Here is a 70,265-nt window from a genome sequence, read left to right on the forward strand (position 1 = left end):
AAAATTCATACATTGGAAAAATGGACCGAAAACTTGTGAAAAAAGACAAACAAATGAAACGAACACAAAAGCATTTTTGACATTCTGAATGGGATTTGCTGTTCTCACCCTGGGCCTTCCACGCAATAATGAGCACATTATGATCCAAACTGGTCGGGAGTGAGAAAGGCTACTTTGTAAGTAATTCCATTGAGTGGGAGGGTCACACAGGCCAGTCTTGTATATATCGCAGCAGAAATCATGTTTCCTTCATCCAAGTCAACAGTGCACGGATATTTTTTGCTTCACTGCGCTGTTTTCACCACATAGTGACCAGTCACTCCTCGTGGGATTGAAGACCAGGTAAATAATTTGTGTATCTACTGAATAAAATTACCATGAGCAAGTCAGATCCAAATCCCTGACCTCTGCTGTAACTTGCATCTGTGAATTTTAGTGGTGGACAGCAGTATTTATCTGTAACACTGCACCTGAGATGTTTCTCTAAACGTGCAGTAGACAGCCTTAGATAACACATTAATGAACCTTAACAGACCTTCACTGTGATCGGGTCAAACCTCTGATCATAAAGCAGCACATCATGTGTGTAGTAGCTGTTATTTAGTTAAGCATTACTACACTGTCCCTCTGGAAATGGTATCTCAACCAGTGAGATCTGCAGATAGGAAGCCCGAGCTTTTAGTTTGGTCAAAGGTACTTTGAACATCCACACAGGCTGCCTTCCCACTCGCCTCCTGCCTGCTGAAGTAGATGCCAGGAGGGATTAGGTGAGCTAAAATCCCCTGAAGGGAGATGAGAAGGCGAAAGCTACCTCTCAACGAGTAAGTGCGCTGCCTGCTGCATGCATAAGCCATGAAAGCTGCTTTGTCCTCCCGTTTCATTAACTCACAGGGCCATTTAAGCCGGCAAGCTCACACCTCCAGATAGAGACGGGGACACGACTTTTATAAGACAAGCAGGAAAACTCCAACACACGGTAGCTGCAGTGAAAAGGCCACAGCCTTGTTGAAAAGCAACACATGCATGTAAACACACTATGAGAACATACCGTGCACAGTGTGTGGCTTTGGAGGGTCTTATGTATCGTCTTAAATGCAGTACATAACCATGTTTTATTCATGGTGTCATGGGGAATTTTAAAAATGTATGGTTTCTTTTTTTATTTTTTCCCATTTAGGCATTTCTTTCTAATGAGCCCTTTTAGGGATAAAATCCAAAGTCATAGATAAATGTGTACCTTAAAGTCTTGGATTATCTTGAAGGTGTAAGATCATCAAAGACACAGACCTCACTAAGATTACAAGTCACTCACAACAACACATGTCACATGTCTTTCCACTGTGTTCATACAGAAAACATCCCAAAATAAAGAAAAGAGGGCATACAAATGTAGCCTGTTTAATTTCCTTAGTGGTTAGTATATTTCCTTCTTTTTATTAATCTAATCCTTGCCATGTGAGATGATGAATAACCAACAGGTTGCAACAGGTGCAGTCTTTTACAGTAGATAAATAAGTAACAGTAATGTCAACACAGGTTATGATAACATGGTTTTCAAGTTTGTCTGTTTTTTTTTCCATTTTTTCCATTTGATTTTAACAGTGTCTGATCACAAGTAGCCCTGCATCAAGCTGAGAGAACAAAGTGCCTCTGACCTGATACTGCTCTGGTGAGGTGAGGACACACTCTGCCAACTGGAAAATTGATTTTTTTTTTTTTTTTATAGCCAGGGGAAGTGCAAATTGTAAGCAAATCTCCTGCATTCCTCGGAAATGTTCAAGGAAGTAATTGTGTAAGTAAATGAAGGTTGAGTAAAGTGCAGTCCTCGAGCAGGGCGTTGTTTTTATGCTGTGGGCAGCAATGAAAACTCCTTGCATCAGCAATATCATATCAGGAGGGTGATAAAGAGGGGTATGTATAAAACAATAATGTAATTCAGGGAGAGCGACAGATCGTTAATTGTCTCTTCTCAGCACACCTGTGAGACAGGAGATTTCACAGAAGAGGTGAGTGTCTTCTTCTGTCTTTAATGTAAATTCAGAGGAATGTTAGCAGAACATGTCATTTCAGTTACATTGGTACTATTAACCTTAAATTAAGATGTGCAGGTCTTCTTTGATTTCTTCCCTTACTGTTTTTCAGACTTAATAGTTGCCTTTTATCGATGTAAAGCCACTGTTGCACTAAAAAAGAGATTAAAAAATGCATCAAGACTGAGGACTATGTTCTACGGTGGGCTTGACCCGACAATTATTCACAGGTTCACTGATCCACCCATTCTTCTCCACTCCTCTCCTGTCGTCTCACTCCTTCCTCCTCTTACTCCCTGTTTTTCATTAACATCACACTGCGCTCCCACCTGTCCCACCGTCCTACATCTTTCCATCCAGATCAAACCCTTTCAGAAGCATGGCGTACGGCGGGGTGAAGTCCTTTCTGGAGAGCCTGTCTCGGAGGAAGCCCCTGGAGCCAGAGGGGGAGCAGTCCACGTTTAAACGATGCCTGACCACTCTGGATCTGGTGGCCCTCGGTGTGGGCAGCACTTTGGGAGCTGGGGTCTACGTTCTTTCTGGAGAGGTGGCAAGAGACAATGCAGGACCCAGCATTGTCATTTCATTCTTCATCGCTGCCCTGGCATCCATATTTGCCGGGCTGTGCTATGCAGAGTTTGGGGCCCGTGTTCCCAAAACGGGCTCAGCGTACCTTTACAGCTATGTGACTGTTGGAGAGCTGCTGGCTTTCATCACTGGGTGGAATCTGTTGCTCTCCTATGTCATAGGCAAGTGCGATAGACAGGATTACAATGATTATTATCTCTGTTATTGAGTGATATATCTTTTTGAGATGAACTCATCTGATAATGCTCGTTTTGTTGGAAAAAAGTGAAAGTTTGAAATTTTACTTGTTTATGCCAAGGATGTACAGAACAATTATTTCAATTTAATATCTGTCCTAATATCAATCTCTGGCTCAAACTTGTGATGTCCATCCTATAAAAAAAAACATATCATTATCATATTTTCCACTTATGTAACATGTTTGGCTCACTGAGAGCACTGAAACCCATAAATGATCAACCATCAACACACTGTGACCTTTTAACCGCTGTAGTTGAATGTTCAACTTATGTTCAAATTCTTGGCTCATTTAACAGTGAAAGTTTGGATTTTTGCAGGTTTAACAACATGGATATGTCCTTTTTTTACACCACTCGTTAAAGTTGTTGCTTTCATGTTGATGACCCCTTAAACCAGGATTGCTTTTTAAAGTAACTGAGTCGGAAAGATTAATTATTTTCTGTTTGACTACAGTGACTGATTAGTTTATTGCGCTTTTCCGTTCAGGGACATCCAGTGTTTCACTGGCATGGAGTGGGACATTTGATGACCTCATAGGTGGCCACATATCAAGCTATTTACAAAAAAATGCACCCATGAACCTCCCTGGCCTGGCACCTTACCCAGATCTCTTTGCCGCTCTTCTCATCTTGCTACTTTCAGGTAAAATGAAGACACTGGTGTCATTATCGTGGCGACACTCACACATACTGTACAAAAACATAAACACTCACCATGTTTTCCATGAAGGTGTGCTGGCATTTGGAGTGGAAGAGTCAACTATAATCAACAAGATCTTCACAGCAATCAACATCCTGGTGCTGCTCTTTGTGTCCATCTCTGGATTCGTCATGGGTGACATCTCCAACTGGGAGATCAGTGAAGAGGCTTTGATCAACGCCACAGCAGCACTCCAGTAATGTCAAAGAGCAATATAATCCTGACTGTGTTTGTGTGTGTGAGCAGGATCCCATCTTACATAAATACAGTGCTCTCCTGGTTATCTCACTGTAAATAACCACGAATGATGTTCTCCCCCAATGCAGAAACTTAAGCTCTACTGTAAACGTGACTAGCGAGTTTGGAGTGGGTGGATTTTTCCCCTATGGCATCAGTGGAACGATAGTTGGAGCCGCAACATGTTTCTACGCTTTTGTTGGATTTGACTGCATTGCTACAACAGGTAAGAAGTCAGCTTCTCCCTTTATCAATATCCATGTGATTATATATAGTTAGTTTTGGTTAGATTTTTGTCAGTAGAGGAGACAAAATGTACGTAATACATCCGAACCATCTCTTTGACAACTGAGCAAACTCCATCTGATGAAGAGTGTGAGATGTGGCTGAAAGCTCTGTAAAATATCTAATAGGTAGACCTTCCTTGGGTTTGTCAAACTATTTCCAGGGTCAGTAATAAACTCTCAAGTTTCACTGTCAAGATGGTGCAATAACCCCCTGATTTTTAACGCTTCCAATCCTGTTTCTTAAAGACTGGGGACACTGTGTAAAATGTAAATAAAAACAGAATGCAATCATTTGCAAACAAACTGTGTTTACAGACAATAGATTTACGAAGTGTTCCCTTTCTATAATCATGTGTTCACAAAGTGGTGAACCTCGCTCCATCCTCACTTGTGAATGGCTGAGCCTTTCCAGAATGCCCCTTTCATATCCAGTCATGATGCTATCACCTGTTACCAATGAACCTGTTTACCTGTGGAATGTTCCAAACAGGTGTTTTTGGAGCGTTCAACAACTTTCCCAGTTTTTAGTTGCTCCTCTCCCAACTTGTTTGAAACATGTTGCTGGAAGTAAATTCAGAATAAACATATATCATAAATCAATGAAGTTGATGAGGTAAAACGTGAACTATATTGTCTTTGTACAGCTTTTAACTGAGTATATGTCAAAAATGGTTAACAAATGATCAGTTTGTTTCATTTATGTATTGTATTACATATTAATTTATTACTGTACTTCATAATGATGTTCCTCCTCCTGTATTAAGTAATAAACCTAAATGAGTGATGTAAGAAATTTTAGTGAATTCATAACTTTCTTTGTTTCTCCTTTCTTAGGTGAGGAGGTGAAGAACCCACAGAAGTCTGTCCCTGTGGGCATTGTGGCCTCACTACTTATCTGTTTCCTGGCCTACTTTGCTGTGTCTGCTGCCCTCACCCTGATGATGCCCTACTACATGCTCAATGAAAAAAGCCCCCTGCCGGTGGCCTTTGAACACATTGGCTGGGGTCCTGCCAAATACGTAGTGGCTGTGGGATCGTTGTGTGCCCTGTCCACCAGGTATGAAACTGCTGGTAGTACACTATGGGTCACTCACGCTGTCGTGACTGCCACTGGAGAAAATAATTCACAGTTTAAAAATGTTAACGATAAAAATTGCAGTCAGTCAGTTTAGTTGCTCCACCACTTCCGTGCAGGTTGAAATATCTCAATAACAAGGGGATGGATTGCCATAAAAATTGGTACAGGCCTTCATGGTTCCCAGAGGAAGAATCCTAATGATGCTGGTGATCCCCTGACTTTTCCTGTTGTACCACCATGAAGCACAGTTTTGTTTTTGAGTGAAATCTCTCCACAGCTAGTGGTTATTCATTCATTCATCTTCTATACTGACTATCCCTTTCGCGGTTGTGGGGGGGGGCTGGAGTCTATCCCAGCTGTCAACTGGCAAGAGGCGGGGTACACCCTGAACCGGTGCTAGTGGTTATGTTGTTATGAAATTAACTTTGGTGATCCCCCGACTTTATATTTAGTGCTAACATAAGTCAAAATGTCAACTTGTCCACTACTTTGTGATTTATGTCTAAATACAATAAAGGCATTCGCATCAGCCTTAGCTGCACTTTGTTGAGTGCTAGTTAGCCAATGCTAGCATACTAAACCAAAACTATGAGCATGATAAACATTGCACTGGACCTGCTTAACATCAGCATGTTACCGCTGTCTGCTGTTGGCATTTAGCTAACAGAGCTGTTAACATGGATGCAGACCCTTCGAATTAATGTTAAAGTCGTGTTGTCCACAGATTCATTATCTTTGAATGGTAGAAGCTTGTCAGCTGGCAGCCTGCGTTAAATCTTTGATGCTTACCAGCTCAGTGAGTTTGTGCAAATGATTTTCACTAGCGTGAAAAAATCAGGAAGAAACCTGCCACTGATTCAGCTTTAAGAAACAGGTATAAAATCACTGCTGTTTATTTGTAAGAAAATGCATCTTCCTCTCATCCTATAAGGCCTTTCTAGATTTCCATAACTTGTGAAGATATAGTTTACTGATTTATCATTAATGTATGACTTCATTAATTAATAGCAAACTCTTCTTACTTAGACAAGCCATAGCTATTTTTAATACCACTTTGACACAAATAAACCTAGATGACCATGGAAAGAAAGAAATATGATGTTAGAGGCAGACAATCAAAACACAGCCACATGAACACATGTGGTCTCAGAAACATTGGATAAAGACAGACAGGAAAGGTGGAGGAGTCTAAATCAAATAAAACAAGACAGGACATACACGATAAAAAAGCAACACATTTTTCCTTCCTAAATGAAATAATCATATCAGTTTGAGACAGAACACCAGAAAAGAAATTTTGGCCAGGTGCTCCAAGCATTTAGGTGGTCGCTGACTGACCCTGCTTTCGCTGGTCTCTCCAGTCTGCTGGGTTCGATGTTCCCCATGCCCCGGGTGCTGTTCGCCATGGCAAGAGACGGACTGCTTTTCAAACCCCTGACCAAAGTCACCTCCAAGGGCAGTCCTGCTATAGCTACCATATCATCTGGAATTGTGGCAGGTACAGATGTTCCAGCTATTCATTAGCTTCAATGTACACGTGGTGAGGTCTGTGGACTTGGAGTAACTCTGTGTTGACTGTTTGTCATCTTCAGCCATCATGGCTGTGGTGTTTGACCTGGATGCATTGGTGGAAATGATGTCCATTGGCACTCTCTTTGCTTACACACTTGTGGCCGTATGCATCTTAATATTGAGGTATGTTAATTGTGTCTTCTACCACAATGCTTTTCCCAGAATGCTGAGCAAAACTCAATTCATGTTACACATTTATTTATTTTACAATCAAGGTATCAGGAGGGTTTATCTGACGACAAAGACGAAAAGATCAGTGTATCAAATGGCAGATTTAGCTTTCTGAAGCCTCCGTCATCTCCTAATTCATCCACATCCAGAGCAGTCACAATCTTGACTGTAATCGGGGGTACGTAAGACAAAATGCTCTTTTACTGTTTCTCATGCACTCCAGCACCTTTTCTTTGATCTCTCGTCTCTCTCACTCATCTTTTCTTCTTCTGCAGTTGTCTGTGTGATTGCACTGTCTTTAACTGTGGACCAGGCCATGGACGCTCTTACCCGTATGGAAGCATGGAGCATAGCAATTGTCTGCATCTTCGCCTTCATCCTGCTGCTCGTCGCCTTCCTCATCTGGAGGCTCCCACAAAATAGCACCAAGGCATCTTTCATGGTGAGAGAATTTCAGCTGTGTATCAGAGCAATTACACCAATATTTTGTGCATAAGATGTAATAAGCATCAACTTGAAAATCCTCTCACATCCCATATTTTCTCTATTCACAGGTGCCCTTAGTCCCAGCATTGCCTTTACTTAGTACACTCATCAACATCTACCTGATGGTCCAGTTAGGTGGAGACACATGGTTACGATATGCTATTTGGATGTTAGTGGGTAAGACCATATTTCTGCTTTAGACATTTAGAGGGCTTTTATCTATTAGCTGCTGAACTGTAATGATCGCCATCTTCTCTTCCAGGGTTAATCATCTATTTCGCCTACGGCATTTGGAACAGTGTTCAGAGGAAGCGTTCCATGGCCAGCAACACAAGGATTGAAACTATCAGTGGCAGAACAGACATGAACAGCATGAAAGAAGAAAAATTCTGAGCTTGGCTTGAGTGGAGAGAAATAGATTGGGATGTTAAAGTGTGTGAGAGCTTTAAGTGTCTAACTTCTGTTTTAAATGCACCTGTGCTGATTCTGCGGTGTTCAATACCTGACAGGTGGACAGTGTTGAAATGCAGACAAATGAACAAATGAGCCATCACTTTCACGTTTATTCCACATTTACACTTTGCTACACGTTGATGGTGTTTGTAATGTGTCTAAATATTGTCATTGCCAACTGTGAAATAATGCTTGACATATTTTTGGACCTGTGTATGTTCTGTGTCCTGGAGCCTTTAAATCTACTATCACAGTAGTTAACACCTTAAAAAGAAAAAGGGCTCAAACTGTTTTCTGTTGATAATTACCACTTTATTACACTTTATTTTACACATGTGAAATGTAGAAATTTATTCAAATTTTCACAATTCTGACTATGAATAACAGGAGAACTTACACATCAAGACATCGAGCTCGCCTGTGCAAAATATGTACAATGTACTGTAAATACAGAAAATCTTGTGAAATGTCCTATTTTTTGCTCTAAACCTGTTTTAATATTCACTTTCGTCATTGTCTGTTGTTCCAAAGAGTAAATACGGAAACTTTATGTACACGTTTTCTATCAATGTATTGTAACTGTATTCCTTAATTAAAAAATAAAGAATCCAGTTTTCTACAATCTGGAGTTTGTTTTCTGTTGATAACATAAAATAGTCCAGTTCCACTCTTAATCTTGGATAAAGAGCCAGAGACCAGCTCTCTATCCGGGGTTCATGAGAACAAAAGGACCTTTCACTGCAGCTTACCTGTGTCAGGCTCAAAATCGTGGTTTAGCCAGTCACTCAAAAGGACAATGTAAAGCTTTTACATTGTTCTCACCGTGAACAGCACGCTATGGATATGATCAAATATGAAAAACTCTCATTTCTTTTCTTGTGTCAAAATATGTCATTTCACCAGTTTACACCAATGAGTACAGAGATATTGTTAAGTCCAATTAGGTTTATTTATATAGTCGAAATTCTCAAGTTCTTCTCAGAGTGGTTTCCAGTCTATACAACAGAATATTGTGTATAAAATTTTGGGATCCAGTTATTGTTTCAAAGCACCTAAAGGCCATTCGATGCATGACATGAAAATTTAAAAGCTGCTTTCCTTTAACAACAGATAAATAGATGTAAGAATGAGAAGTCTTACAAGATTAGCTGATCATTGTTTTTCATGTATGATTTTGTGCGTTAGTCGAAGGCTGGTCAAGCCTGTTGATTTGTTTTACCTGTGGAGAGACAGTCAGCATATGTTGGACACAAGGTTTATGGGGCACCAAATGCTTTTAATAACCTTGCTGCAGTCTTCATCTGGGCTGTGTGGTGTGTTTTGGAGGGCCAGACTCATGCTGCTAGCACACTTCCAGTCCAGCAGCTAAGCAAACAGACGCATGGAGGGGCCTCTGTCTCTGGACCCTCATTGGTCAGGACAGGCTTGAAAGCCTCCATTGAGCCAGTCAGGAGGAATTTGGGGTACTAATGCCACTCTCAGGAGGAGGAATTTGTGTGATTCTGGTAAACAGCTGACCACTCACTTTGCAAGCCCTGCCCTCCTCTTCTCTCTCTCCTTCCCTCCTCTTGGTTTCTGCAGTATGTTCTCTGTGTTGAACTGCATGAATTAACAATCTGAAGGCCACTTGTGTCCCACTGATTAATCATGCCTTTGGTGAGTTTGTTTGGGTCAAAGCGGAGACTGCTGCTGAGCGCGCTCCTCATTTGTGTCTTAATCTTCGAGTCAGGTAAGTGACTTTATTCACTTGCTGAGCAGTTCTGTGAACATGTGTTTTTGAAATCACAGAGGAGTGCAGATTCCTGTCGGCCTAATGTGCGACACAGCTTACTCTGGACGTTGGCTTCTGATAAAAATGATACCATTACCACACACAGCAATCTTACTGTATTCTTTTTCATTAAGATAATAACTACTTATCGCTCTATTCATATCTTTAAACATTCAACATTTGAAGTGCTGATGCACTATGTGTTCTCACACTGTGCAGCTTATTGTCAAAAAGACGCCCAAGAACAGAGAACCACTCCAGGGAGGAAGGCCAAGCCAAGCAAACCCAAACTTGGGAAATCAACAAATAAAGGGCCCAGAGCTGTGCCAGGCAAAACCAAGATCAAAGCCACACCTGCAGCCCCAACACAGGCCTTCCTCACACAGGTATTTCACCTAGTATACATAAAGTATTGATATGTTAAAGGAACATCAAACATGACTTTGCATTTGGCATTTAAAGGTGCTAAACAGAAGGACTTTCAAGAAGGTGGGGGAGACCATAAGTGTGCAGACAGGAGACAGTCTAGAGCTGAGGTGCAGGGGCAAACCTGTGCAGTGGAGCGTCCCCTCTTACCTGGAGGAGGATGATGATGGAAGGCTCAGGTAAACTATTGATAAGCCTTTATTGTGCATAATATTCAATTTATTATTCTAATGATAGGGATAAGATCCATTATCAGTCAGTATGTTCTTTGACCTTTTACTGTTTTGCCTCTGCAGCGTCGTCCAACATGAGCGATATGGTGTTCTTACATTAGTCAACACTACTGGTGCAGACACAGGGGAGTACACCTGTTATCCTATGTACTGTGAGGACACTGACTGCAGGAAGGAGTATGACAAAGCTGTCAAAGTCTTTGTCTTCTTTCCCGGTATAATGACTAAACTTTATTGATGCTTACACATGCACTTTTCAGAACTTCCTCTGCTTTATTTCACCGCCAGCTTAACAGGAAGTCTGTCTTTACTCACAGATTATTTTATCTATATCTGCCGTATCTTCTCACTGTAATAATCAGACCCACAGGAACTATTTGTACCAACATCTGACTACTACGAGGTGATTCAGCTGAGAACCAACTGGCCGACAGTCCTCCCCTGCCAGGTCACGTCACCTGAGGCAAAAGTGACTCTGCACCGTGAGTATCCACCGGTGGAGGTGGCAGTGGACGGGACGGAAATCTCCTTTAATGTCAAGAAGGGCTTCACCATTCATCGACCCCGGCCTTATCATGCTGGAGCTTTGTACTGTGTAGCCAGTCTAGGCAACTTGAGGCAGAGCTCCACCAAGTACATGCTCATCTATGTGAACTGTGAGTGCTGCACTAATTTCCATTAATCATGAATTAATTTGTTGCATATTCCAGAAAATATTGTGTACAAGCAGACAAACCATCACAGGGCAAATGTGTGTATACAACGCATCAGATTCATAAGCCAGTACATGCATTTCAATATTACTGAGGAAAACCAGACAAAACAGGCACAACATGCAAACTCCATGCAGAACTTTTCCAGTTATAGAGACATTGTCCTTATGCAAGTCGCTGCTGAATTATTGTCTGGTGTGATTTACACTTACATGACTTACTTATATTCCACATTTGCCATTAGACCCCATGGCTCCTCCTGCTCCGGTGATCAAGGCCTCGTCAAGCTCAGTGGCTGTGGGAGAGAATCTGCGTGTCGAGTGCTCTGTGGTGGGAGAACAGAACGTGGCTGTAGAGTTCACCTGGGAGTACCCAGGACAGCAGGTAGGACAGTCAGGAAGAGGGAGCTAATTACAACTTCTTGCTTGAATTCTTTAGGTTTAACTATGCCACTTATGACTTTGATAATGTCAATAAATCATGTTAATATAGACCAGTAGTGAGCCATTTCGATGCATAAAAAATGTGTGAACTTCAGGTTGGTCGAGACAAATTAGGAGAAGGTTCCATGTTATTATTGTACATCCTCTGTCATTACAGCTTTCATTGCCTTTCTCGCTAGTTAGTTATTAAATACGAGGCCTCCAACCTATGGACTGCAGAGCATCCAGGCTGATAGCTATTTATCAATGACTTATTAACATCTAAGCTGCTGACGTAAGGGCTTATAAAGAGGCAACTTCCCATGATGTACAGTACAATATGTGTAAATCTCCAAACTCACTGCCTGCTCGCAGATTGGGAGGCCTCTGTACACACAAGAGAGCATCAGTCCAGTGGCTGGAGGAACAGCTCGGCAGCAGTCTCGGTCTGTCCTCTTGGTGGACGAGGTGAGGGACGTGGACCAGGGAACATACACCTGCACTGCCCAGAACCTGCAAGGAGTCACTTCAGTGTCCACCACCGTTAAAGTGGTCCCCAAAGCCAGAGCAAAGAAACCATGAGCGAGAGAGAGAGAGAGAGAGAGAGAGAGAGAGAGAGAGAGAGAGAGAGAGAGAGAGAGAGGGTGGAGATCAGCTGCTCTGTCACAGTATTAAATCGTATTTTAGCATCAATACACAGTTATAAAAAGTAATGGAGACATACTGTTACAATGATACCAGAGGTTTTGTTATTTTATGTCCTTGTAGATGAATGTTTGTGTATATAAATTGTTCTTCATCAAGCTTGTCTACTGAAAGTTTTATATACACACTTTGTTGCTTTGTCTTTTTCTACTTATGTCTTATTGTGTTTGACCCACCAAAGATAAAATAAAAATAATATAAACTGTCATGATATTATTATTATTATTATTATTATTACTAGGCAGAGAGTTTAATCATCTGTGAGTGAGATATTGGTGACATCAATATCTGCAGTATCATCATGTTTTACATTTATTTCCTCAATATTGTGATATATCAATTACTGATGATGCTGATAATCATCAACATTAAGTTGTAATGTCTTTAATTATTTTGCATAAATGCCATCCTCTCATAATTATGACATTCTGTATCTCATAATTCTACCAGTTACATTAATAGAGAAATGCTGATATATAGAGAAACAAAACCAAAAATCTGGGTGAAAAATGTTGATTTGAAACAATTAGCCAATTAATGAATGGACAGAACATGAATCTGCTGCAATTCTAAAGATCAAATAATCATTTTAATTCTTAAAGCAAAAATGTCAAACGTGACTTCCTCAGTTTTATTATCTTTGTAATTTGACTATTGTTGGGTCCCTGTCAGATGAAACCGAACACTGAAATTGTGGTGCACATTTTCACTATTTCTTGACTAAACAATAAAAAAGACTCAGCCTCACAGATACGATGATGGTGTTGCACCCGGGACTCTAGGCGATCCTGGTGTTTGGGGCCCTTGGAGCAGCTGTTGGTAATCCAGACCTGATGTTCAGTCAAAGTCTGCTTAAAGCCTCTGAATCATTTATTTATGCAGCGCGCCTGCTTGCCTGCCCGCTAGATGGCGCTGTCCCCCTTCACGTCTTGGGACTGTGTGAGTCCAGTCACCGGGGGACAGGCACATGTCTCCCTGCCTCTCATGTTTCCTCTCACTCTGCTCTCCGCTGTTCAAACCTCGGAGAGGGAAATCAGGCAGCAGTGCGCGCTCCTCTCTCTCTCGCTCTCTCTCTCTCTCTCTCCACACGCCGCCAGCAGGCTGATCGCTGTCTGCTGCTCCGCACCAAGTCCTGGAAAATATCCTGCGGAGCCACGTAAACGCAGCTTGATTCATTATATAACCAGCGAGGGACAAAAACTGCAGCAGGGTACCAGAGCTGGTCCAAGAGATGTCCTGCATGCACAATATGGTGAGCGCCAATGTTTTCTAATCTTTTCGTGATCCGCTCCCTCCTGCACATGCAGCCGGAATGTGTGGCAGCATTAGTGCGTAGTTTACTGTGGTCCATGATGGTGGCATGTTCAAAACTTTCTGCAGACCTGAATGAATAAGCTTGGAAACACGCTGGACTGTGAAGATTCAACTAATGGCACGGTGCTGCTCCCAGCTGGATCACAGTTTTAGTCCCTTAATCAGGGTTAATGCTTACAATGTGTTTTCACTGTTGTCCTGGCATTTGCGAGATCTTCCGCTGTGTGTAAGAGAGAGGGGAGAAGAAGGAGGCCAGAGGATGGGCAGTGATTTTTTTTTATTTTTATTTTTTGTCATTTATTTGCTGTCACTTTGCAGCTCTGGTGGTCTCCTGCACTTCCACTGCAGCGTTTGGCCTGCACGGCTGTAAACGTTTGGGTTGAAGCTCACACTCCAGGGTCTCTTTTGATGCACAGGAGTTCGGGGACAAAAGCTGTGTCTGTGTGTGAGAGGGTCCGTGTGGGTGGAGAGTCTTGGGGACTGCCAGGCTGTTGTCGTGGAGACCAGAGGCCACAGGTGACCTCTGACCTGGGGACTCATGGAGCGTTGCAGGAAGAATCCTTTAGTGCGGTGGTTATGGGTGCGTGCTGACGCAAGTGAAGGAGCGTGTCCCACAATGGACAGACAATAGATGTGTGAGCTGTTGTTGGAGACTGCGTTGGCAACCGTTGCTGTAATTTAGGAATGGATTATAGGAGGATTCAAAGAGGTGACAGTGGGGTGATTTACTGCTGTCATGTGAGTGTGTATGACTGATCACTGCATGGCAGTCACTCTGACAGCGTAAGTATTGTTTGGGGTTAAAGTCACCACACAAGAATGCATCTCTCCATCTCATCCAGCCCACTTCTTTATGACAAAGAGGTGACTGAGAGTTGGGGGTGAGATGTGAGGCTTTGCCATCAGCCGTTCATTATCAGCAACTGCAAAAACACACCAAAACAAGGCAAACAGTGCAGTGTTAGCTCGAGCTGTGTGAGGTCAGGACTGGTTGTAGAGGACCAGTTTAAAGGGTCAGTTCACTTAAATCATATCATGTTTTGTCATTGACTTCAGTTTCTATGCAGATAACTTCAGGTTTTTTTGTGCAGATATTTTGAGTTACCAGTGTCTGGAACTTCAGCCAACAAGCCAATAAAATAGAGCAGCATACCGCTGCTGTTATCTGACAGATTCTTTTCTGGTTTACTGGCCCTTTAAGGCTGCGTTAGAATAAAGTGAATCGCCTGTTTTAGCTTCTTTAATTGATTATGATTACTTGATCTGTGGAGCCACAGAAAACTAATTGTGGATCATTCTGATGACCGGTTGATTTTTTTAGGTCATTTATCTGTCAAATACAACAATGTGTGCTGATTGCAGCGTCTTGAATCACCGAAAAAAGAGGCTGGACTTTTTGGCCGTCTGTCACTTTAAATGATCAATTTGAAGACACTGCTTTTACCTCTGCCGGCTTGTGATGGCCATATGTCATCAGTTTGAGCTTTTTAGAGAATTTCAGCCAAAAATCTAAAGATTAGTCATCATTAAAATATTTGCTATGGCCAATTATTGGAAATCTGCTCAAAGAGGTGATTACTGCCACATCATCAACACTGTGATATGCCATGAAAAGTGTTATGATGCTTGATTTTGTCAATGTCTCAAAGCCCACCTGTTATAGCCAAAATCCTATTGGGAGATTTTTTGATGGCAACCTATTAGCACAGTCTGTGTCTTTGCTGCTCTTCTCTCGGCAGAATCAGCCAGACAGCTGATGTGATGTCTTCGTTCAGCTGTTTGAGCTCCTAGGGGGTTGACACTCCCCTGTGTGTGTGTGTGTGTGTGTGTGTGTGTGTGTGTGTGTGTGTACATGCTTCTCCTCAAGGCACTGGCAGCTGATGAAACACTAATTCTGCTGAACGGTCAGATGTCTGCTGACCATTTGCTTAGTGGTGCGAGAGAGGAGCATACACACTCCTTTCCATCACGCAGTCATTTTAACTAAACTCCACACCTCCGTATTCCCACAGTCCAATGCTGGTCCTGATGTAAAGCTTAAATAACGGTGCGAGCCCAGTGAACCCAACATCCTGATCACCACTGTGAACTATTACTATACTCTTTGGCTTTTTCACGTTGCATGTAAATGCATAGCAGGTCATTCATGCATACTACAGTCTAGCAGATGGTGCAGCGGGGAGAGTGCAGTCATCGTGGCACTGTGTTGGTAGACGGAGATTTCCCCTCAGGCCAGCCAGCTAATCAAACACTAATCAGCCCTTCTTGCACTCACTGACTTCAGTCTGTCTCCGCTCCTCAACTCTGTTTCTGTCCCTCCTCAGATTTTCTCCTTTCTCCCCATTTTCTCATTGTTTGCTCTTAATCTTGGGCTCATTCTTTTACTCTCTCTCCCTCTCCTGTCTGCACTCATCTCATAGACTCTTTATAGACAAGGCCATGCCTGATCTCTCGGAGGAGAAAGTGTCGCCCTCTAACACTTAGAGCTTTCACCCCTCGGTTATCCCTTGACCTGTGGCTGGCTTGATACTCTCTCTGGGCCGTCTGTTGCTGCGATTAAAGCCTGGCTGGGTTAAGAAAATCACTGTGGGACTTGGCCAGGTGTGCAGGGCTGCCTGCCTGGATTCTGCCACTGTTGGATTTAAGGCTCAAATCTATCACTGTAAAGGGTAATAGTTTGTGGTCATCTGTTTGTGACTGCTGGGAAATATACAGGATGTCCCATGTAATTCTGCACTAGGTGATCAGTTGTTGAACCACATCAACACAAATGTGGTTAGCCTAACAGCCTTGTGTGAGTTTGACAGCAGCTCAGATTTAATTAGCCTCAGTAAAACATTGATTTATTTGACACGAATTCAGCTGGGTCAAGTTGCAGGTCGTAGAGGCCTGAAAAACTGAGTTCCTTTCTAAGTGCCAAGCCAGAGAACACACCCAAGTTAATCATTATCCCCAAGCGGCAGGTGTTTACAGCTGAAGATTGATTTTGAAAGTATTGTGCCATTCCTGGCATATCCAGACAGATTTAAAACTAGAATATAATAAAACTACGACCTCATGAATTGAAAAGAAACTGCACAAGCTGCTCTTATCAATATTTTTATCTTATCAGTGCTCAGCTGACTAACGTGAGCAGAAATGCTTGTATCTGTCTCAGTTCTCTTTAGTTCTGTGGAGCTTTTCAAGCACATTTTAGCTCATTGTTTTGGCATTACAGTCAGCTAATTTCCCAGCTTTGGTTTTGGCAGGCGGCATTTTCAGCAGAAAAGACCTAAAAGCTCACTGTACTGTAGCTGCCCAGGGTTCCCAGTTAACAATTGGTTAGTTAGTTAGTGAATGTAATGGAGCATTTAGCAGGAAAAGGACCAGATATTTTCCTTGGACATTGGAAGGAATGTGACAACAAAAACCACTAATATTGCTATATAATCCACCCATAAACATGGTGCGTTTGTATTACCTGCAAGTGAAATGCAGATATTGGCAAGTTCTGTGAGTATCACTGACTTCAGAGGAAGCAGATCAGGCAGGTTAAGGCAGGAAAACCAGGTCTGCTATGGTACTATGATCACAAAACAGCACCTGGAATGCGAACATCACAGATTGATGATATATGACGGCATGCAGGCATCAAAGCACAGGTGGAAGCTTTTCTGTGGCAGCAAACTGGGATGTCTGATGTCGACACAACTACATTTTCTCTGCTTTCCTCGTCTACAAAGAGGTCAGAGCTCTTTCCACACGCCTCATTTTTAGATTAAGCTTAAACATGGCCACATCATCTGCCAGACACAACAGAATCAGCTTTCGAAAACTTAACATAACTCATGGACAGTGACGATATATAAGTGTAAGTGTGAATATGCATGGGTGGATTTGGCATAATGCAGAGCTAGCTTTGTAGCCCACGTGCTTATTCCTGTCAATCAAAATCTCTTCTGCTGCTGGATGAACCAGACTCATCATATACTCAATATTTAATCACAGTTAAGTCTACTGTGCCCAGCGTTTCCCGTGTTATTGCTGTGTGCTTGGTCGACCTGCCACCTGAACAATAGTTTTATCCTCATGGGACAAGTGGGACCCCTTGACCTTCAGAGGGGAAAGGTCTGGGAGTGCGGGAGGGTGGATAGACCCCATACTGTGACCATTGTCTCTAAATGTCACCAACTCTGAAGGGCAGAAGGAAATAGCTGCTAACTCTCATTATGGGACTATTGTCTTATTAACGAATGTTTTTTTTCCCTTGTGAGTCAGCCGTGGTGTGTTCACCTCAGCTCAGCCTTATCATTTCCTCATGTTTTTATTGATCGGGCTTATCTTCCCGTGAGGAGCCCCCGCACACACCTGCCTTCTACAGATATCAGCAGCAACGGTTACCCTGTGTGTGTGCTGGGATGAATTGTGTGCAGAGCACTTGGCCCATGTCTCTTTTATTTAGTCTGAAGAGTTGTAGCGTTGCAGAACAAAAGGCCACGAGTCGAAGCTCTCCTCTGCAAGTGGGCATTGTTGTTTATTTATATCTGCGTGTGGAAGTAGCAGTCGTCGAGGCAGCCGCGGCTCTTTTCTCTCCAGCAGCTTTTCAGTTCGCTGTCACATCCTGTTCTTTTACATAAAATCAATACGGTGGATTTAAAGGTTACATTCGATCATTGTTACCTGGAACAACAGTGAAGGCTCACTGTGATTCTCATCTTTTTGTCTTGTTTGTTGTTTGCACTACATTTTCGAAAATGAACGTATTCACTTTCTTGCCGAGATTTAGATGAGTAGATTGATACCACTCTCTACCAGACGTCTTCATTCAACTCTCGACAAGAAGATGAATAAATAAAAATGTCAAACTGTTCCGTTAAGACTGGAACTCCTCTCTAATTACTCATTTTTGTTTCTTTTTTGTGAAATCTGTCTCTGTGAAATAAGATGCTAGCTTGCTGATAAGATTTCAAAATGCCATATTTCTCTTAAAGAGCAAATTCCACACTGACAGACACAAGGAGCTCATGTGATTTCTCAAGAGCCAGACATTCATCATGCTTCCCATACCAACTTCCTGTATTGTTATTGTCCAGAGGAGCTTAGGCAGAGGAAATGAGTCTAGCTCAGGTTGTCGTCTCGTCTAGTTGACTGGTCAAACAGGTACAGTATCTGATAGCAGGCCCCGACTCGTTCCTCTCTGTTGTTTCTGCCTCCTGTTACCATCTATGGATCTCCACATTCCTCTGCTCTCTCTACCCTGTCCTCCCTCCTCCTTCTGCCATTTTTACATCCATTCACGCATGCATCACCTTCACCACTCCTCCAGGTTCTCAGTGCTTTCTTGTTGGAGCTGCTCTGTCGGCCAACTGGGAGACTTACAACTGAGAATCTGTGGAATCTGAGACTGGATATGCCTGTGGGGCCCAGATGTAATGACAGGGGTACGGCGGCACCTGCTCAAGTGTAAGACTGGGCTGCCTTGCTTTGATGGGGTTATCCCCTCCTTTCATTTTTTGACTGATTTTTCTTCAAATTGCAGCGGCAGGCCAAAGGGCACCACGAACCCTCACATTCTCTCTCTGGAATGCCTTTAACAGTTTGCCAATCTCTACATCTCTGGTTGGCAAGGTGCTTTATTAGCTGGGATTCCTGTGCCCCCACCTATTGGTGCCAGCTTTAAGAAGTCCAGGTACCTCCTTCACTCCCCTCGGCTCTGCAGCCTACAGCACATGGTGAGGAGAGGAGTCTCTCTCTTCTGGTGAAGGAGCAGAGAACAATGTCCTCTGTTTGCTCCCTCTTCAAATGCGAGTGTCTCCAGTTTGAGTTATGTAACTTGATCTGGTGCAGAACCCGTCCAGTTACCCAGCCTCAGGAAAGGAGACTTACACTCAGACTATTGTCCAGACGGTCCACACTGAGACAGCCCCCACACGTTCTCATTTTCCACTTGTTCCTCATCTGTGCTCTCTTTTCTTTCCTACCCTCATCCTTCTTCTCTGTGTTACTGCTGTCTGTCCTTTAACTCAAGTCTGATCCCTCATTATTGTCTTATCATCCATGAGCAAACAAGACACATTGCATAGTTGTTTTTTGTCTGGTGAAGCTGGCTCTCGTATGTCAATGCAGGGTCTGGATTGACCGTCTCAATGCTGGTTCATGCGGGGCTTTTGTTTCTGGAACTGGGAGAACAAGTCTAACCATATTGGCCCCTGAGAGGGCTCAAAGCTCACAAAGAGAGGAGCAGGTGAGGCGGGGAAGAGGAGGAAAAAGGTGAGTGGTGTAGGGTTAGCAGGAAAGTACCAGGCTCTCTCAGGGGAGTTGAGGCTGACTTACGACTGCAGCAGAGGTCAACTTTTCTCCCAGTTTCCTCTGTGAAGCACACAGGTAAACCTCCAGTGATGCTGCTGTTTGTATTGAAACCACCCTCACGCATGGCTTAAGGTCAGCTTAGTCATCTATTTAGATCAGTGCAAAGTGATCCTGTCGTGGCCTGCAGGTCAGTGGTTGGGACCAGGCAGCTCCCTCCCATCCACACCTCCCAACTGCCATCACAGACTGAGAAACAGGAAGTCATGTGGCGTGATAATCAGTAGCGCGAGCATGAGCCAGAGAGAGAGAAATAGGGTGAGCATGGGATCAGGAGCGGAGAAGTGAAGTTTCAGGTGGACAAACAGGTAAACAAACCACTTCTTTTTCCCTTTTTCTGGCTTTTTATCTCTTTCGGCCTCATGTCATCAAATGATCCTTGTCTTTATTTGATTGGAAAAGTCAGTGTTAGGATACTACAAGTACCTAAACACCACAATCTACTGTGTGATACTGGGCTTCAGATCAAAGCAAGAACTCACCTAACCTGTACATGTATATTTAATACATTCCTGAGCCTGTTTATATGCCGGCAAGCTCAGCGTGCTCTGAACTCGCTGTGATTTAAGGCTGCATTGTCAACAGAACAGCTTAAGCTGCAGAGAGAAGAGGGGAGCGGGCTGATAGTTAATTACTCAGGCGTGTTTGTTTGCAGTGGAGCTGAATTGGAATTAGCTAACTTTTCAACTAAATCTTTTCTCCTGGGCAAATGACGTCACACTGAGCAGCAGCCCCGGCCTCCACATTCACTCCCAGCACAGAACAAATATGCTAATTAATTATTGAGTGTCCCAAAATGGAGCCACATGCTGCTTAAAGAACAATATATACACAGTAGGATTATCTGCTCCGCTGAGCTGTGCATCTTGATTTCTTCGATAAACCCTCTTTCCATTATGCGCGTTCTTCTTCTGTTTTTTTTTTTTTTTGATGATCTATTTGTGTTGCTGGAATTCCCCCTGAGGACTATTCACGGATTAGTGTTGTACCCAAGCTAAGTAACAGATTTCATTGGACTGACTTTGTTGTTACAATTGTAGCGCTTGAGGCCAAATGTCACAAATTCTCCTGTTTCACTGTTCTTCCTTGTTGTCATTGTTAACTGTGGATGGTAAAGTTGTGATCCGAGTTGGCTGAACAGGCAGAGTTTTAGCGGTTCCCACTGTGCTGCTACTCAGCACCAACAAACAACAAACACTCTATTTACAGAAAAACACCACAGGAGGAAAAAGTGCTGATCCTCTGACTGGACATCAGCGTGCATCAGCATCTGTGTTTACTACTGGACAGACAGCCTGCTCGGTTGGTGTTACAGTGCAGAAGAGATCAAAGAAAAAGTTTGCTGGGATGTGATCAGGAAAGCTTTTTAGCTCCGCATAAATTGGAAAGTATTAACATCTAAAGCAGTCATACTGTGGGTCAGCCCATATCGGCTTATTCCTCTGAATCCCAATCAATTTTCAGCCGCAGTCCACACTCTGTGTTTGTGCTGAGTGTGTGGTCTAACAATGACGGTGTGTGGATGGATGCCCGCACATTCGCTGCAGCGTTTGAGTGGAAGTGGTTCAGGTGTGGGTCGATGCAGAAACCACTCGATTTCTATTGCTGTAATCACAGAACAGTGACTCCTACATGAACTGCTCCAGGAAACAATGAAGCCACAGAGAGGAAAGAGAGGGAGAGTCTCCACTACCGTCCCCTCTATCCTCACAGTAATGAATTTAATAAGAAGCTAGCTCACATGCTTTTGTCTGTATCAGCTCAATTTAGCACTAAATTGGTTCCCCAGCTCTGATTATGTGGTCCAATTATCAGTCATTAAATGTCTAATATTACCAACAAAGCTCTCATGGGAACTAAGGTGCTGTGGACAATAGAAGCTGTTGTTTAGGTTGTTTATATATATAATCTACAACACTTCAGGGCCTGGAGCAGAGACACAGAGGCCCTCTACATCACCCATATCAGTGCTGTATGGTCCATGTGAAGGCACATTAATTATTTGCTCGTGAGAAATGTAAGGAATGTGAGTTTCTTTCCTCACGTCGCTCTCTCCCTTTGCATTCTTCACTCTGAACTTCTGCTCACAAGCTGATAGCAGCAGTTGGCAAACACTGGGCAGTCTTTGCTGGTGAACAAGGTGAACAGAAACTAAACAGAGAACTTGAACTGGATTCAAGATTAGGTGAAATAAATGGCATGTCATTCTGTTATTTGCATTCTCACAAATTCCAATGATGTTAGGTGAGGAAATATGCCTGCACAGTGCTGTTTTTACAGTTGTGGACTTCCTTGATCACATCAGGGGGAGGCAAGGAATCATCTCATCACTGTAACATCCTCAAAACATGTAAACATGTTGGGTTTTTTTTTATTACAGCAGTCTCATCATGCCAGGCCAAAATGATCATCCAGACAAGAAGTGTAAAAATAAGATACATGACATGGTGCCAACATGTGTCATTCTACCAGGATTGGTCAGAATGGCACCATCAGTGTGAAGATGCATCATCCCTACTTGGTCTCCATCACCTTAAATATAGTGAATGTCCCATGTAGGGTGTTAATCTTTTTCACGTCTTTGTGCATTGTTTGTGTCAAGGTGCAGAGAAACACAGTAATTCTGTTTTTCTGAAGGATTCGGTTGTTCAGAGAGTCCATTAGGAGCTCTGTCAGCAGCCCTGTAACGTTAGCTGTGACAGCACCAGACACCTTTTCTCTTGATGCATTAACAGTGAAACATGCTGTTTGAACATAGGAAAAAGTGAGGCAGGCAGGCAGACAGGGTTGTGTTAGAATGAAATAACAGTAATCCTCATCAATAATGGGACAAACAAGTTCATTAGTGCAGCACAAGAACAATGTCCATGTCTTCTACATGGATCATCAGCTGGTAAGGATGCCGACTTTTGTCTGGAACATGCAGCTTTAGCCTCAGTCTTTTAGAAAAATATGACGTATGTAGCCATAAAGTATATATTTAAGACCCCTTTTACAGAGTTCTTTAATAAATCAACCAGATTACTAATGCAGGAGTCAGTTGTGATGGTGGGATACATGGAGAGTTGTAAAACACGCAGTTGTTGCTTGATACATATGAAATTACAAAGTCTATTTTTAGTGAAGGCACACAGTGTTTCAAATGATTTTTGCCTTTTTGAGATTTAGCTCTAGTATTAGATTGTTAGCATGTTGTTTTCACCACTCAGGGTGATTGATAGATTAGAGGTTGGACTTGTAACCTAACAGAGGGATCAACACATTCATCGCAACAACATTAGGGATTATGTAATCACACCCCAAATTGAAGACTCTTTGATATTTTAACAAAACAGACTCTTAGCACTGTTGGAATAGAACCAGAACAGGGTTGTTGTTGAATAAATCTCTGCATAAATAACGCTAATAATACATTTGGAGGCAAGAGGTGGCCCTGTGAACACACTCCCTGGGTTGCCATCTTCTCACAATGAGGCAGCCTTATGTAACATCAGTCAGATCCAGATCAATAAGGTTCCATGAAACAGTAGTGCAACCAGTCACCCCAGATAACCCCAACATCGCTACTGTAGTCAGAGCCAGTAATTGAATTCTGTGCAGAAATACAATACTGTAAAGTCAGCAGAGACAGTAAAGGCCAAGGCACGCTGTGCAGACCTCCATCAATAGGCTAACAGATGCAAAGAGAAGAAACTGGCTTCAGCTGGTCCACCTCAGAGGAAGTCTTGACAGCTGATTTAGCAGAGTGAGTCCAGGTCAGAGTCAGGCAGTCAGGATCAGGACTTTGAGACTTCTAAACAGAGTTATATGGCTCATGAAAACGAAACCTGCTGTAACCACAGACCCTCTAAGGTAGCCATTTTTTCAAGGTTTTCTGTGTTGGATGGCTAATTGTGGAGGCTGCTGATTAAATCATTCACAAGAGTTTGATAGTATTTAGTGTTCAGGTTTAGAAGTCTCATCTATCTACTCTGCATGGAGAGCCAATTGGATATTATCATATCTGTTGATAAACCTCAAGATTTGTGAAATAAAGACTGTTTATCCAATGAAAATGCATCTCATATTAAACTTAGATAATCACGAGGCCCTGTGCAAATAGCCTTTCAAATTCCAAAATGATCAAAGATTTTTTTGTCAAGTATTTAATTAATGCAAAACACATAATAGTGCATCACACAGTGCCAGCAAAACAGCCGGACTAATATTCTATTCATCATAACGAGTTCGGTATTATGTATAATACAGTATACAAGCTGTTCCAGTGTCCCTAAACGTGGATTTTCTCCCATGTCAGAACTGGTAGAATAAAATGTCTATGTGTTCAATAGCATTCTGTATCTACCGCCATGACCAAATATGACCTATTGACCTCTGTCAAGACTCAAGTGTTCGTCATCAATGAAGACAGTGTGCAACTGAACACCGGGTCACATCCGAGCCTGTGAGTTATGTCCCACTTTTCACAGAGAGGCTGCTGCTCGTCTTGAGTGTGATGAAATGAAAGTCGACCTTTCATGCGAACTTCTGTCTGTGCTCTCATTCACAAAACGGAGGACAAGAATCACCTCGAGGCAGTTTAGCTTGAGACATCTGACCAAATTTCCATTTCTGTGTGAAGCTTCTGTGTTGTCAGATTTTTCCAGATTTATGATACAACATGGGAAGCAAACTGCCTTCAGACACACAGAAGGAACATCTCATGACCACAACCCCGACTCTTCTTTTCAGTGCCTTGGCTCTGAATGGCCTCAGGGTCTCTGGAGCAAAACGAGGTCTGTCCTCTGGATTTGTCTGCCATCCATAATGAATAACCTGCTAACAATTAGAGGCTGCTGCTGAGCACTCCTCTGCTGTCGTGCCCAACAGCCAGAGACACTTTCACACCCACTCATTACACACTAGCATGTAAGAGTCAGTCAGAGAGTGGAGTTGCTTCACATGTTGGGTGGTTCCTTCCTCGTGGGCTTCTGACAGCTCACCTTGCCCCTGCTGACAGATTTAGACAGTCAAAACACAATGATATCAGATGAAAGTCACGTTTGAATTTACATGAATTCAGATGTTGGTGGGGTTCTGTTGTTGTTTTAAAGCTTTTCTGTTCATAATGGTCCTACAGACCATAAGAAGTCACTCCTGGGATTTCTTGTGCCACAGGTGTCGGGGATCATTGGGCAGGTGGATGGCATGTGCAGTAATAGCTTTTTCTTCTTTTATATTTTCCCCCAGTACATTTATTTTACAAGACAGAATGCAAAATGCACAAGAGTGTTTACCGGAACACTAATGTCATACATAAGACATGAATCACTGTTGCTGGACATGTAAAAGTATACAAAAAATTTTAAACGTTCCTTTTCAGCCACACTAGCGTTAGGTATGACAGTGTACATCGTCATCATTTCGTGCAGTTCTTTGGTTTATGAATAGATTTCTGCAAAATGAATGACATCCTCATCATTCACAGCTGACCTTATGTGCTAATTAGCTAACATGGCAAACATTACCTAGCAAACATCAGCGTTTTAGCATTAGCTTTGTGAGCATGTTTGCATGCTGACATTAGCATTTAGCTCAAACGTTTGTCAAAGTACAGGCCCACGGACGCACTAACCTGGCTTTTTGTTTTGTTTTGTTTTGTTTTGTTTTTTTTGTCATACTCTTCTTCTGCATAATTAACCTGTTTTTGGCTGTTCAATGTGGCAGAGCCATTTGTCCTCGCACGATAAGTCAAACATCTGACACTGCAATAAAGCACCATAACATCCTGTGTTGGCTTTGCTTGTTGACAGAAGGTGTCCCATAAGGAAGGCTATCAGGCTGTCAGAGCAGGAGTTAAATATAACACTGCAGTTCTCTCTAAAATAGATAAAATAAGGCGAGTGGCTGATTTGGTAATCGCTCTATAGTGTTTTACACAACTAACAGCTGTGAAAACTAGTGATAGCTTTGATGGAGCTTATATAATGCAACAGAGTGTGCGCTGTGTGGGCGTTTTAGATGTAACCTGCAAAGTTACCCCACAAACGTAAACAAACTTTGATCATGGAGCAGGGGAGAGAGAGCGCCGAGGGAAGAGGGCAGAGGATCTGGAGCTTGCATATGCTTTTTTGGGGGGCTGTGTTGAGTGACCCGCGAGCACACAAGTGTGAGTGAGCGTCGTGGGAGTGAGCGCTTTGTGCATCAAACACTGACGAGCCCGAGCTTGTGTTCTGCAAAGCATCTTTGGAATTTGGCTTCCCCATCCTTCTCTCCTCTGTCTCAGTCCCAGCGCTGACCTGTGCCTCTTGAGGGTTTGAAATGTCCCCTCTTCACGCTCAAACATTCCATTGAGAGCTTTGCTTTCCCCACAGGACACCTGATTACAATATTTTAGGAGACAGTGCCCTTGAAACCCTCCTGCTGAAGGCGCCGTGCTTTTGTTTTCTTTGTGATTGTAGTGAAGTGGCAGTTGTATGGTTTTCCAGATGAGTTAGGATATCATCCTTAGAAAACTCAAGCCAAGACCTTCACTGTAAAGCCTCACTGCAAGCCTTCAGAGGTCCACACATCTCAGCAGCATGCTTCCTCACATCTTTCCTCTTTGGTATGCGCTAGGTCAGCAGCACTGTGCCATACTGACAAAAATTTTGCGATTTTATATCGTGACCTGTGATGCATACTGGATGGAGACACAGATTCACAGGTTTAATGTGCCTAAAGCAATTGTATACCACAATATTTAAGACTGATGCTTTCAGTTTTGGAATTGTAGTTTTCAGTATCACCCTTCACCTATTTCAACATTGACTGTTCAGTCAAACAAGGTAATTATACTGATGCTCAGCTGCATTCAGCAGGCTGACAAAGTGTGCTGACCAGATATAATCATCACATCTGTGGGAGGTTTTCATTGTTCATTTATGTACTATTTTTACTTTTTCCAGTTCACTGTGTTATACTGTTGCAAGGAAGCCACCAGAAACATGCGCAGCAGATGGAGGTACGAAGGCACAGTGTCAAGAGGATGGAGAGGCACTTTGATACACCGGTTTTAAACATTTTTATGTTTGATCAGAATGAGCAGCTTTCGAAAGAGCTCATCATTGAAAGAAGCATAAACCAAGAACAGAACGCTTTTCAGTTAGACCATAACTGTTCAAGGCTGGTGGGAAGCACTGCTTTGATCCCTGTGTGTGTGTGTGTGTGTGTGTGTGTGTGTGTGTGTGTGTGTGTGTGTGTGTGTGTGTGTGTGTGTGTGTGTGTGTTCATGTGTGATTTAAGGAGGTGTGTTGCATTTCAGGGCCCCTTGGTTTGTCAAGGCTGGGCTGTAAATCTTGCTGTGTCTCCTGGTTTACTCAGGCCCGTAAACTAGAAGGCAATTATGGAAAACAACTGGATGCAAGATTTCATCAGTCCTGCAAGATTTGTGGTTGCAGCCTAAAAGGAATTTTACCCTCCTAACTGCCCAAAAGGAATTGCTTTGCCTCACCCGCCCTCACCTCAGCCCCAGCTTCCCGGCAAGCATCGATTTGCCTCTCGTGTCTTTGGCAGATACAAAAGACAAACTGAGTAAAATGGCGTACCAAAAAATACTGTGTCAGACCTTGGCCAGTGGCCATTAGGTTTGGCGCACTCATGATTTATTCATATGGTGTTAGACACATACACACTCAGTGTGACCTGCATTGACTCATATCCGTCATGTCTTACTCTGACCTGGAACACAGTAAGACTTCCTGGTCAGACGGCTCCAGAGAAGTACCAAGTTCACAGTGTCACATTTTATTTGATTATATTAATCATCACTGATTATCTGGTTTCCTTCCTCAGCCTCAGTTCGGACTGTATTATGTTGGCTTATTAAGAGCCGGATGCTTTAGTGGAAAGTTTTACACTAGGAGAAATAGTACCTCATGAATATAAACATGAGCAGCTTGGGCTGCTTTGATCTCAGCCTGGCGGAGAGCCCTGAGTGGAGTGGGCTGGAGCTGCCTGTGCACAGCTCTCTCTGCCTATTTTAACCATTTGCATAATTGTTATAACTGTCGAGGCCAGCAGTGCAAAGCACTTGATAAGTGTGGACTGTATTAGGAGCAAGAGGAGATGCCAGAGTGTTACTGCTGGTGTCTCTGCTCATACATCGGTGTGACGAGGTAGCGTGTGTCATGAGTGTGCGTTGACTTAGAAAAGACCAACAGGCGGCAGGACAGCATAGACATGAACTGGGAGGAGCCCAGGTTTGCTCCCCCATGCAGTCATGCACCTGTCAAAGCCTTCTAGAGCAACCACCGTACTGGGTTTTTTTCATGTTGCATATTGAAAAGCAGCTTGGTTTCCTACCTTCCAGGCAGTCACTTCGTTCAGCTCATTTCACTGTTGTTTACAAAAACACCCTTCAGGGACATGAAACTTGCTTGAGATTGGCAATCAATCCATTCTAGTGGCCATTTTTTTTAATTTTTCCATGAAGTTCTGTTGTTGCAGGAACAGGTTTGAAAGCTCACCTTCTTTGTGCGTTTAAAAACACTCCAATATTAAAGTCATTTGCCAAACAGCACCCTTTCTCATGCAAGAAATGTCATGCATTCATGTTTACTTACTGGTGATCATTCTGGTTGGATCTTGTGACAACATGCCTTTACAGTCATGGTTTTTGCCAGCCCTATGTCAAATGTTGGTCATCTGTGAATGCATGTAGGGGGAGAATGCATTACCACAGGACGATATCATATGTTTGACAAGGATCTTTGTGATGGATTATCTATCTGAAGCAACTTTCAAGCCTCTCTGTGGGTTTTTTTCCTGATGAAATAAATCCAAACTGGTAGTTGCCTACAATTTAGGAAAACAAAGATTTGCTGTATGGTTTGAAAAATGGTTAGTATACAAGACTGGTAGTGTGTGGGCTAAAACAAAAAAAATGGCCCTTTAAACTCTATGTGTTCTATAAGTGCCACATATGCTGGCTGAGCCCAAAAGGAGAATTTGCCCCCTGTTAATAGTCAGACAGACTGCGGTGTGTTTGTGTGCTTTATGATCTCAAGGAGCTTTTATGGCTGTAGGGGGTGTTTATGCACGGGAAGCGAAGGGGTCAGAAGGGTGAAATCAATAGTGAGCCTTAATGAGGTTGTCTGAATAGAAGCAGGGGAGGGGATATGTGGGTTATTTGACAAGCGATGGTGATGGGGGGGGTTGTAGAGAGAAGATTAGCTGTGCAGAGCTGAAGAGGCTCAAACTCACTTTGACAAAACAATAGTGCCTCTTAGGTAGGTGTAGGGGTAACTTGGCAACTGGTTTGGTTTTGTCAAAGTCAAGAGAAAATGTTCATCATATTGTTTCTTTTCTCTAGAAAATGCCTGCCTGCTGTGACTGACAGGGAGCCTAATCTCAGGCAGACAGCCATCATATCGATTGAAAATGTATTCAGGCCATGTTAGACTTATGAAGGCGCATTTGGATACGCGATTTTCATGGGAGACAGGAAATTTGCAAACAAAATAAGCTTTGCTACACTCGATTCAATTGTCCATAATGTGTATTACTACCAAAACACTTCTGTCTTATTTTTTTCTCTCTATTTAAGGAAATGAGCCCGGCTGTAGAAACCTATCTGGATCAGAGTTATGTAACAGGATTGTGATGTGACATATGCTGCCCTACCTCATGAAAAAGTACCTCTCACATGATCCCGTAGCCTTTTGATTTGCTGTTGGGACAGGATAACATGAGCGTCTCTTACTGGCGTTATGACAACAGCATCACGAAATAAAGATTTTCAGATTAGTTTGGGATTTGTTCTCTTTGGAAAGACATCATTTTGCATTCATTGATCTCTATAAAAGGTTTTCATGGAGGTCAGTCTGTGCGTGTCTCTTCTGTGGTCGCGTGCTGTGCTGTGATGTTGTGGGAAGCTGAGTTGTAGCTGTGCTCTGAGACAGCTGTCTGCACAGAGAAACACAGCTGATGAAACGTCTGTTAGCCCAAGCTCGTCCTCCAGAGACCAACATCCACTCTGGGTAGTGAAGGTGCAAGAGGTATTAGAGTCTATTTCAGTGAAAGAAGACACAGATGTTAATTTTCTAGCTTTATTTATAATTTATCAATTTATTGGTGCAGACTAAAATATCTCATTAACTATCAGATGGATTTCCATGAAATTTTGTACAAAACATTCTTGGTCCCCGGAGGGTAAAACACACTGACTTTGGTGATCCCTTCACTTTTTATAGCATAGATTTTTTTTTGCGCACCACCATGAGGTTGACATTTTGTGTGTTAAGTTAAATGTCATTTAACCATTGACTGGATCAGTAAAGATATTCATGGTTCCCAGAATATGATGATTTCATCTGGTGCCAACAACAGGGCAAACTTTTCCACTTCAAGATCTCAACACGTAAATAGATTGACACAAAATTTAGCACAGACATTCAAACGTCGCAGAGGATGAATCCAGTTGACCTTGGCGAGCCCCTCGCTTTAACGTGTGCTTTAGCTAGTGTTTAGTTCTAATTAGCAAATGCTGCCATGTCAACAGGTCAGCCTGCTTCACTGTCCTTTGGGCACCCAGCTTATTTTCTACTTTTCCTTTTTACAGAGCACCTCACACCCCCACAGAGCCCTGTAACCAATGGCAGCCTCAGTCCAGACTCTTCCTCTGACCCGTGGCCCTAACAAAACCTTCCGTAACCCTTTCCCAGCCCCGCCCCTCTCCTCCCGTTGCGGCATGGGAAGTGTAGGCAGTCTGGTGGAGAGGCCAGATGTGTCGCCAACAAAAGGCAGCCGTGCTGTGCCCCAGGTGAGACCCAAACAGACCAACGGCCTCCTGAAGAAAGGCTTCACCCAAAGGGAGCTACTCAACTACCTCAACATCACCAGGTGAGTGCTGCTATAAAGACGCTTTCATAGAACATTTCACATGTTGCACTTTTGAAGGCCAAGCAGTCTGCAGGGTACTATAAAACGAGACAGGACTTGACCTCAGTTGACACACTGTGCTTCCAAACAGAAAAGAGCCTAAAGCGAACCCAAGCAGTGACGGCAAGAAAGACATTATCTCTGGCCTCGGCTCTGCAAGCGCCCGAGAGGAGGACAACTTATACGCCAAGGTCTACCATAAAGACGGCACCGAAGTAGATTTGACAAAGAACTCACTGCCAAGTGGGGGCAAGTATGAAAAGGTGAATATTGGTGTTTAATATGCTGCAAAAAGGTCAATTCAAGAAAATTCTGTCTCCTGTTTGGATGATTAAATCCTACGTTTTATCAAAGAACTTTTTTTGAGCATCATCTGCATTAGATTGTTAAACTTGTTTCAGCATAATAGGTCTTCATTTGTTTTAGGGAGCTATTCAGTCTCATTTCAAGTCTGGGTATTACATGGCAGCCAAACAGAGAGGCAGTCTCACAAGTATTCAGGCTTAAAGGTAACCAAAGTAAAAGTACTTTAAAGCATCCTTTATAGCAGTAGGTATGAGAGGACTGGGTCTCATTCACTGATTCAGGCACAGATGAATGACCACACCACTGAGTTGTTTTTATACATGATGTGCAGCCAGTGACTGGTCGCTGGGGCTGTGTTAAATTGATCAGCATGATGCAACACCCCCATGGCCTGCTACCAGCATAAATCAGCTGTAAGTCTCCTCCAGATCACCTGCACAGATTGTGAATCTGCCACTCGCTGTGTCCTGAATTTATTGCAGCAATCAAATCCCACCTTTTTTTTCCTTGAATTGATCAACATTAAGAAAACAGAGGGTGGAACAGTATTGATTTAATAGAAACATTGTGATTTATTGGCACATAACCCAGCCCCCTTTGCAGCGAGTAGGGTCTCTCTCTCCTTTCACCGTCACTCAGCCACTTTCTACTATGTTTGCATCCTCTAAAAGTGCCCTGAATTTTACCGGCTCTTGGTTTTCTTCCAGGCTCGTTTTAGGTCTTCTGCCTTCAAGCCAGTCACCCCCAAAAATTTCAGCTCCATGCAAAACCTCTACCCGTCTTCCAAGTCAGAGGATGTGGACCATGGCCTTTCCAACGGGCTGCACAGAGCCTATGCCCATGTCCCTAAAGCTGTCTCCACCTCATCCTCCTCTTCCTCACCATCCCGTCATGGAGGACTGACACCCAGTGGTAACAAGGTATCTTAACACATGATCACAGTGTTAAGCCCTGATCAGAATGCCTTGGAAGCATTTTCATAGACTTAAACTTAATGTTAAGTTGAGCTATGGGCCAGGCAACAGGTGAATTAGGGTTTGGATGCATCATCTAGTCTTTACAGAAGCACAACAATTAACTGTCTGTCATTATTATTTGTGACTAAAATGAATCTTTTCTCAGCCTATTAATGTTACAGTGATGAATAACTATGTAATTATGACTGTAGGCCCTCTCCGCGGTGCGTGGGATGAGCCAGGAGGATGATAACCTGTCAGACTCGGGCCATAACTCCATGAGCAGCCTGCCGCCGTACCGGCCTCCCTTCCGCCCACATCTCGCTCACATCAGGTCTGCTGCAGCATTACTGTCTCCGCTCTATTTTATATTCAAAAGAAATGTTGCTATAATTGATTTTTTAGACTTAATGACTGTGTGGGAAGTGATGATGGAAGAGATTTTAATGGCCTTCGTGCTTTCTTTTTGTACCTCAGTGCATCTATGGGCCACATCAACACCATCGGCTCCCTGGACCGCAGCTCTCTGGGCCCGAAGGCTGCAGGGTCAGGGGGTGTCGCCATAGGGGAGATGGCATGTCGGAGCATGGCAACTCTAAGCCGTCTGGCTCCATATGGAGGGGAGGCTCCACCTCCTTATGAATGGACACTCTCCCTGTCTGTTGAAGAGGTGGTGAGTGTTGGGCGGATGGATGGATTGGAGGATGGATGACTGGAGGGATGGGAGTATGAGCAGGTCGCTATGATTTACAGACATGTTGTCTTTTCCAGGTCCGGGATTTGGAGGAGCGCCTGGTGGAGAAAGAACATGAGCTGAAACAGATGAAAAGAAACCTGGATGAGAGTGAGGGCGCCATCGCTCAGGTGACTCTCATTGTATTTGTCTGTTCTGCACCATCAGTCTCTACGTCCATCTGCCTCTCTTTTGAAGATTTGATTGACTCCCATCTGCTCTCTGCATGCAGGTGTTTGAAGGGAAACAGCGTCTGTGGGAGAAGGAGGTGGAAGAGCTCAAACGTCTGTATGCCGCCAAGCTGCGTCAGGTTTCCCAGCATGCCCAAAGGTCCCAGCGCAGCCTGCAGTTGCAGCTGTTCAAGGCCCAGCAGGAGAAGAGCCGACTGCAAGAGGAGCTCGACAGCCTGAAGCAGGAAAGGAGCCAAGAGCCTGGAGCCATGGCAAAACGAACCAGTCCGACTCTGGAGGAGACACAGTGGGAGGTAAGGCCTTGGGAGGACAGGGGAGGGACACTTTATGACAAGGAGACACTCTTAAAAAGTAGTAATTACAGGGCACAGTAGAGATAACTGAAGAGATAACTCCTTACTTGTTTGTCCTGTTAAAGCAATCACTACAAGGCGCTTATTGTCCCTTTTTACTCTGTCTCGCAGGTTTGCCAGAAGTCAGGGGAGATCTCATTGTTGAAACAGCAGCTGAGGGACTCTCAGGCAGAGGTGACCCAGAAGCTGAGTGAGCTCTTCCAGCTGAAGACGCAGCTCAGGGAGACTCGCACAGAGCTGCGCCACAGGGAGAGCCAGATAGATGCACTAAAGCTGGTCCTGCAGGGGACCCAGCGTCGCAGATGCCCCTCTCAGACCACACATGAGGATGGAAAAGGAGCTGAAGAGAGTCCTTCAGCCGGTGCAACAGGTAGTTTCACGTATCTGTCTCTCACTTGTGTGTACATGCTTTCATGGTTGAAAGGAAAACACCTTACTGAGGCGCCACAAGCACAGATAAGAGAACCTCATTTGTTGACACAGCACTTAACCAAAAGTCTGAAAGCACTTTACATAAAACTGAGTAGCTTGACATTCAGCCACAGAAAAAAATAGAATTCTTGTTGTAAAAGCAAGTGTTTCAAATCTGTGCAATCTGTGTAAAGTAGGGGGGAAATGCCAAGCTGACATGCATGGAAAATTGAGGGGGAAAAAGTCAAAGAAGCAGGATGATTATATGCCACAGATGTCTGTTTGACATCACAGCAAGTGAGGCATCGAGAGTGGGTTTCTTATCAACACAGCTGAAACGTGTCTGGGTTATTTTGAGTTATGATGTTTACATGCTTGGACGTAAAATCAGGTCATTTGACGAACCAGGTCAGGAGCAGAGTTCTCTGCATGTTTAAAAGCAGCCAACATCTTTCATTATATTTCCCCTACGGCTCTGCTGGACCGTATTTGAAGCCATGTGAACCTCTTCATTCCAGGAGGGTGCGGGGGCTCCACAGAGGAGCGTCTGCGTGCAGAGCTCCTGCTGGAGCGACGCCAAAGCGAGGCCCAGGCCATGGCTTTCGAGGAAGAGAGGCAGACATGGCAGACAGAAAAGGACAAGGTCATCCGCTACCAGAAGGAGCTGCAGGCCAGCTACTTAGAGATGTACCATCGCAATGAAGCACTGGAGAGGGAGCTGCACCAGCTGAGGGCAGGCAGAGAGCGAGGAGGAGGAGCAGGAGGAGGAGGAGGAGGAGGAGGAGGAGGAGGAAGCAGAAATGGGACATTGGAAAGAGAGGTGTCAGAGCTGAGGAGTGAGAGAGCGGGTGAAAAACAAGAGGACAGACCTTCCTCTGGTTTGCCGTGGATAGAGAGGATTGAATCATCTGAAATTTGAATGTTGACTTCTTTGCAATGCAAACTGTTTTCTCCCTGTGGAAAGGTTTCTACAGAAACCCACGTCCGCCACGAAAAGGAAAGAAAATAGACTTACTGAATTCAAATTGTGAGTTAAGAAGTAAAAATTACGAGTTTTTAAAAAAATTTGGACTTACTAAGACAAAATTTTAGACACTAGAGAAACGTTTTGACCCAAGTCACCAAGCAATTAATTATAAGTAATGAATAAATTTTGACTTGAATAATCTGAAATAATACCAAATGTTGACTTCCTTAAAATGATTTCATACCAAGTCAAACTTTTGATTTGCCAACATGATCAGATGCCAAGTACGCTAAGTCATATTGAGTAAAGACAGAGACAGTAGGTCAACATCTTGACTCACTATCTCAAACATTCATCTAAAAATCTCATAATTTTGACTTTGAGAAGTATTTTTTTCTTTTTTATCATGCAACTTTTCATTTATTGTTCTTTTCCTGGTGAAACTGGGCTTCCACATGTTCCTGCTCGTTCCCCCTCTCTACTCGTGCACCCCTGCTGAGCACACTGAGGGTATCAGCACAGAAATACTGTCTGTGCCTCATCTCTCCTTGGAGGAAGAGTAGTGTCAGTTCTGTGAAAGTACAGCCAAGCACCTGGACTGTCCTGCTTAAGACTTTTTTCCATTTACAAACCTGTAATTTAGGTAATTCATACGCTGTGTTGTGTTTCATTAAGTAGTTACCTTTTGGTTTGGACTGCTTTATAATCATGACTTAAACCAAAGGATTCAAAGGGATTTAGTGTGGCCCAGTAACATCTGAGCACCTGTGCAGAGGGTTCTGGGGATTCAGGGCCCACCAGGGCTCTGGGAGGAAAGCTGCATCTCTGGGTTAAGTATCGAGGATTAAAGCTATCTGGTGCCAAGGAACTAATGCTAATACTTCACCATCAAGGAAACTGTGTATGCTACTTAAGAAACTGGAAATGTTGGACTTTCTTCTCATTCAGTTTCCAGCCCCTGTCAGGTGAGATCTATATATTTTGTACATAATGTAATTTTGATTTGACTGGCCTTTTTGTCCCTGTATACCAAGCACACTGTTGTCTTAAATTGGCATATTTCCACTCCTTCTGATTGCAGTGAAAGCGATCAATAGATCAAGATGTTGAACATGACTGCCCTGCTTATTGGTGCAATTTGTCGCACAAACCCAGCCAATAACATCAAATGCATGACGTAGATGAAGTTGTCCTCCTGTATTGTTTATGATTAATATACGAACATTCAAAAGCCAGCTCTCAATCGACCCCTCAGCATACTGTGACTCTTGTCTGTTTACTGGAATTAAAACTGTACAGTATAAATATATGTTTGTTTTGGATTCATAATAAACATTTATGAAGTGGTGTAAAAGCTCTTCAGTTGGTGTTTGCCCCAATGGCATCACCTGGTGTCAAGGCTGCAGAATGCTTTGTAATAGGCTTTTCTCTACCGTCGTCTGAATTAAACTCACCAGAAATCACTTGGCAAAACGTTTGAGGTGTAACTGATGTCATTCACCCAAGGGCTCAGACGCCTGCCTGCTCTGAGTTGGCTTAAAATCTCCGCGGAGCGTGCCAATAAAACCCAAGGACAGGAGCTTTATGACAGAATGAACAGAGTGGTGGAGGCTTTCGGGACTAATGTGGCTTTTAGAGGTTTAGCCTTCAATCCTTATCTCAACCTCTCCCTAAGGCCGTCCCTGCTCTGCCCCAGCCACTCCTCTCATACCGTCTCCTGCAGCACAGACGGCAGAGAGGTGGGAGGTCAGCTGAGATGGAAACATAGGAGAATCCGTTTGCTCAGGAAAATAAGCACTTCTAATAGAAACCATCAAATGTACAAACCAGAACAGAGTGCCAAGGATATCTTGGCAGGGATGAAGGCTTAACACTTGACTTGTTTTTTTTTTTAATCCATGTGTTATGATTATGGGTATGAGCAAAGGGAAATACATATATAAAATAGCGTGGAAGGTGAGAGACAGCACATGGAAGTCCATAACGTAGGTTTATTTTTTTTATGTAGGGTCGTAATCTAGCTATGAGCTGTGGCTGACTCACAGGGCCCTTACCTTGGCATTTAAAACATTATATAAACTGTGGCTTAATATAACTGCACAGCTCAGGAGTGGTTCACTGAAGTGGGATGAGAAAATTTCTTACCTCACACGTTATCACACTGCAGGAGGATTGCAGCACAGAATGCCATCTGTTGTTTATCTGGTGATTTAATGTGACTATTTCACGTCAGTGTATCATTCGTGTGGGGAAAAAATGGTTCCTCGCTGTGAAACTCAAACTAAAACCTATAGCTTGAGATCTAATGGCTTCAAGGCTATTTAGTCTGAATATGGAAAATACAGCAATAGCACCACCAAGTGGTGATGAAAGGAAGGCTGAGCAGCTGTGGCCACATGAAGGAAAACAGTCAGCGGGTTGAGGCAGGAGCAGTCCACCACCAAATGCCAGCACACACCTCCAAAGCTGACTTGGAGTATAAATTTTTATTTGAATTTCAGATGCAAGTATATGAAACATGTTAGAGGATAAATATTTACATTAAAAGTTGCACACACAAAAGCAGGAAATGCAAAAACATTCAACAAAATGACAGAAGTACGGAGCGCTAGCAGTCCATCTGAGGGAATACTCAAAGAGGCAATGAATGATTGTCAACCGAGGAAAGAAACAACAGAGGAAACTCAGTGAAAGTCCACACAAAACATGTGCTTCAACCCATCCCAAATGAAGAAAAGATAAAATGTTCATCATACACTCCGACTTCAAACTGAGTGTAATGCTGCATTGCCAGTGTGAGCTATGCTGGTGCAGTGCTTGCTGAACAAATTAGCCTCACTAGTGTGTGAGGTGACATCACCATTTTCAAGAGGACACCAGGAACTTCCACTATTAGTATTGATCACCCAAATGCGTCTTATTATACATCCAAATTCCTTGCATCTTGTGTCACGCTTGCCCCAGGTGTCTGCTCACACATCACCATTTGAATTATATATACAAACTCCAACAGCACCCAAACTATCAGCCTCAATAGTGAAATCTGTGTAATCTTTGTTCAAGACTCCTTATATAAATGTACACCTTTCATTCTAACTGCAAAGTGTGGTATGAATCGTTACAATGAGCCCTGAGGAAATGTATGAATTTTAATGTTTCTACTCTGACTCAATCTCAAACAAAAGCGAAACCTATGCAGCAGAGGCATTTTTCTGAGTATATATTAAACAACAGCCACAACGATCAGAGGACTTCCCCACCCACGACGAGTAAAGCTGAATCACAAGCCTACAGCCACTGCAAGTCAGACCACACGGCTACCATCACACCACTTTACATCTCCAAATCACATGGTGTGCAAGCTTAGGATACACAATGCGGGGTAGAGTGAGGCGATGGCACAGCCGCGATGTGAACTGTCCAGTCGTTAGTTCTGAAAGTGATGCAGTAGTGTCGATTATGGGTTTTGCTGTTCAGTTTAATTTACTATCTTACATGAGCCGTGGTGGCAGTGGCAATGAAAAATAGAAACAAAGCACATTTCACAGCAGTATATATTTTTTTCCGTTTTGTCATTGTTTGTTAAATACATACATAGAACAAGACAAATGGCTTCTACAATGAGGAAAACCTTGCTGGTGCACTCAGTCACAAAAAAAAAAAAAAAAAAGCTGTTCCTCCATTGATGAGTTAATTGCTCTACTAATCAAACGGATACATCAGCCAACAGTGACTTTCAAGCCAAGCCAGGCCTTTATTACTTCTTAGAGGAGCAATGGGGTCACAATCAAGAGTTCAATTCAAGACAGACCTCCACGGTTCCCCTCACCAGCAAATAATAAACCTTCAACACAGTCCGTTAATCTGATTTTTCTCATGTATAATAGAAGTTTATTACCATCCTGAAATTAGAAACTATCTATACCAGTTACCCACACTCACTCATTCATAACCATTCACCTGCTTCTGCCACAAAAAAGGAAAAGAAAAAAAAAGAAGCAGTCGTCCAACTCAAACAGTCGATAAAGCCGAGAAAACAAAACACTATAAAGTATTACATACTTTAAAAAGATAAGCCTATAACTCTGCCGGCATTTGCAAATGAGTTTGAATGGATGATCCTTTTTCAGAGGTGTTTCTTCGTGAAGATGTTCTCATTACAGACAGACTCCTCACTCTACTGCAGGTTGTACTTGGACCATCCCCGCTGGACTCTGTATACTACGCAAGTTGGAGGGTCCGAGGTGGGTTACGGGATGGCCAAGGCTGTCCAGAGGAGCACTGGGATAAAACCTTAATGCTTACAATAACAGGCCAAGAGGCCAGGGACAGAGGAAAAAGGGCCAGAGCAAATGGTCCTGGAAATGCAAAGAGCTCCAGGGAACTTCATCCTTACTCGTGAGGAAGAGTGTGCAGTATCAAAAGTAGATCTGCTTGGCATGTGACGGATTCTGCTCCATGGGGCAGTACGGACATTTCAACCTGAGGACGAGACAGGGGAGAACGGGAAGCTTAGTTTAATGTACTGTATCACCTGTTTTTGCTGATCCTGGCTGATAACTATAAATCTCGTACACATTATATAGATAGTCATTTTCTAAAGTGTGTATCGATGCACAAACCCATCAGTAAAGGTCTCACAATGTCCATGTTTGTTTCTAGGTAACATAGCTTTTAATCACAATGCAGTTTTGACAGTTGACTTCACAGCAGTGCTTGTGAAATTTGTATCTGGTTAATTACTTGAAAATAATTCAGTCCAAACAAGCATCTAACAAATAAATGCTGTGATCCAAGATAACACAACACCACTGCTGCTCACACAGCTCTATCCCACCATGCACATATCAATCAATCAGGCTGTACTGCAGACTTACTTCCCAGCGTTAGTCAGTTTGTTGAGGGCATCTCTGGAGATGACGTGGCCACAGATGAGCTTCATGGGTGGATTGCTCTCGGAGGTCTGCTGTCTGAGGATCGGGCAGGCGAACACGGAGTGGTACCAGCACTTCTTCCCCAGGTCGATTTCAATCTACAAAAACAGACATGACGTGAGCCAAACGAATGTTGGAAAAGAAAGAAAAGCAGCGACAGATGAAAATTCAGAGGGACTTACGGGCAGCTCATCTTTGTGTGTCCAGACTCCGCTGCACTGTCTCTGCTCTATCACCTGCTTGATGTTCATCAGTACTGGCAAGGCCATACAACCTGAAGCAAAACTGCAGAGAAACATGGCAGCATTGACACATTTCTCACTTTAACTTTAGTCTGAAAGATTTTAGAAAGCAAATCGGAGATGAGGTCAGGAGTGTTGCACATGGTTTTCCAACCTAACACTGAGGGGCGACTCTACAGAGAGGCCCAGCAGAGCGCAGGCATCCCTGGTGAAGATGTTGCAGATCTCAGCCCACTGATTTGTCTCCAGCAGACTGCGGTACGGAGAGTTCTCAATGCCATGACGCAGGTACACCAGACTGCCCATCAGGATCTGAATATCTGCAGGAACAAAAGAGGTGCAGGTGTGGAACAAAGATGCATGAGTACTGTGACGTAGGTCTCCTCCAATCGTGTATTTGCCTTAAGAGCACTTTCATTCCTTCTTGGTTGCAATTATAAAACTATTAATTGTTGTAGGAACTCTTCAGGGCCTCAAATTCTTCAAAGTTTAAGAAAAAACAGTGTAAAACAAGTCAAGCTAGACATGTCTGTGTGTTTGAATCTGGGATGTCACAATGATGCCACTGTATACTATCTACCTCTCTGGTGCTGAGAGGCAAACGGCTGGAAGTGCCTGGCATACTGCAGGGCCTCCATTTGGTTGCTGATTCCCCCACTGAGCAGGCTGATGAAGTACAAGCGATGCAACTTGAACTCTAGACTGCTGTTCAGGTCCAAAAGGCGCTGCCGATTCGTTACAGCCCACCTAAGAAGGCACAGACATAAATAAGTTCAGTCAACTATGTCGACACTTAGCATACAGCCATCAGTACCCTAAAGGGAGTTTTTTTTTTCTTCTGGCATATCTGGGCTCTATACATTGGCAACTTCCACTAAGTGGCCAGAGAGTGTCCCAAAGTTTGAGGAGTCAGCCAGATGAGAAAAGTAGCTTCAGCATTTTGCAACCATGAAATAACTTTTCCCCGTATGGCAGTTTTTTTTGTTTTGTTTTTTTTCCAATGCTGCACTTTTATTGATAAAGGTTGTTGTACTTCTTGTAGAGCATTTTGATTTAAGGCAGCTAAAACGTCCATCTCTCTCTCAGCCAATGTGTGAAAATAGTCCACACATTTTATTCTCTAAACAAAGATGATGACTTATCTGGTAAAAAGAAAAGAAAACATACTCTAGTGCTGGCCTGAGGTCCTGCATCCTCAGAGCTTCAAGGATTCTGTTTAGCTCCAGGAAAGGCTGCTTCATACTCATATCTATAACTACACCAGACTCCTAGAAAACAGACAAGGACATTTTTGAATTATTAGCAATTCTTTGATGAATCAGATGCATTTTGAAGCCCATAATGTTGCTTCACTTCATTTGCATTAATACACTTCTGAAAGGAATCATCTTAAAGACATTCAGGCTAAGTTTATCCAGTAAACATTAGTCTGAAGGCTTCACAGTTACTTACCTGACAAAGATCCTCTGCTACACTGAGCATCCCTTGTCTGTACAGGTGCTCCACAATTGTCTCACTCAAGTATTTCTGTCTCTCCGGGGTGTCCCACACTGTCTCTGCCACCACAGCACTGATCTCTGCATCAAAATTCTGCAGAGGCATATCAGAGGTTAAGTATATGTATGCCACATGCTTAATGTTAAAGAAAGCGGCTGCCTGTCCTTACCCTGTCAATGGCTTTGCCCACTTTTGACACACTGCCATGGATGTCCTTATGTCGGGAGGCGAGCATCTGCACTGTTTCTTTGATATTCTTACAACACTGTGCCATAGTCTGAGATAGGACCGATAAGTCTGCATCTTGTACTCCTGAAAGAGAGAAAAAGGAAAAGTCTTCATCGTGTAGGTTTAATAAGTGCCTGAAGAGTAATGTTACAGCACTGAAGAAACATTAATAATTCTGATGGGACAAAGAAATTAAAACTACTCTAAAAATTAATTTGCAAATATTACATCTTTATAGGGTTCAGTCACGTTATGTGCATTCTTACCAAAAGCAACTAGCTGTCCTCGTATCTCACAGACGCTGCGCAGGAGCTCGTCTAGCCTCTCCTCAGACTGGTGGCCGTACATTACAAAGCGATGGAGCACTTTCTCCAGCTCCCTCTCAACACATGCACACTGTTCCATGATTGGGACTGGAACACTCACACACACAACAACAACACCTGGATAAAGAGCAAAAACAGAACAAGAAACAGATACAGGTCAAAGCCAGAGAGCTATTCATACAGGAAGACAAATACTAGACGCATGAGGCCAAAACTGCTATTTGAGAATTTGATAACAATATAACGGTTGACATTATTTGGATATTTTAGGGCTGCATTGAACATTTATTTTATCTGTAGATGAAAACATTTCAGAAAGGTGAAATTTTTTATTTATTTTTTTTTTTTTCCAGGTCTAAGGTGATGGCTTCCAGTTGCTTGTTTTCCCAAAACCCAAAGTAAAAGATCAATTTCCAATTGATTGATCCTTTCAGCTCTGCTTGTTGATTTGTTATTTACATAAATACAAATCATAACAAATCATTTTCTCAAAAATCCCATAAATTTTTTAAAAATTCAATTAAAGAAAGAGGAGATATGCTCTAGGCCAACAGATAGTCATGTTTGTTTTCTCTCTATGCGAACTCTCTAGTTCCCAGCTCTTTGTAATTTGCTTCAGTGGATTCAACACAAAGGAAAATCCAACAAATCTACATTGTGGACCTCTTAAAAAGATGTAGGATCCTCTTCCATTGTTTAATGTCACAAAAACAATGCCTGCAGTATTGGACTAAGCTGCTACCATATCAACAGTCCCATGGTTGTCAGGCAGCTGCCTCTTTAAGTACAATGACAGCTGGTATAATTCGTTTTGTATCTAGAGAAGAAAAAACAAACCTTTAGAGGACTGCCCTGATTAAAAGTTTGGCCTGGTGTAACACTGCTAACAACTAATAAGGCCTGAACAATATTGAACGCAGGCACACAGTGTACTCTGCGGCCTGCTGTTTACTAACGTCAGTCGCCACACACCATACAAAGTGTAATTTAATTATCAGGTGGCGAATGGAAATGTTGAACGGTGATTTTGGTCGAACAGCTACTCTGACTTGGGATACCATTACTTTATTAATGGAAAAACATTAAATCATAGATACGTAGCTGTTTTAGCTTGCTGTAATCGACTGCTTACAAGCTGAATACCGAAGATGTCCACCTAGCAGTGACCGTAATGAAACGTTAGCTAACCAACATAAACGCAAGCTACATTTCTATTTTAACACCGCAATGGAAGCTTTCGTGTTTATTATTACTAACGGTGGTTTACATGAAGTGCCACAAAATACTAACTATGTATTTTGATTCGATGCTACAATTACAGAAATAAGCTGCCGCACAGCTAACATAAACAAACGGTTATTACAGCGGCTGGCTAGCTACAAAAGCTCGCCATTGCTAGCAGCTACTTAGCTAGTTGATGTTAGCCAGCTGCTGACTGACAAGGCCAAAATAATTTCAGGAGCGAATGACAACAGCCTTGTCGTCATCATTTTGTATTACCCCAACACTTAAAACGTCTGTCGCCGTTTAACAGAAATTTAAGATATGTTTAAATAAACACCACTCACCTCTCCTGCTAATTAGTTAGCACACATTAGCGTTAGCCACTTGCCTGTTATTGCAACACTTCACCAGCAGTCGTAATGCGGATCTTCCTGTGTCGCATTCTGCGTTCAATGAACATTTCACAGTAAAAGTCGTTTTCTCTGCTGGAAAGCTCGCTTCAGTCGTGTTTGTCTCCTGCACAAGCGCGTTTCGAAGCTGTCGCAGCTCATCCCTTAAAGGCTGGCACAGTCATTATGCCGATGCATCAGTATTAAACAACATTTTTATGTTATGGCAGGTAAAGGCAGAGCTGTTTTTAATTTCTTTGTGTCATTGCTTTACAAACGACGGCAAAAACAACATAAAAGAGCTTTTAAACTCATTCTGTAAATGGTTTTGGAGTTAATAAGGATCCACTGAGCTCACCAACAAATCTACTAACAGTGGAAGTGATGATTTGCATTTCTACAAGAGAAAACAAGAAGTAGGTGTGCACCAAAATAAACCACACCAAAACAAATGTGTGATTCATTGCATGGGAGAGCATGATTAGAATCAACAACATGGCAAAATAACAAAGACTATTGAGTCATCTGTGTTCTGTGTTCAATAGATCTTTTTTTATTAGAAATTATTTTGCAGAACAAGACACATACTCATGTGAATGTGTTTTTCCTGTTGTCACTTTTTCCTCACGTTGTTAAAAAATTATACAAATATTTATTTTATTGATGACATTTTATTGATAGCAGTAACAGACCAAGTTAAAGTAATAATTAAAAACAACTCTGATGAAAGTCTTCTGCAACTCTTGTCACTGATGTAGCTGTGGAAGCTGGAGCTCTTAATCAGGTGTGCATGAAACTGTGATGATGCCTGGTAGGTCTTATTTGGGGGCTTTTAATGGCTGATTGAGGAGGTGGGTAGGCATGATTGTAGTTCTTACCTTTCGGCACAGAGGCACGACTGCAGTCAGCACTTAAAAAGTTACTTTCAGCTTATTTTCACAGTCCTTTGAGCCAGACTCTTAAATAAGTTCAAGTTTAGGGATGTCCATGAGGGTGATATTCACTAAACAGCCTTTACATACTGATGGACTTTGTTTACCTCATTTTCCAAAAAACACAGCTGAAATGCTCACTTGGATGCCCATATGGTAGACAAAACATGATTAAGTGCCCTCTAGGGTGCCCTGTCAGTGCAGACAATGTGATGCAGTGGTATATTGGCTGCCCTACATGTCTAAATGGTTAAATAGTTCATAACTCCCTCCGTTATTCCAGAGGTGTAGAAGTTCTTCTTTAAATGGGAGTACAAAACTGAAACAGGGTTTTCATTTTTTTTCACCCCTGCCCCTTAGACATCCTGCTTTTGCCACTGACTCTACTGAGTTTCATAGCAATGAATCATTTTTCAAGCCAATCGTATGTTTGTCAAGTAAAGTCGTAATGCACAAAATACAGCAGTCAAATTAATGTAGTGGTGTAAAAAGTACGAGATTTCTTTTTGAAATGTAGTAAAGTAAATGCAGAAAGTAATAGAGGATGAAGAGGTAGAGGTAGAATAACCAAAAAAGTCAAATATACTGGAGCTATTAAAATGTGGCTTGTATAGAACTTGACCATGCAGGGTTATTTGCATCCTAAAAGAGGAAGTAGGTCAGTTCAAGAAAGACAGATTTGAAATGTGATCTTGTGTTTATATTCTCACTGTTTACTTGCACCTGAATAACTCATCATGAGACTGGACCCTTGTTTAGCATCAACTTCCACAGACAGAGTGCAGGCCGGGCAGAAAATGTGGCCATAATTAATTTTAAAAAGCATGTTGAGTTTAGTTATTGTGGCGTATGAGACAGTGTTGTGCTAGACAGCATTAGACATGTGCTCAACATGTGAACACTGAACATCAGCCTCTCTGCCAAGCCCTGTGATTCAGAAAGTTTTACATTTGTCCGCTTATAGATGCCCACGTAGCTAATTGATCATGCATGACTTACCGCTGTGTTGCATTGCTGAGGGTGAGGGTGGGTGAGGTCTTTAGTCTTAAGCAGGCTGGTGTGACTAATCTATCAGTGATGTACACTAAAGCTCCCCATTGCTGAGGTGCTCGGCATTCTTTCCCCCTGAGTCCTCTCCCAGTCTACTGTCCTAACCGCAGAGGTTCAAATTTATCTGTACACTAGTTCACAGTATCTCATGCCCAGCACACACTTATACACATGCACGCATGTTGTCCTGTTGTACTTTATTGTTGTGACTGACCATGTTTTACATTTCATGCTGTGTTTTCCTGGTAATATGTGTTTATTTATGACACATAATGAAATAGTGTATGCTAGTTGACTGTATGAGCTTTAATCATATCATCCATCCTCTCCTGAGTACCTCTTTGCTCATAGGATATCTTTGAAAGGGGATCTAGAGTCCATAAACAAAAGTCTACAAACAGCAATTAGTTTATACAGAATTACTGATGTAAAAGAAAGATAGAGTATATAGCTGTTGTATAGCCCTGTGATATAGCCATGCATCAACTCCACTGAGGTCAAGGACTCATTTCCCACTTTGGATTGCCACACCAAAAATGTGTGACACTTCAGACAGAAACGAGGGCCAAGCTACATACTGTATGGTATGATGCTATACATATAAGAGATAGTTGACTTTCCAGTGATGAAAGCAATTTCTCTATCCTTTGATATGACAGATACAGTATACTCTCAGTCACAGCCTTATGCAACATTCAGTCAGGGCTGCAATCAAAGTTTTTCCATTGGCTTGCCCTGGATGGCTTCAATGACTGAGAATGGATGGTAATCTCATGAGGTATTAGGTTAGGGACAGAGGGCTTATCCAAACTCACTACAATCAAACATGCCCAGACAGTCTAAATGTGGCTCAGAGGGTGCTGCTGTTGTAGCAACAATACAGAAAAATGACATGATCTCTTTTGTTTTGACAGTTTTGATCAAATGTCTGTCATGTGTTGTGGTATTATGGGTAAACTTAAACATCAATTTCAAATTGAAATTTTCCGTGAGCTGTAGTGGCCCTGCAACATGAAATGTCCAGACATTGACATGAAAAACGTGACTTAAAACATGTGAAAGCACCTCACCGATGTTATGCAAGTGTTGCTAGCTGCCATGCAGCACACAGGAGTTCTGCATGTGACCTGTCAAAGTTGGGTGGTCTGTGTTAACCTTTGACCTGTTGTACCCCAGTTACACCTGAGCATTCACGCACACACAAACACATACAGGCACACAAGCATACATTAACTACACCCTCAATGTTAAGCATGACCTCAGATCTAGTGGTTCAGCAAACAATATGTGGGCTGTGCTTCAAGCTCTGTATTTCCCTTTTCTTCCCCACCAGCATGCCCAGGCAAACAGCTAATGCTAAGGCTATCTGGCCCTGATAGTATCGGTCTATATATAGAGGAGCCCTGTGACTGAGCAGGCTGTAAGTGTCAGATTCCAGGCGTACTCATCTGTCCTGGCCGGATCAGCACCTGCTGCTAACTATAGACCCACCCACCCTTAGTGCTGCACCCTAGCCCAGCTCACACAGGAAAGCCAATGTCGAACCAAACCCCAGCCTGGAGAAGAAAAAAGGTTAGACTCAGTAAGCAATTTCCCAGAGGCAACCTCTGAAGGGAGGGGCAGAAATAGAGATGGGAGCATTGGAAGATATAATGGGTCTGAGCGAGATGCCACTTTTTGCTTTTTCTATTCAGGTCTGATACATGGCAGTGGCTTTTTCATTCTGAAGTTGTCCAGCTGATGCGGCGGTGCCAGACTGAGCAGTACGGAGCTGCTCAGTCCTGGATTCAGCTGTGGATTTTGAGAGACAGTTCGCTGGATGAGGGGCTGATATTGCAACACAGAGGAACTCAATGCTCTTGGGAAAGCCTCATCATTGGCCAAAGGTACGGTACCAATTCATTCTGTCTTTCTCTCAGGGAGCAGGCTCTCTTTCACGTCAGTCCTACACCAAGGTAAAGTAGAAAGTTTAAATAAAGCATATGCATTGGGTTAATAAAAATATTGTCACTTTCCATATGTATTAATAAATAAGTTGCATCTCATGTATCATGTGTTGATGAACTCTTGTGAGCTTTTAAGCACATGTAGGGGCACACTGATTTGCTGCTATCAGCTAAATATTTTTAGTCAGTTTAAAGTGAATATTTATATGCTGTCTTGTGTTGATTTCAAGATGCTTGCTGCTGCTGCTGCTGCTTTTTAAGGCACAGTGACAGAGTTATTTTTATGTTCTGAACCCTTTATGGAGGTTTACAATATATCCGAGTACAGTATTCTCAGAACATTTGAGGGTTAAAAGATAAATTTGTTGCTGACAAGCTAACAAAACAGAAACAATACAAAAGCCTCTATATTTGCTGTTAAGAAACTTTTGCCTCTCAGTGATATTCATCAGTGTTACTGGTGATATAAATGAATGAGCTACACACACTCCAGGTGACTGCATCTCATTTCCAGTCCAGGAACGGAGCCCAGAGCAGACTAAAGGAGCAGACTGGACTGGCCACAGTGAGAATTTGGAGCTTGTGGATGAGCGATGGACAGCTGGACTCTCCAGGGGGACAGCTACTCCTTCCTGCGCAGTGCGCCCCACACCTTTTCCCTGTGCCATCGTGACGGCACCCCCAACCACGTTGAAATCTTCGACATCATCAACGTCCCTAGTCAGAGCAGTGCAATTTCCGAGACTACCTGCCTGTGTGACATTTTTGGAGACGACTGTGAGTCACCCTCCCTCTCAAGCAGCCCTGCTGTAGGGGCTTTTGTCCCTTCCCAGAGGGAGGTGGACGGGACTGCTGCTGCATCTCCCCTCGTGGATGACCTGAACGACTCCTCAGGCTCTTATCACACTGCACAGGGCTCTAGTGAAGGAGAGGAGGGCTTTGAAGATTCAAGAGAAAGGCTTCCCAGCCCCCAGTTGCAGAGTGAGTCTTCAGAGAGGAGGCAGCCAGAGGGTGAGAGACTAAACTTGGGGCATCCAGAAGTTTCTGAGGACGGTAGTCCAAATTTAGAACCAGAAAACAAATCACCGGTACCTCAACTTAGTTTAGGTAGTCCATCATCTGAAGTCCTCAACACCGGTGAGAGGACCCCCACCCCTGGGCACAACAGCCCCAATACCTTGAGTCCAGAAGGAACAGCATCATTCTTATCATCTTCCTCAGTTGAAAAAAGATGTTCGCCATCACCACCTCTTCATAGACAAGCACGTTCAGAGGACAAACCGAGGAGAATCACTCCTTCTTTCATAGACAGACACAACAGTCCCTCACATCAGTCTTTAACTCCAAGTCCCTCCCCTGAGCTCCAGAACTGTGTCAGTTCATCCTCTTCTGAATCAGTGAACATCGACTCTTTACCTGAGCCAAGCAGCAACTACTTCAATCAACACAGCAGTCCCTCACCTGAGCACACACTCAAAGATTTTTCTCTAGATTTTACAGAATCAGCCTTTAAATCTGGAGTCATACTTTCATCTCCTTTCCCTTCATCCAGCAGTACAGAGTTCTCTTCCCCGTCAAGAGAAACACAGGGCTCTCTTGAGCTCAAGAATAGGCCCTACTCCCCTGATATTCAAGCATCATCTCCTTTCCCTGAACTGAGAGGGAGGGTCTCCCTGCCTGATCTCTTCAGCAGAAGCTCCACACCTGATATTGAAGATTCTACCCACACCCCTGAGCTGGTTTCAGATCTTTCCACTGCAGGGAGAGACGCCACAAGTACTCCGGAGAGCCAAATTACAAGGTTGTCATCTGAACCTGTCAGTGCTGTGTCTACACCTGCTCCACGATACACACCTCCCTCACCTCTCATTTCAATAGCAACATCTCTTGAGCCCGTGGAGTGTAGTGTCTCACCTGAATCAAATCACACTGCTCCATCACCTGGCCCGCTCAGCGCTGCTTCTGCAGCTAAAACTCCCTCTCCTGCCCCCTCACATAAAATAAGACACATTTCAACACCTTCTGAGAGCAGGGGCCAGGTGGCTTCACCTGATGTAAGCTATAGTTTATCTCCATCACCTGAAGTTAAGAGCAACAGCTCTCCCATAGAGCACAGGTATACTGCTCCTTCACCTGAAATCAGGATTACAGCATCCTCACCTGAGGTAAATCGGAAAGAGGGGTCTTCTGAAGTGGAGACGTCAGCCTCTCCTCTCTTAGAGCCTCACTTTGACTCTGCTTCATCAAGAAGCCTCACTTCATCCCCTCATATCACAGGGATTTCTTACTCTATTGTTCAACCTGAGGACAGGGACACTCCTCCATTTCCTGAGCTCTCTTGTCTCTCCACCCCTGAGCCTGACAGGACACTTGTGTCTCCTGATGCAAGGAGCCCTACCCCGAGCAAAGACAGCATACAGAGCAGTATAGCAGAGTCCACCAGTACACCACGAGACTCACCTCATATATTAGGCTTCACAAGCTCCGTCCTGCAGCCTGAAATAACTCATCAACCCAGGTACCAAACACCTTCACCTCAGCTAAAGCATCGGACTCCCTCACCTGAGCCAAGATATCAAACTCTTTCATCTGACAGGTACCAAAGTCCCTCACCTCAGCACAGAAGTAAAGAGCCATCACCTGTTGCCTCATCTCCTGAGCAGAGATATCATCATCATTCACCAGGAAACCTCTCCACAGAGTATAATCCTCCATATACACAGCCTACTCCTCCTCTTAGAAATACACCAGAGGTTGAGAGGGATTCCTCTTCAACTGATCTTACAGAAACACAGTACCCCACACGTTTAGCAAAAAAGAGTGTGTCACCCTCATTTGAATTAGACAGAGGAGACAAATCAGTTGTAGCTGAAATCAAAAGCATATCACCAGTGGTGGCACTTCATTCATCTGTATCTACCTCACCTTTCTTAGCCGAGGAAAAGGTGGACAGTTCACTGAAACAACAAAGCACGGAGAGAGAAGCATCACCAAAGGAAGTACCCCTTCAGGATAACTCAAGCATAGCCTCCTCTGAGGAAAAACAAGCCACTGGCCCCACCTTGTTTCAGAAAGAAGACACTTATAATAATCCTCCCACTGAAATCAAGTCATCCTCCCCTAATCTTCTACAGTCTAAGGACAGGACTCCAAGTGTTTCCCTTGTCTGCAACGCTCCATCCAAGTCACCTGTGCAGACACTGCAAAACCCACAGCCTCATTTCACTACTTATTCTCTAAGTCCTGAAAGCAACCGCTCCTTAAAATCAGCCTATACACAAGAGCACACAAGAAGACAGCTGTCAACCAGCATTAGACGTGAAAGCAGAGAGAGGTTCACAGAGGACATGGCCCACCATGTGAACAGAAGGCGGACTCCCTCTCCGCCACTCACCAGGTTTACACCTGTCCACATCATAGCCCCTGAGAAACCATACAGACACTGGCAGAACAGAAGTTGTAGCCCCTCTCAGGTTGTAGCATCCTCACCAAGTGGTAATTTAAAGAAAGCAGTGACAAATAGGGAAAGCCCCAATGTTGCCCCTGTTGACAATAATAGCCAGGCCCACTGGGTCAGGCTAGGAACGCAATTGGAGATGGAGAGGGAAATGCAGCTGGAAGAGGAGAGAGAGGTGGACAGAGAGAGGCAAATGGATAGGGAGATGGAGAGAGAGAGAAAGTGGGAGGAGCAGCTTCCTGAAAAGGGGAAGGGGTGGCAGGGGGATGTCAGTTACAGAGGGGAACAGGCTGAGCTGTCATTCAATGCCAGGAATAGAAAAGGGCCTGCCAGTCGCAGAACAGCTCCCACAAGCAGAGAGACCCGTCAGGGACTGCCAACAGTGCATTCCTATTCAGAGAGTTTGCTTGCCACCAGACAGCTACAGCAACAACAGAGTCAGCTTAGACTGGCTTCCCAGCAGGACACCAGGGGTGGTGCTTCTAGCAGACGGCTTCAACCTCCTGCACACCAGAACAAGAACAGTGCTCTTGGGCGTGTGGCAGTAAACAGGCCCTGTCAGAGTTCCAGCTCCAGCATGGGAAGTGAGCTTGATGAAGCAGACATTGAGGTGAAGTGGTTCACAGACTTGGCATTCCGGAGTCTGTCAAGTCCTGAGATAGATTACCTTGATATGTACAACTCCAGCCACCGTTCATCTACCAACATTTCTCAACCATCTACCCAGGAGAGCCCAGCTGGGGTCAACGCCGCCTGGCTGGCCTATGCTGACTTCAGGGGTTCTGCTCCAAAGTTGGACACTGATGAACCCTCTTTCCAGCAACTACCTGCATACTACTCGAATGGCCTAGATCCATCACGACGCTATGATATGGGCAGCTTTGAGTGCGTAGATGTGGCCGTGGAAAGAGAGGACTCCAGAAAGGTGAGAAGAGGAGTGCCAAAAAGACAAATCCAGCTAAAGAGAAAGAATAATGCCGAAGGGAGGCAGGATGAGAGCAGTGAAAATAGCAGCCCTGGGGTACCAGTGATGGTGGAAAGCCCTTCTCTAGAGAGTCACTCCAGAGAGACATTCGTGAGACAACACAGTACACCAGCAACAATGCAAGAATGCTACACCTCTGAGCGCAGTCCTGAACCCAATCGACAAAATGAAAGAAAATCCAAACTCAACAAATCTGCCTCTCTGGATGAAACCTGCACTAAAACCAAGATGGCCACTTATCTCATCAAGAGTGTGCTGTCCAAGAAGATGCAAAGTGTTGACAAACAACCAGATGAGCAGACTGGAGAGGAAGTGAGCCCCACTTTTGAGGAAAACAGCCCACCAAGAGAGAGTGCAGTGGCACCACGTGAAGAGTCCCCAAAAGCTGATGCACATAATCTGAGTTCCAGTCTTCAGTCAGATTATAGTCTTTCATCTGAGGGTCTCTCTTTTGTGAGAGGAGAACCAAGCACAAAAGATGACGCAAAACCACCAAAAAGCTTTGGAGTGAGGTCCAGTAACAGGCCAAGTTCATCCAGCAGCAGCAGAAGTGTCAACTTTTCACAGACTGAGAGTGAAGAGGCTGATTCTCAAAGCAGGAATGCAACAACATTAAGATCTGAAACAAGATCAGAATTGAAATTGCCATTTGATAGTAACGAGTCAAAAGCTGAAGAGCAACGAGCAGAAGAGAGTAAAATGTGGGACAGAAGGGAGGATGGTGACTCAGCAAATGCCACTGCCGGGAACACAGGAGCTCCTTCTGCTACTGGAGCCAGCAGCACGCAGGCCAGGGCGACAAATAGAGACCAGGAATGTGAAAACACAGAGGACCATAAACAAGTGCAGCAGGGTGACAAGGGCGCCTACACATCAAAAACACAGGAGATTACACTGAAAGCCGTGGAGAAAAAGAAAGCCTCCCTAAATGTCTGTCTTACACCTGAGACAGAAAGCAAACCTGAGGCCTCTTCACCAGACATGTCTTACAGAGAGAGGGATGAAAGAGTAGAGACCAGTGTGGATGAGAAATCAGAGGAGGAGGAAGGAAATGGGAATCAAGTTAAGGTCCCAATTCACAAAGTCAGAGATGTGAGGCGACTTGTAAAAAATACATATAACCTGTCCTTCAAGGCACAGAGTGCAGCAATGACATCGAATCTGAATGAAGAAAGGATGGGAAATTTTGATGAGGAAAGGAGGGAAAAAATAAAAGAGGAAAGGAGGGAGGAGGTCTTAGCAGAGGAGGATGTAAGGCAAGAGACAAGGAGGGAGAAGGGAGAAGAGTTCAGGGTCAAGGGGAAAGAGGAAAAGAAAGAGGAGGTAAAAGACTCAAAGCTGCTGACCTTATCTCCACCTCTTCAGAGCAAAGCAAATCCTCTGTCTCGTCCACAGCCGATGCAGATAGAATACAAGGCCGTTTGCTGGAAAGAAGACAAAAATAAAATGTCATGCAGCATGAAAGACTCAGAGAACCCAGGTGACAAACCCCAGACTTCTCCAAAGCATGTCACGGAGTTAAGCAGAGAATCACAAAAGTCCTCCATTGCAAACACACAGAAACACACAGCAGGAGACACGGCAATTGCCAAGTCATGTCAGCACAATTTGAATATGGCAGCAGAAACACAAGAGACAGAAGTGCATAAAGTTCCAGACAATGAGGACAAACCTGCGGTGGTCAGAACAGACAGGAAACCTCCCATGCTTGGAAACCTACCCAAGTTGCCCAGTAAAGAAAGAGAAGTGTCCACTGCTGTAGTGTTAATAAGGGATGGATCCACCAGGACCAAGACATCTGTATCCCCAGCCCAGGAAGAGATCCCCACTCCACTTCAAGCTCCAGCTGCTTCACCTTCACCTGAGCCCACTACCCCTGGCAATACCCATGGTAGCAGTAGCCACTCAGTTTCCATGTTATTAAAGGAGAAAGGCTTCCAAGCTGACATTGGAGCTGTGGTGGGTGACAACCAGAATGCACCTGGAGGTAAAGGGGTTCCCCGCAAGCATGTCAACTGCCTGGAGATCCCCCTTCAGACCACCACAACTTCAGATGGAGGTCGGGCCGAGTCTCACAGGGAGAGGACAGTCTCCTCCTCATCAACCACGTCTTGTCCCTCAGCAGTGTCTGACAACACAGACATCCTTGCAAAAAGTAGAGAAGAAGATGGTGTTAGCATCAAGCCCACTGCAAAAGACATGGCAAAGCAAAAAAGTGCTTCTTTGCTCAGGAATACACTGGAGCAAACACCACCTCCCACCAAACAGAAGGAAGTAGGAGATTTTGAAGCAGTGAAAAGACTAGATCCAACTTTCCCCCCAAGGTCCCCTGTAATAAGGAGGTTCAGACCACAGCCAATTGAGGTTAAGTCACTGTCTAAAGAAGCACAGAAACAGGAGATGCCCACAAACTGTACAGGAAACAACAGGCCTCAAACCATTGAACTTAAATCTATAGCTAAAAATTCTCAAAAGCCAGCCGTGCCTCCAAAACCAAGCTGTAAATTCAAACCTGCAGATTTAGGAGCAATGCCAAGTGAAGCACAGAGACCACCAGCAACAATATCCATGGTAAAACCTCAAGGTGAGGAGAGGCCTCAAACAATTGTAGTGTCCTCGCCGACAATCTATAGAAAGATCTCCAATGAGTCAGCATCAGCATCAAACTATACAAGAAAAGTGGCTGTATCTGCAGTGTCCAGCCTCAAACCTCCACCTTGCAAAACAGCAGCAACCATCTCCAATCTCTCAAACCAGTCAACAGCACCATCAGAGACAGAGACATCTCATGACAGAGGTCAGCAGCAAAAGCCAGGGGCCTCACCTCAGAGCTGCAGTTATACACAAAGGCCCACAACCTTAACTACAGCCCCAACATCAGCAACTGACCCAGGTTTAACGTCAGCTCCAGGTCCAATTTCTGACCCAAAATCAAACCAAGTCCCTGGACCTGCCTCAGTTGGAGCCAAACAGCCAAGCCAGCCACCTGTTATGGATCCAGACAGCCAACCACAGTATCCCACGACAGCATACCCTCATGAACAAGCTATGCCGGTAACTTCACACAACACAAAACAACCCCCTGCTATTTCCACAACACAACTGCCAGGTAACACACACCAGCCATACCGAAGATCATTCTCCAGTGAGCGCTCCCAAAGAACAGATGACCTGCACTTTTATGCCTCAGATGATCCTCCAAGCTATGATGAAAGAGAGAGCTTCAGTCCCCTCATGCTCTCAGATCTGACTCCCAGGAGGTCAAATCGCTATCAGCCCTCCTCCCGCGCTCCTCCCTGCTCCTGCACAGCTAGCTGCCCTTCCCACCCTGGTCTCACTCCTCCTCACCATCACCGCAGTCCCCATAACCTCACCCCCCCTGCCCCTTCACACTCTCCAGGCCAGACATTGCCTTACCCAGTGGCTCAGCCCCCTCTCCGTCCCCACCAGTGCAGATCTGACCCTCAGCAGATGAGCTACCAGTCTGGTTCTCCCAAATCATGTCCTCTTGGTCCAAGCCAGCCACCGGCCATGTACCAACCTCTCCACCAGCCTCCTCCCTGCCCTCCCCACCCCTCATTCATGCAGGCCTGCCCTGCTGACCGCCCATTGCAGCAACCCCAGCATATTGACTCTCGACGACCCCCTATCCACAGATCCCCTCAGCAACAGCCGCCAGGCATGGCTGGGCCTCCTTACAGCGATCCAGGACACAGCCAGTCTCCTGGCCTTTCTCCTATGGATCCCCAGTACCTGTGTGGCCCTCAAAGTCTGGGGCCTTCTTATGGATCTGAATATGGTGGTGACAGCTCTAGTTTGTACTCAGAAAGTAACTATGGACAGACCCCTCGCAGAGTACTCCTGGATCCTGAGACAGGGAAGTATTTTTATATTGAGGTGCCTGTACAGCCACTGAGGAAAATGCTCTTTGACCCAGAGACTGGCCAATATGTGGAAGTGCTCATCCCACAGCAAGCAATGTCACAATCGGGACTGTATCCCCCTTCAGCAGCCCCCTACTCATCTCTCCACAACCCCAACATATATGCCCCTGCTCCACAGTATATGCCTTATGCAGCTCCTCCTCCTCCAGCTCACCCCCCAGCTCAGCCTCAGCCACCCCGATATCCTGAGGCCTCTGCTGCAGCAACAATACAACCAGGTGGGCCTGGGGTTAGCTACAGGAATCCCTCTGCTCAGGCACCCAAGCCAGAGCCCCAGAACCACCCACCATTGGACCAGAGCTACCTGGAGAGTATGTATTATGTCCCTACAGGGATGAATGCGAGCCCCAATCCCACCCCACCGGACTATTACCACAAACATCCCTCCAGCCTACCCCCAACAGGGGGGAAAAGGTCCTGAAATAGAGGATAGAGGCCGCCTTCCTGGAGCCTGTTGGGTTTTAAATACACAGTGTATAAAGGGGGGTGTCTAATGTTAGCCTGTAATGTTATTTGAGTTTTCACATTGCAACTGAAGACAGCAATTCTTTGGTTGTTTATTTGCTGCTGCTTGTTCTGTGCTAGGCTGCTTTAATAGAACACGGTTCATGATTCTTGAGTTAACAGTTTTGAAAACACAAGATCGAAAACCTTTTTTATGTGTGTTCTTATGGTTATGACCTAAATCTAAAATGATCTATTAAATGTTCGTCATTTTTGCTGCGGCGTAAGAACGTCATACAGTGAGTCCACCGGAAATGCAGAGGCACTATAAATCAAAAGGTTTACTTATATCCTGATGTGTGTCCTTTAAAAACAAATATCTACAAAAAACTTGAAAATACTGTCTCAAAAGAACCTCATATTTATTTTATTATTGTGTTTCTCCAATACTGGATGAGTGAGTTTGTGCACCTGACGTCTGCAACAACAATGCCAATAAAATGTGTCACTTATGTGTTGCTCTTTTTTTTTATGTCTGCATCTATTTGTCTACAGATTTTTTTTTCTACAGTCCTCTATCTTAGCATTTAATTACCAGCCAGATAATCTGAGCAAGTTTTAAATACTGGATGTTTACATCAAATATGTACATATCATATCATTTTCACCTAATATAGTGCTGCAAGACCTTCACATGAAGTGTTATTATAATCAATAACTGCATTATAGATTGTGCTGTTTTCAGAAAAACAATGCAATAAATGTGCACAGTCTGTGTACCCACTTCTTGGGCTGGTGCACTCCATCCATGCACCAAATTTATACATATATACAATATAAAAAAAGGCTACAATGTGGGTTATATGAAACAAAACATTTGCTCTCACAATCCATTAAGCAACCTGACTTCCAGTTACAACAAAAGATACTGAAGCTTTGTTGATAAGGTGTGTAAGCTATTGCTACATTTTTCCACTATAATGTATCAAATGTGGACCAGCTGCTGCTTTGAAATGAAGAATGAAGAAGCACTTTATTTAGCTCTCTCTGTCTGTGCCTTTAGGGGGCACTGTCACTATTGAAAGTAGGCAACAGCAAAAATGAGCCTTAATTTATTATACTGATTTGTCAACCAGTCGTTTTTATATTAAATTTCACTGTCACTGAGACACATGATGTGGAGGTTATCGACAAAGGTTATTCACTCTATAAGACAGACAACGCACTGGTATTCAGCATAAAGAGGGAATTTGAAGCAGCGCATTATAGTACTGTGGCCACTGGAGGGTGCCACAGACCACTAGAGGGGCACAGGAAGTCCAATCTGCTAACCTTCCGTGAGAAGACCCAGTCATAGTAAAACAGTTTTAATGATTTCCTAATCAAAACCTGAGCCTGTTAACTGAAACCAGACCCTAATTTGTTTTGCCAAATGGACAAAATTGCTCTCCCCTTTCTTTGATGTGGATGGCAGTAAAACTAATGAGAGGTCTGACCAGTAGCTGTGAGGGGCTTTAGTATATATGTATGTGGTTGTGTGGCTGAGTGAGTGCAGGTGGCTGATTGAACAAAACTCTGTTTCATCTGAGAGAAGCAACTCAAAACCTCATTGTGACACAAGAGTGTATTCACTCACATCTGGAGGCAATATCATACTGACGGCACCTGGCAAAATGTGTAGTCCCGTATGTGGGTCATTTTCAGCCCTGGAAATCCACTTCACCAACACTGTTAAAACAAACGCCTACATCCACAACTGTTTATCATTTGGAATGCCTACTGAACCAGAAGAGAGAGGTCATGATGTCCCACAGCCAGGGTGTTGCTGAGGACTGCACTGAACATGTGTAACTATGGTAAGTCATATGGAGTAAAGGACAAGAAAAGTGGCCATCAATAGCATGTAAGAAGAGAACACCATCAGCAGTACACAGGCTGAAAAATACTCTCCATGTTTATTAATAGTTCACAGAAAATCAATTTGGATCCTTTAGATTAATTGGATCAATTCTCCCAACAACCACTTCCTCTGAATTGTCAGTGGAGTGCAACGATTAGCTGAAGTTTATTGCCATGCTCCTGTTATCACAATCGACACACCTTACGAGCACACACTAATCTAAACTTCCTGACACACCTAATACAAAATGACTTCCAGACAAACACAGACACTTCCACATGGTCCGTTCCAAGACGCAGCTTTACAGAGTTATCTAACTTTTATGACTTAAATCCAGAACCTGCACATATCTGATCTGAGAGACCTGCTCTGCAACATTTTTTTTGTTTTTGTTTTTGTTTCTGAGATAATCCAGCAAACCAGCTTCTTGAACTGATCCCAGCACAGTGTGGCTCTATTGTTCAGTATGCTAAATGTCCTTTAAATTCATAGGTGAGACCACAGTCAAAGAGCCAAAGTCTGAAAGCAGACTTCTGGGACCCTCATGACAGTGATGATAGCATTGATTTATGTTTCTGTGCAAGTGTTTTTGTTTTAAACAAAAGATTAAATTACTATGGTAATGTAGCCTCTTCCTAATAATAACATTAATCAACATTTTCCACACATATCCTCCTCATCATGTATGACTATGTTGAATTCCAATCGCGCGCGCACACACACACACACACACAAAACTGACTCCATGACATCATTATGAGGGCTCAGGGTTCTTTCCAGTGCGTCTGTTATTGTTATGATTCTGTGACCACTTTTCTACCCCACATTGTGAGGACACACACAGTGAGCACACATACAGTGAACACACACCCAGTAGGAGTCCCATCATCCATACCGCACCCAGGAGTGAGTGGGTGAGCCACGTTTGATGTGGACCCACAGGGGGGCTGATTGGTCAGTGGAAAAGTCCTCTTCTCATTGTCTCTCTGGTATCAGGAATGTAGAAAAGAGTGGGTGGCATGGGCCAGGCAGCGAGATAAGTTTTACGTGATGATAAGTCGTTTGGAATAAAATCTGTAATGTGCTTCCTGACACTTTCCAGTGAGTGTCCTCTGCTTGTGTGGCCAGAGATTAGATGTCAATAGTTTAGAAAAGTGAAATTCTAACTTCTGATGACTCTAAGGCCGACTCAGAGAGAAATCAAGGGCCGCTTTGTGTGTCAGTCAGTCTGTCCATGACTGTCTCTGTGTGTGATGTATCGATCAAAGGGAGGAAACCAGATCATGAGGTGGATGTCTGGTCCATGTCAGACATTTATATTAGTAACCTCTGTCTGGCCGGGAACCTTTATCGTTTACATACCACCACATTTTTAGAACCACCTGACTTGGTGCCTTTGTCCTGTGCAGTCTTCTTGGTTTGTAATCCATCAAAATGAAGCAGTGTGTACTGTTGTCACAGGTCGTATGCATCTCTGAGCCGCGAGCGGAATGTTTCCCTCAGCAAGAATTGAACACAACCACAAAAAGTAAAACTAGCCACTATTTCATGAGAAAAAAATGAAGTATTAAAGAAAAGTCTGAGGGAATTATACAATCTAAATTCTGTGGGAGAATAACTTTTTTCTCTTCTGTCCCTAACCCATTAAGCATCTTGCAATCAATCAGATTTATCTTCTGACCCCTGGAGGGGTCCCAGGTTTGGGAACCATTGCTATACTTTATATATCTTGCATGCAACCAGATTATCAATGACTTTAATGTTGAATTGTGCCAAATGTCGAAATAAAAGATTGCAGTGGAGTTATGAATGTACAGCTTTCCTCTCCTTCTTTGATGTCCGTGAGTAAACAGCAGAATCCTTCACTGCCTGACGCTGCCATTTGTCACCCATGACAAAGGCTTTATTGAGTCTGATAGATTGACCATAAAAAAGGAGAAATCACGTTGAGAAAAGCCGATTTACCCAAATTACTACTTTATCTCAAGGGTTGCCTCACCTGTACAGTCAGGTTCATGCCCATAAAAGGCTTTCCTCCAGGAGGAAGTGGGCAGGGTTATGGGCCATGGAGCGTGTGTGAGCGTGTGCTGACAGCTGGTGAGCGAGGCAGGAGGAGCAAGATAAGAGAAAAAAGTGTATACCTGATACCTTGTTGCCTAGCAACCCCCGGGCACAATAATGACTGTGTTGCAAGTCTTCCACTTACGTGTGCACCCCTGTGTGTCATCCAGACCTCCCGCTCTCCACCAGGCAGTGTGTCTACCTGTCCGATGGTGCAGATTTCACGTCATCTCCGGTGATTGCTTCAGCCCAGTCTCCTGCAATAAAATCCATCACCCTGATATGATCAAGCTTGACATGACTCACCTGTGCAGTAGCCGCAGCATTATTTTCTAATGATTTTTATTATTTATTTAGCTACAGTATGATGGACTGAAAAGAGCTCTGAGAGGAGATGTTTTCACTTATAGCGGAAATCGTTAGTCTAGACTAGTCTGGTCCCTTTATTGTCCCAGGACCCCTCATGTCTAGGAAGGAAATTGTTACTTATAGTATGAGTCTTGTCTCTAAAACTGGGACACACACACACGCCATACACATAAACACACTCGTATTATCCAGTGTTGAGGATGAGGTAGCCATAAAATGATGTCATAGCCTGATCACTTTACCCGTCCTCCTACTCTTCCTCCCAGGTCCTGGATGTCAGATCAATGAGGAATGGAGGGAATGAGAGGAGAGAAACTGAGTGCTTGCTTGGGTAAGTGGCTGGTCAGAGAGAGAAAGAGAAAGAGAGAGAGCTGAGTTATTGACAGGAAGAAGCTCTCCATGCTGAATCACTCAGAGCTCATGTCTAAACTCTTACTGATACCATGCCATGTCAGCTATTCCCTACACTGTTTGGCAGAACTCTACATATGGAGTTGGACAGCGATGTTAGCCTGCTGCAGAGAGGCCTGGCACAAATTAACATGAGGGAATCTCCTGGGAATCAGCCTTTGGTCTCACTCTGTGGTCAGGTCCGTTATGAGGAGGTGTGTATGGGTCACTGGATTCCTCGAGCATGAGGTAAAGTCATGAGTCATATGAGGGTGGCCCCGGGCTCACAGACCATAGACTTCAGACATTTAATAATACAACTATTAGACATTAGAGCAGAAATCAATAACAATAATGTATCACTCTCCCAGTTTTCTGAGGAAAGTAATATTTATGTGTACCTCCTCTCACTCTATCACTGGCTTTGGCATCAAGAGTATGTGGAATTTCAAACATGGTCAGGACAATGTATGGTACGCATGAGAGGACTTAAAGTCCTCCAGCACATTATTGTAAAAGCAAGTATGCAACGTCACCACAGGTCGATACCATGACAAGACCTAACCACTGACAGAGAGATGGGTGGAAGCAGAAAAGATAGAAAGTGACGAATAACCACAAGGAAAGGCAGAGAGGAGGACATCGTGCTTGTACTTTGTACTGTTCATCAAGGTTAATATTCATTGATTAAGTGGGTCAAAGTTAACAGGCAGCAGTGCTTCATGAATCTCATTTTGTGAAACCTCTCAGTTCCCATTATAAACTGGGCAAACGCAACCAGCACAAACATGAAGTCCGGAACTCATTTCTAATCATAATTCCTGAGAAAAATATCTGGCTTTTTAGGTGCTAAATGATCAACAGTGTTCACTCTTTGTCTGTCATTAGTGCTGAGCAAGTCGTGCACAATGGGTCCGGTCCGTCAGATCTTTCTGCTGCAGCTGAAATGATAAGAGCAGTTATCAAAGCAGTGAGACTGAACCAAAACAGGAAAGCTGAAGGCCCTAAAACCCAACACAAAGAACCAAAAGAAAACTATCTGTACAGCTGAGGGGAACTCCAGAGGTGGGTGATGATTCTCAATGCGTTCATCCCCACAAGCAAAACCTCTCATAGTCATTTAATTCATTGTTAGTACAAACATAATGATTATAGCATATTCAAGGAAGAAGACTTTAGATTCTTAAAATATTTTTAAATCTGTAATCTCCCAATAATTACGTAGGTTACATCAATTTGTGTTAGTGATGCAGCGTTATACCACATCAATAACTGCTCCTACTGGCATACTGATTTTTAAGCGACTCCTGCATATTAATTATTGGAGTGATCCCTTTAGATTGGATCTAATAACTGGTCTGATCCTGGTGATCAGAGTAACCATGGCATCAGCAAGACAAGACGAGCAACTCAGCAGATGGAAACTCAGTTTAATAGTTTTGTTGACTGTATAATTTGTCAGGAAGGTCTTTCCCCTCTGATTGTTTGTAGCGGGTGTCACCTAGGTGTTATGTGTTCAGTTTTTCCATGCACCTCTGAGCCATGCTCATGTTTTTTTCAGACAGCGTGCAACACATTAGCAGTGCTTCCTAAATAAAAAGCACCATTTGTTAATGTTTTGATTCTTAAGAAGTCACACATTATCTCACATTTGAGATTAAAAGGAATTTCCCCAGAAATCATACAAAGTAGATGATAAAACATCTCATATCAGAGTTTGAAGAGAAGTCAAGTTTGTTATTGCGTTGATAGGTGGAGGTACAGTGCGATAACACTGTGATAACAGATTAATGAGCTCTCTGTCATACCTTCCCTTCAGCACTGAGCAGCACTGTTATGGCTTAGCATTTTTCTGATATGACAGATACAGGACATCCAGTACCAGCCAAGAAAAAATAAACAACATCAGAAGTCAAAAGATATGTTTTGGAAAGTGTCATTGGCATGTATTCAGTATAAGACAAAATACATGATTATGATGGCTGCGTGGCAAACAAAAGGCCCTTCATTGTACATGCTGCTGCTCTGTCACATTGTCATGGCTTACTGTGGCACTTGAAGAGAACAGAGCCCTCATTAATGTTATCAGTGACATGTGTGCTTATCCTGCTATAACAAGTCATAATGTGAAAAAGGCCAGGAGACATGTGCGTGAATGGCTCTACTCATTAAGGAGATACTATGCCCTAATCTTCAATGCCCTTTTGTGACAATCGGTATACTGTGTATGAATCCCTGTTTTGAACTTGTGGGAACTGTTCAAAGCCTGCACTAGTGCAGTTGTTGTCATCACCAGATTTGTTACACTGCTGCCACCATCAAACTTAAGTGTTTAGTTCTTTTCAAGGTCTAAAGGGGTCCTCAACAGCACATCAAAATCTTTGATAGCAATAGTCTGCATTCGGAAATTTTTACAAGTACTTAAAGATGCCCTGTGGGGGGTTTTGACCACTAGTAGTGCTGTCGAGCAATGTTTTTATCAGTAGGTCCTCATGTTGTTTGCATGAAGCATACGTGCAATGATGCACGCGCAGGAGCTTGCAGGTGACACAGATTCCTGGCACCTGTTTCATGCTATTCAACAGGTGGCAGCAGTAACACACACAAGTAGAAGTGTAGCAGTGTGCCAAGACAGGAAGTGAAGAAGAAGATTACTGGCTAGTGAACATGCATGTGAACAATGTAGGATTTTTAAAAATCAGCTTTGTAAATGTTTTATAGCAAGGATGCATGCGGTGCTTTTTGGTTATTAACACTGAATGTTAACATAACTTCTGTTTGTTTTAAAGAAAACCCGCAGGGCCCCTTTAACATGCCAATTTTCCAGTGTGTCATAACATAAACAGAATTAGTACATAGTAATGACAGTAATAACATAGGAATTGATGGCAGCCAGGTGAGATGAGGTGTGCAATACCATCAATGTTTAGGAGACCTGATATGAGTTTTGCAAAATGTTGCCATGTCTGTACGTTGTCATGCATTTGTCCTCATAGGTGATGATGTGGGAGAGAGCAGCGGAGGGGAAAACCGAAGACATGTTTGGGTGATTGGAGCATTGCGAGTCAGCAGGGTGAGAGCAGGCGGAGAAGGCCTTCTATTGTTGTAGAGAGAATAGAAACTCTCACACAGCCAAATTCCATCCTACCAGTGCAGTCATGGTGGCAGCACTCTGATAAGCTTCTTCTGAACCATTCTCAAAGAGTCTGTTGTCGTGTTCCGCCAGATCAACATTATTTCCCCCTTTTGAATACCTCTGTGGCCTATTTTCAGACAACAGCTCACAGATTTGGTGGTTCACAGTGTCCCACGCTTGTGAATGTGTACATTGATGTCTGTTTGATCTGATAAAGCATCTGTGTTGACAGGTCACCTGTGGGAAGGGCCATTGTTCCTCTGTGTGTATCCACTTTATGGATTAGGTGTGGTACTTCATTCACTGTTCAGTGCAATCACACCTGAATGAACTCTGGAGTGCCACACCAACATCATAGCCTCTCTACTTGCGTCACTTACTGCGGTCACCGCTGGCTGGATCTCTCCGTTTCTCCACCCACAGCATCCATTCCACAGTATCAGTGCATTTGAACACAGAATCAGACTTTGGATGGAAACCATGGCAATGACTTGTTACCACAGCAGTGACTCGCCACCACAGTCACCACAGCACTGGGCACAGCTTCTGTAGACGGTTGCAGAACCACAGTGTTTTCCTCCACTGGTCTCTAAAAAAATCTATCACCCTATGGTTTCTAAGCCTTTTCATTCTGTAATGTTTAAACCATGGTCTCTGCTTCATTAAAAAAAAAATGGTTTTCTAACTCTTTTCTGTGTGAGATATATGCTGCAGCCCGTCTAAACAACAGTTGAGAATTGAATCTGGAAGTATTTATTTTGGATATATATTTAGCTTATGACCACCGGCTTGGATCATGCCAACCATGCTAACTAGCTGGGGTAGGGCTATATTTACAGAGGGCTGGGCATCCATCATCGCAGGGCAAAAGCACAGACAGGCAGAGAGCGAGGAAGGGAAAGTGTGGCCCATCAGTCACCACAGTCCAATCCCAGGGCTTGCCTATTTAAAACACCTCACAATTTGACCACAACAGTGCCACAGGTCATGCTGCACTACGGGGTCTACAGCGCAGCATTAAATATCTGCATCCTTTCACCATGCCATCTAAAGTGCACAAGTGCATACCTGTACTCATGCTCATATCGCTTTTTTTTTTTTTTTTTTTTTTTTTTTTGCATGCACACATGCATGCATCCCAAGAAAACCCAGACTGGAAAGTGTCCGATGACAGAAGAAAGGGCAGGAAGGGGAAAAAAGCTAATGGTGACACCTGGGCTTTCTGCCCTGGCACACTGCACCTGAATGACATCAGACATACAGACAAAATAACACATCAACTGTCAAATACAAATGGGATAAACTGTCTGATGCTCCAAATAGATGGCTAGACAGATAGTCAGGCACACAGCCTGCAATGACAGATAATGTTAAAGCAGACAGACAGACGGACAGGCGCAAGGTCAGAGAGTGACTGGCAGATGTACAGACATGCTGTGTCACTGCTCAAGACAGAGGGGTCTGTGACTGGGATTCCTGCATTATGTATTTGACCTAAGCATGAGTGTTACGATGTGGAGAAATCCCAAGGATGCATAATGAATCCTTTATATAAATTTATTTTTGTATATACATATTGCCATACCTTTTTTTTTTTACATTATTATTTGAATACATTTTGCACAAAGTACAGAGCAAATGGTAACAGCTGAATAAGAAACATGCCAAGAAATGCCTGGAAATGGTGATTAATACCCAAAAAAATAAATACAACACAGATATTCAAATATATCAGCGCTCAATTTAATTGCAGCATTTGTGTTTTTATTGCTAATGTGGTTGTTTTGCCTTTAATCAGCCAAAGGTAGCTGACTGTACATACATGCTCTTTGTTTAATTTCATTTCTGGGAGCTGCACAAGACAACCACAGTTTTCTGCGGCTGACCACTGAACAGTTGGGACTTAAGTACCTTGTTTACCACAATAATCATTGTTGAGGTAGATGACAGGGGTTGTCGACCATCCCACACAGATTTTCCCAGCCTCTCAGGGGAATTGAATCATATTCAAAGAAATCCTGTGATCCTCCAGTCACAAGTCTGCTGCGTATCCAGTGCCCAGTTTGCATCCAACTTCTGATGTGTGGATATGTGTGCGTTGCTGGCTCAGGCAGCAGATCGTATAGGTTGCACCGATGCCCTGCAGCATGAGGTCTAATGGCTTGGCATTTTCAGCATGGGGCCAAGTCGTTAGCACATTGCAGTGGAGAATAAACCCGCCATGTAGGGACATTTGTCTGTGAGCTCAGAAACACTGAAACCCAAGAAGCCTCTCGAATCCCCCCAACTGACTGCTTCTGGAGTATTAATAACACACACCCATATACACACTCCCATCCAACTGCTGATTAACAATGACCCCAAGCAAAGATTTTATGAGTGTTGAAAAAAGGTGTCTCTGCATGCCTAATCCTTGGATCGTCAAAGTCAGAAAAGCACCTTTTCACCCTTTTCCCCGCTGCATGCACACTGTGCCTCTAGGAAAAAAACACACTTTAAACGCAGTGCATGGGGTTCATGGTAATGTTGGGGTCACGTCTGGGCTGTGATAAGGGTGTGTGTATGTGTCAAGTTTAATGACATCATGTAAATGAACACCCCTGCTACCCGCTGTCCCCTGACCATGTGAATGCACGAGCCTCCTGGATGGTGAGGTCATGATGGTCTGTAGATCCTTGTCATGGAGGGGGGGCCGGTTGCTAAATACAGAGTAAGGAAGGGGGAGGGGGGGAATGCTGGCTATGCACACCAAGTATACTATATACTATGTTTGGTTCCCCCACTATCACCTTTTTACTCAACACACCCACTTACAACACCTACTGTGTGTGTATTATCCTCAAGCTGAGGGTTGCTTAACTGCGCTGCATGAAGGGTATTTTTGAGATGCACTGGGGTAGTTGTGGATGCAACATAAAAAGCCAAGATTGACTTGGCTATAAACCTGAGCCACAGCTGCTCCAGTCGGTGAGCGCTGTGTTTTACGACCTGTGGGCTATGAACAGAGACGACACATACAGTGGCTCAGATACACAGGTGCTATAAATCATGCATGTGTTGATAGCTGTTAAGTGTGACGTGTGTGTTTGTGTGGTATTGGTGGTGGGGTTGCAGGCTCAAGAACCAAAACAGTGGGGAAAAGGAAACACAGGAGGCAAAGAGTAAAAAATGTGTGTAGTTCTCACTAAGCAAACTGTTGAAGACAGTGTTTGCTGTTATTGTTAAATCTGTTATTGTGCCTCTTGCTTGGGAAAATTAGTCCAGCGGTGCTTTGGAAAAGTACCAGCAACACAGACTCAGAAGACGGGGGAAGCCTGTGCTGCATTCCTGAGTCGTGAGAGGAGTAATCACTCAGTGTGATGTCATGACAGGTTCGTAGGTTGTGTTCACATACATGTCCAGACAGAGCACCGATGTCAACACCTCACCGCACACCTTCCCCAGACAGGAACAATTTATTCCTTCTACTCTCCATCAGTAGTCTGAAGACAGTGTTTCTCAAGATATGTTACAACAATGACTATGATTCATGAAGATAAATGAAAACTGCAGCATAACGGTACATAAGTGACACATTGTGACTTTCCAGTGATTTTACATGATTGGACCTTATTAGCTATGTAGACACATTCGCTCACCTCTTTGAGCAAGATTGAGAGATCTCAAAAACTATTGTACGGATTGTCATGAAATATTGAACAGACATTCATGGCCTTTTCCTGTTTTGTAATTAGTTTGGGAGAACTTCAAATTTCTCAAATGTTATTGATCAATACCAAATACCTGAAAAATGAATGAGAATCCCATCCTCAGTGGTACTTTGTACAGCCTCACACAGCCTTTGGCATGGCTATAGACAGTTGTTCTTAATAAGTCTACAGGTGCTCTTCCATCTGCCTGTTTTTGTGCACATTTTTAATTTGTACCTAAAAAACCCAACTGGAAATTGAAATACTTCAAAAGAAGTTTTTGCATTTGGCTGAGGACAAGTTGGTCTGTTAGCACGCTAACATGCTAAACTCAGATGGTGAGGATGGTAAACAATATACATGTGAAACATCAGCATGCTAGCATTGTTGTTGTGAGCAGGTTAGCATTGAGCTCAAAGCATTGCCAGAGCTTCACAGAGCTGCTAGCATGACTATAAAGTCTTGTCAAAGCTGGTCTGGATGGAGAGCCGCTGGTCTATATAGAGAATTGCTGCAGGTGTTCAAAATCATCAAATGTGTAAAAGTGGCTCTGATGGGTGTGGACTTGTAATAACACTGGCATACTAACATCAGTGTACAGTGTCATATTAGGGCTTACACCAAAATGTTGTCCCAATATCTTAAATGTCAAACCCATAAAATCTACTCTCATGTCTGGAGTGACAAATACAAGCCCTGATATTATCTGTGATGCGTGTGAACTCGTCTTCCCTGCTTCATCACAGTGGTCGACTCCAGTGTGTCAGCAAAGTCATCAGACTGTCTGTCTGCTTGCATTGTTTTTATTTCCAGTATCATTCACGTCAAACAGAATATGTCTGTCTCCCACACATCCTCTGCATATTTCACATAATCCATGAGGCGCAGCTGAGACCGCCGGCATATTCCATCCCTGCTGGATGTGAGTGTGGTCCGTGATAGAAAAATAAACCAGGCTTTTCATCATGGGAGGCAACATTCAGTCAAGGAATCCCAGGCAGACAGACTTGTCTTACTCGAGAGACAAATGGTTTTTCTCTCCCCTTTTTCTCCAAATCAACACACTCCTGTTCCACATATCCATTTTATGCTGGCTTGTGAAAGGGCAAAAGAAACCACATCGTCCAAAAAAAGAGTCTGCATAGCCTAGAGAGTGCGCTTATGTTGGCAAAATGCACAATTTAATTGCTGGGCTAGTAAAAAACACGATTTGTCTCAGGGATTCCCCCTCTGATACTGCACACACACACACACACACACACACACACACACAGTAACTGCCTGGTTTGTGTGCAGAGACATTTAGTCTTTCAAAAGCAGCATTGTGTGAAGGTCAGGAGAGTCTGTGGAATGGAGATCTATCGTTGTGACATTCTCCATTCTGTGAGAAAGGCCGAACAGCCGGCTCCTGTTTCACAGGCACCAGAGGAGCGCTGGATAAAAGGCAAGGAGTGTATTAGTGTTGCTGCATGCATATGTGCATTTGTGTCAGGCCTGAGAGCATTAGAGAGACAATGACTACTGAGATTCTGATCTTATTATGACTGTCTGCCTTTCAGACAGATCAGACATGAGTGACTAAGACACAGGGGTATCAGTGAAAAAGACTCCATAATCACAAACTTTTTATGCTGGTACTGTAACTATTGCACATTAACTAGGGGTGGAGCATGTAATGGCCGCTCCAGCCTGTAACTGAAGTTTCAGGTGCGGAAACTGCAGTGAGCTAATCCTGATGATGCCATCAGTTCTGTGAATTCATATGACACATCAGAATGGTGTAAGTCACAAGTCCAGCACGTCCCCAAGACGACTGCCAAAGGACAATGTTACATGGGCCAATGTTTGAGATATGTTTGTGGTTGCTGGACTTATTTCATAATGAGTGGACTTTGAGCCTCTTCAAAGACAGAAAGGTTAACAAAGGATAATATTTCAACATCTTTGCCAAGAAATGAAACCACAGGGAGGGCAGTGCTTTACAAATATGTTACAAAGCAAGACAAAATCAACCACAGCCTTCTCTTTTCACTTTTATTTCCTTTTTTTGTCCATTTGCTCTCGTACTCCTTTCCACTCTGTCAGGTCAGTCTTTACACCGTGCTCTCTTGTAAATGGCCCTCTGTACATTTCCAGGTTGGCAGCAGGTCACAGCTGTAAATATTTGCCCAGGACTGCCTCAGGAATAAGTTACAGGAACGGCACGAGAGACAGAAAGCTGACAAGCTTACAGAATCGATCTCTCACTGAGCTGCTGTCAGTCTCTTCTCAGTGAGGTCACCATTAGTACATTGCTGTATATCCTCACTTGGAATGAAAAGGCTGTTATTTGTCATCCCACATCCATAACTGGTTTTCAGTCTGATTTTTCAATAGCCCTGAAAACACGTGCAACAGCAGCCGAGTTTTGCAAGTCAGAAATAGTGCTGGTGACACAGGCACGGCCAGCGGTGCTTCCTGTAGGTGTGTCTGAATCCATTCAAACTACCTGAATCACTGGGTCATCCTGTCAGGTTAACCCAACCCTAAACTGTAA

The 70,265-nt window shown here is 43.5% G+C and overlaps 5 protein-coding genes and 1 long non-coding RNA gene across 10 annotated transcripts; 4 read left to right on the top strand and 2 right to left on the bottom strand.

The window, feature by feature from the left end:
* The first annotated feature begins 308 nt into the window (after positions 1–308).
* Positions 309–8,459, top strand: LOC143325584 (cationic amino acid transporter 2). The gene is made up of 13 exons (XM_076738766.1): positions 309–342; positions 1,974–2,006; positions 2,391–2,779; positions 3,345–3,500; positions 3,588–3,753; positions 3,884–4,020; positions 4,916–5,138; positions 6,521–6,657; positions 6,752–6,854; positions 6,947–7,080; positions 7,178–7,344; positions 7,457–7,565; positions 7,651–8,459. The coding sequence occupies exons 3-13, from the start codon at positions 2,410–2,412 to the stop codon at positions 7,779–7,781; spliced, it is 1,833 nt and encodes a 610-aa protein (XP_076594881.1). The 5' UTR covers positions 309–342; positions 1,974–2,006; positions 2,391–2,409; the 3' UTR covers positions 7,782–8,459.
* An 889-nt stretch (positions 8,460–9,348) lies between these two features.
* LOC143325585 (platelet-derived growth factor receptor-like protein) lies at positions 9,349–12,207 on the top strand. The gene is made up of 7 exons (XM_076738767.1): positions 9,349–9,570; positions 9,832–9,998; positions 10,075–10,217; positions 10,335–10,486; positions 10,634–10,927; positions 11,229–11,368; positions 11,782–12,207. The coding sequence occupies exons 1-7, from the start codon at positions 9,489–9,491 to the stop codon at positions 11,986–11,988; spliced, it is 1,185 nt and encodes a 394-aa protein (XP_076594882.1). The 5' UTR covers positions 9,349–9,488; the 3' UTR covers positions 11,989–12,207.
* LOC143325586 (uncharacterized) lies at positions 11,178–13,133 on the bottom strand. The gene is made up of 3 exons (XR_013077554.1): positions 12,860–13,133; positions 11,769–11,932; positions 11,178–11,309 (listed from the first exon to the last, which is right to left on the bottom strand). It is a non-coding gene; the product is annotated as an uncharacterized LOC143325586 (long non-coding RNA).
* n4bp3 (NEDD4 binding protein 3) lies at positions 13,059–35,893 on the top strand. Of its 4 annotated transcripts, none has more exons than XM_076738763.1 (10): positions 13,059–13,363; positions 30,350–30,630; positions 30,761–30,932; positions 31,683–31,895; positions 32,144–32,265; positions 32,409–32,604; positions 32,703–32,795; positions 32,897–33,148; positions 33,320–33,578; positions 34,138–35,893. In XM_076738763.1, the coding sequence occupies exons 2-10, from the start codon at positions 30,383–30,385 to the stop codon at positions 34,536–34,538; spliced, it is 1,956 nt and encodes a 651-aa protein (XP_076594878.1). In that variant the 5' UTR covers positions 13,059–13,363; positions 30,350–30,382; the 3' UTR covers positions 34,539–35,893. The 4 variants fall into 4 exon arrangements, with proteins under 4 accessions (XP_076594878.1, XP_076594877.1, XP_076594879.1 ...); XM_076738762.1 differs by having other exon boundaries at positions 13,104–13,363; positions 30,453–30,630; XM_076738764.1 differs by lacking the exon at positions 13,059–13,363 and adding an exon at positions 20,001–20,078.
* A 1,114-nt stretch (positions 35,894–37,007) lies between these two features.
* rmnd5b (required for meiotic nuclear division 5 homolog B) lies at positions 37,008–43,515 on the bottom strand. Of its 2 annotated transcripts, none has more exons than XM_076739223.1 (10): positions 43,382–43,469; positions 41,754–41,930; positions 41,429–41,571; positions 41,215–41,352; positions 40,930–41,030; positions 40,343–40,509; positions 39,917–40,082; positions 39,703–39,805; positions 39,464–39,618; positions 37,008–39,068 (listed from the first exon to the last, which is right to left on the bottom strand). In XM_076739223.1, the coding sequence occupies exons 2-10, from the start codon at positions 41,890–41,892 to the stop codon at positions 39,005–39,007; spliced, it is 1,176 nt and encodes a 391-aa protein (XP_076595338.1). In that variant the 5' UTR covers positions 41,893–41,930; positions 43,382–43,469; the 3' UTR covers positions 37,008–39,004. The 2 variants fall into 2 exon arrangements, with proteins under 2 accessions (XP_076595338.1, XP_076595340.1); XM_076739225.1 differs by having other exon boundaries at positions 37,033–39,068; positions 43,426–43,515.
* A 3,361-nt stretch (positions 43,516–46,876) lies between these two features.
* LOC143325441 (uncharacterized) lies at positions 46,877–56,161 on the top strand. Its single transcript, XM_076738478.1, has 3 exons — positions 46,877–46,980; positions 47,103–47,294; positions 47,869–56,161. Exon 3 carries the CDS (start codon positions 47,948–47,950, stop codon positions 56,159–56,161), a length of 8,214 nt encoding a protein of 2,737 aa, XP_076594593.1. The 5' UTR covers positions 46,877–46,980; positions 47,103–47,294; positions 47,869–47,947.
* Positions 56,162–70,265: the final 14,104 nt, after the last annotated feature.

This window comes from Chaetodon auriga, chromosome 9, assembly GCF_051107435.1.
Source record: "Chaetodon auriga isolate fChaAug3 chromosome 9, fChaAug3.hap1, whole genome shotgun sequence".
Lineage (NCBI taxonomy): Eukaryota > Metazoa > Chordata > Actinopteri > Chaetodontiformes > Chaetodontidae > Chaetodon > Chaetodon auriga.

Bases quoted from the DNA above. Each gene is read 5' to 3' on its own strand.
- LOC143325584 (XM_076738766.1), top strand. From the start codon at position 2,410: ATGGCGTACGGCGGGGTGAAGTCCTTTCTGGAGAGCCTGTCTCGGAGG. The intron at 3,501-3,587 runs GTAAAATGAAGA...TTTTCCATGAAG, and splicing joins TCTCATCTTGCTACTTTCAG to GTGTGCTGGCATTTGGAGTG. The intron at 6,658-6,751 runs GTACAGATGTTC...TGTCATCTTCAG, and splicing joins ATCATCTGGAATTGTGGCAG to CCATCATGGCTGTGGTGTTT.
- LOC143325585 (XM_076738767.1), top strand. From the start codon at position 9,489: ATGCCTTTGGTGAGTTTGTTTGGGTCAAAGCGGAGACTGCTGCTGAGC. The intron at 9,571-9,831 runs GTAAGTGACTTT...CACACTGTGCAG, and splicing joins TGTCTTAATCTTCGAGTCAG to CTTATTGTCAAAAAGACGCC. The intron at 11,369-11,781 runs GTAGGACAGTCA...GCCTGCTCGCAG, and splicing joins GGGAGTACCCAGGACAGCAG to ATTGGGAGGCCTCTGTACAC.
- n4bp3 (XM_076738763.1), top strand. From the start codon at position 30,383: ATGGCAGCCTCAGTCCAGACTCTTCCTCTGACCCGTGGCCCTAACAAA. The intron at 30,631-30,760 runs GTGAGTGCTGCT...GCTTCCAAACAG, and splicing joins AACTACCTCAACATCACCAG to AAAAGAGCCTAAAGCGAACC. The intron at 32,796-32,896 runs GTGACTCTCATT...CTCTGCATGCAG, and splicing joins GTGAGGGCGCCATCGCTCAG to GTGTTTGAAGGGAAACAGCG.
- rmnd5b (XM_076739223.1), bottom strand. From the start codon at position 41,892: ATGGAACAGTGTGCATGTGTTGAGAGGGAGCTGGAGAAAGTGCTCCAT. The intron at 39,619-39,702 runs GTAAGTCCCTCT...CTGTTTTTGTAG, and splicing joins CACACAAAGATGAGCTGCCC to ATTGAAATCGACCTGGGGAA. The intron at 39,069-39,463 runs GTAAGTCTGCAG...TCTCGTCCTCAG, and splicing joins AAACTGACTAACGCTGGGAA to GTTGAAATGTCCGTACTGCC.
- LOC143325441 (XM_076738478.1), top strand. From the start codon at position 47,948: ATGGACAGCTGGACTCTCCAGGGGGACAGCTACTCCTTCCTGCGCAGT.